The following is a 72,089-nucleotide window of genomic DNA, read 5'->3' as shown; positions in this document are numbered from 1 at the left end:
CACTCTTATACTGCAAAGTCAGCCAGTAGGTTAGTCAGATCTTTTATATAAATTAGCCCTAGCACGCAAGCACAATTCAAAAGATAGCGCTTAAACTGTATCTCAAAAATGGCCAGCAACAATGGCGCCATTTACGCTTGAACTGCGCCTCGCACCTGTCTGCCAAAGGACAGACCATACTACACAAAGGAAAACAAAAATCTGCCCCAAAGGCTGCGAAATTCCACTGCGGTCACATGGTATCACACCCAAAAGATGACCCACAGACCAAACAGACTGCACCTCACAAAATGGCTGCCAACGACCATAGCAGGAAACAAGATGGCTGCCATATGCAGCCCCCAAAAACCTGCCTAGAATCTCTCCACAAAGACAACACATGGAACATCAAATATGAACATTAAAAACATTTTCTAAAAACAACCAACCAACAAGGCACACACTTTAGGCTCCTTCAAATCGGACCTTTTGCCAACACAGCACATTCAAAAAATTTCAGATACATGCGCAACATTAAAACAAAAACACTTTTCTCAAAGCTCATGTACAAACTGCGGCATCACCTTTCATAACAAGCCATTTAAGAAATTCACAGTGAGGTCACATTTAAAACCTTAAAAAAAAACTTTTCATGCTCATGTAACAAGCCATACAGAGGGTTACCAACTTTGACTCAGTGATGGGACAGCCATGCTGGTTGCCCATCCCCCCCCAAGCCTCATGGCACACCAAACAAATCACCCCTCCCCCACTAAAGCACATGGCATAATGCTGCTGTCTTACACAATAGCTTTTCCAAACAGCTTTACTGTATACCATGGGCACATAACTTCAATCTGTTCAATCATACAGCATCCAGGCATACACACATAATTCATACATACATACATGTACAATCAAATCCACTCGATTTCACAAACGCACGCAATCATACACATATCCAATCCTAAACACACACACACATCCAAATCAAACTTTTAGTCCATGACAAAATCATACATGCACACACGTCCAATCGCACACATACACACGTCCAATCGCACACATACACACGTCCAATTCGCACAAGCATTATTTCATTAAAACGTCAAATTTATTCTTTCGCAGAGAAGAGTCCCCCACGCATCGGAACATAACCGATACCCAAAGGGGCCCAGTCTGCTCCTACCTTGGCCCGCCATCTGTGGTGACAAAATAGGCCGTACGCAGAGCACAGCGCCATTTTGCCCTGTGCTATAAAGCACAGCATCCAGTCTTAATGAAATAATGCTTATTTAAGCTAAATAGATTCACTCACCATCATTCTCTGCCATTCATACAAAGAGACACCATCACCAGCCTGTTCTCATATCATTCTGCCAGCATGACTCCCCCAAAGGCTCAGCCAAGCACCTTTTATTTACCCAAAACAGGAATTGCTCACTGCACCCATTAAACACCTCCCTCATGGGAGTGGTTAACACATGATGTTCCACTGACACAGCTAACACCATATAAGGATGTTCCTTCTAACAGGAAGTCCCATAGAATACATGAATAGAATATAATACAATGGATACAATACAATGCATAGAAGTACATACAATGCTGCTAAAGGCTTATGGGCGTGGCAGGGAGTGCCCCCCCCTGCCTCTAACCGATCATAAGCTCTCATATTAATCGCCTGATAGAATCCTAATCTGCGCCATTCCATAGAATAATGCATATCCAGATTATACCCTTATTAAGGTGGAAAGGAAGCTATCTACAGGCGTACGCTACGAATCGCAAGCCCTGCTGATCAGACAAGACCCAGATAAGAGCGCACATCTGTCCATAACCACTAGTGTGCTCGCGGAGTGAGCGCATCCCCTCCTCAACGATCGTCGGTGCTAAATGCACATAGGGCCCCTCGTTAGCGGACATACACCCACGCCGCAAACATCACACTCCAACCTCAAGACATTTTCTTCTACCAGATGAGATTCAACCAGCCTCAGACTGCCCCAGTCAGTTCTATTTAGAGCGGGTTGTGGCAGTACTAAGACTGGGTGACACTATGACAATACATATTAAATACATCTTCAAATTTCCACCACAGTCCTCCCTTTTTGTCATATTGCTCCAATTTGTCCTTCCAATCTTGATAGTCTTCTTACACCTAGAAACTAAATCAATCTTTACAGTCCATAAAAAGGAAAACACGGCTTGACATGTAGACTCTGTTCTTCAGGAGGGATGACTTATAAGGAGGACACAACTTGGTGAGCTGTAGTAATCGATCGGTCTGGGGTCCTCTGTGTCTTGTACGTGGGTCCGGCTTCGGGGCGTCTTCATCAAGGAAAATGTGGTCATCTGCTCCGGCTCTGGTCACGCGTCCAATCAGGCAACAGGAGCGCCTCATCACGACATAGAAAGAATAGAAATAAAAACCACATGAGTATATATATATTCCCATTTCCATCAACCACGATCCGCTTGTCAACCAGTCCTCTGTCACCCAGTCCCCTGTCACCCAGCCTCTGTCACCCATTCCCTGTCACCCAGTCCTCTGTCACCCAGTCCCCTGTCACCCAGTCCCCTGTCACCCAGTCCCTTGTCACCCAGTCCTCTGTCACCCAGTCCCCTGTCACCCAGCCCTCTGTCAACCAGTCCCCTGTCACCCAGTCACCCAGCCCCCTGTCACCCAGTCCCCTGTCACCCAGTCCTCTGTCACCCAGTCCCCTGTCACCCAGTCCTCTGTCACCCAGTCCCCTGTCACCCAGTCCCCCTGTCACCCAGTCCTCTGTCACCCAGTCCCCTGTCACCCAGTCCCCCTGTCACCCAGTCCCCTGTCACCCAGTCCCCTGTCACCCAGTCCCCTGTCACCCAGTCCTCTGTCACCCTGCCTCTGTCACTCAGTCCCCTGTCACCCAGTCCCCTGTCACCCAGTCCACTGTCACCCAGCCTCTGTCACCCAGTCCCCTGTCACCCAGTCCTCTGTCACCCAGTCCTCTGTCACCCAGCCCCCTGTCACCCAGTCCCCTGTCACCCAGTCCTCTGTCACCCAGTCCCCTGTTACCCAGTACCCTGCTGTCACCCAGTCCCCTGTCACCCAGTCCCCTGCTGTCACCCAGCCCTCTGTCACCCAGTCCCCTGTCACCCAGTCCCATGCTGTCACCCATCCCTCTGTCACCCAGCCCTCTGTCACCCTGTCCCCTGTCACCCAGTCCCCTGCTGTCACCCAGTCCTCTGTTACCCAGTCCCCTGCTGTCACCCAGTCCCCCTGTCACCCAGTCCTCTGTCACCCAGTCCTCTGTCACCCAGTCCTCTGTCACCCAGTCCCCTGTCACCCAGTCCTCTGTCACCCAGCCCCCTGTCACCCAGCCTCTGTCACCCATTCCCCTGTCACCCAGTCCCCTGTCATCCAGTCCTCTGTCATCCAGTCCTCTGTCACCCAGTCCTCTGTCACCCAGCCCCCTGCCACCCAGTCCCCTGTCACCCAGTCCCCTGTCACCCAGCCCCCTGTCACCCAGCCTCTGTCACCCAGTCCCCTGTCACCCAGTACCCTGTTACCCAGTCCCCTGTCACCCAGTCCCCTGTCACCCAGTCCTCTGTCACCCAGTCCCCCTGTCACCCAGTCACCCAGTCCCCTGTCACCCAGTCCCCTGTCACCCAGTCCCTCTGTCACCCAGTCCCTGTCACCCAGTCCTCTGTCACCCAGTCCTCTGTCACCCAGTCCCCTGTCACCCAGACCTCTGTCACCCAGTCCCCTGTCACCCAGTCCCCTGTCACCCAGTCCCTTGTCACCCAGTCCTCTGTCACCCAGTCCCCTGTCACCCAGCCCTCTGTCAACCAGTCCCCTGTCACCCAGTCACCCAGCCCCCTGTCACCCAGTCCCCTGTCACCCAGTCCCCTGTCACCCAGCCCCCTGCCACCCAGTCCCCTGTCACCCAGTCCCCTGTCACCCAGCCCCCTGTCACCCAGCCTCTGTCACCCAGTCCCCTGTCACCCAGTACCCTGTTACCCAGTCCCCTGTCACCCAGTCCCCTGTCACCCAGTCCTCTGTCACCCAGTCCCCCTGTCACCCAGTCCCCTGTCACCCAGTACCCTGCTGTCACCCAGTCCTCTGTCACCCAGTCCTCTGTCACCCAGTCCCCTGCTGTCACCCAGTCCCCTGCTGTCACCCAGTCCCCTGCTGTCACCCAGCCCTCTGTCACCCAGCCCTCTGTCACCCAGTCCCCTGCTGTGACCCAGTTCCCTGCTGTCACCCAGCCTGCTGTCACCCAGTCCTCTGTCACCCAGTCCTCTGTAACCCAGTCCTCTGTAACCCAGTCCTCTGTCACCCAGTCCCCTGTCACCCAGTCACCCAGTCCCCTGTCACCCAGTCCCCTGTCACCCAGTCCCTCTGTCACCCAGTCCCTGTCACCCAGTCCTCTGTCACCCAGTCCCCTGTCACCCAGACCTCTGTCACCCAGTCCCCTGTCACCCAGTCCCCTGTCACCCAGTCCCTTGTCACCCAGTCCTCTGTCACCCAGTCCCCTGTCACCCAGCCCTCTGTCAACCAGTCCCCTGTCACCCAGTCACCCAGCCCCCTGTCACCCAGTCCCCTGTCACCCAGTCCTCTGTCACCCAGTCCCCCTGTCACCCAGTCCTCTGCCACCCAGTCCCTTGTCACCCAGTCCCCCTGTCACCCAGTCCCCCTGTCACCCAGTCCTCTGTCACCCAGTCCCCTGTCACCCAGTCCCCTGTCACCCAGTCCTCTGTCACCCTGCCTCTGTCACTCAGTCCCCTGTCACCCAGTCCCCTGTCACCCAGTCCACTGTCACCCAGCCTCTGTCACCCAGTCCCCTGTCACCCAGTCCTCTGTCACCCAGTCCCCTGTCACCCAGTCCTCTGTCACCCAGCCCCCTGTCACCCAGTCCCCTGTCACCCAGTCCTCTGTCACCCAGTCCCCTGTCACCCAGTCCCCTGTTACCCAGTACCCTGCTGTCACCCAGTCCTCTGTCACCCAGTCCCCTGCTGTCACCCAGCCCTCTGTCACCCAGTCCCCTGTCACCCAGTCCCCTGCTGTCACCCAGCCCTCTGTCACCCAGCCCTCTGTCACCCTGTCCCCTGTCACCCAGTCCCCTGCTGTCACCCAGTCCTCTGTTACCCAGTCCCCTGCTGTCACCCAGTCCCCTGTCACCCAGTCCCCCTGTCACCCAGTCCTCTGTCACCCAGTCCCCTGTCACCCAGTCCTCTGTCACCCAGCCCCCTGTCACCCAGCCTCTGTCACCCAGTCCCCTGTCACCCAGCCTCTGTCACCCATTCCCCTGTCACCCATTCCCCTGTCACCCAGTCCTCTGTCACCCAGTCCTCTGTCACCCAGCCCCCTGCCACCCAGTCCCCTGTCACCCAGTCCCCTGTCACCCAGCCCCCTGTCACCCAGCCTCTGTCACCCAGTCCCCTGTCACCCAGTACCCTGTTACCCAGTCCCCTGTCACCCAGTCCCCTGTCACCCAGTCCTCTGTCACCCAGTCCCCCTGTCACCCAGTCCTCTATCACCCAGTCCCCTGTCACCCAGTCCCCTGTCACCCAGTCCTCTGTCACCCAGCCTCTGTCACCCAGCCCCCTGTCACCCAGTCTCTGTCACTCAGTCCCCTGTCACCCAGTCCCCTGTCACCCAGTCCCATGTCACCCAGTCCCCTGTCACCCAGCCTCTGTCACCCAGTCCCCTGTCACCCAGTCCCCTGTCACCCAGTCCTCTGTCACCCAGTCCCCTGTCACCCAGTCCCCCTGTCACCCAGTCCCCCTGTCACCCAGGACCCTGTCACCCAGCCTCTGTCACTCAGTCCCCTGTCACCCAGTCCCCTGTCACCCAGTCCTCTGTCACCCAGCCCTCTGTCACCCAGTCCCCTGCTGTCACCCAGTCCTCTGTCACCCAGTCCTCTGTCACCCAGCCCTCTGTCACCCAGCCCTCTGTCACCCAGCCCTCTGTCACCCAGTCCCCTGTCACCCAGTCCTCTGTCAACCAGTCCCCTGTCACCCAGTCCCCTGTTACCCAGTACCCTGCTGTCACCCAGTCCTCTGTCACCCAGTCCTCTGTCACCCAGTCCCCTGCTGTCACCCAGTCCCCTGCTGTCACCCAGCCCTCTGTCACCCAGCCCTCTGTCACCCAGTCCTCTGCTGTCACCCAGTTCCCTGCTGTCACCCAGCCTGCTGTCACCCAGTCCTCTGTAACCCAGTCCTCTGTCACCCAGTCCCCTGTCACCCAGTCACCCAGTCCCCTGTCACCCAGTCCCCTGTCATACAGTCCCTCTGTCACCCAGTCCCTGTCACCCAGTCCTCTGTCACCCAGTCCCCTGTCACCCAGTCCCCTGTCACCCAGCCCTCTGTCACCCAGTCCCCTGTCACCCAGTCCCTTGTCAACCAGTCCTCTGTCACCCAGTCCCCTTTCACCCAGCCCTCTGTCAACCAGTCCCCTGTCACCCAGTCACCCAGCCCCCTGTCACCCAGCCCCCTGTCACCCAGTCCCCTGTCACCCAGTCCTCTGTCACCCAGTCCTCTGTCACCCAGTCCCCTGTCACCCAGTCCCCTGTCACCCAGTCCCCTGTCACCCAGCCTCTGTCACCCAGTCCCCTGTCACCCAGTCCCCTGTCACCCAGTCCTCTGTCACCCAGTCCCCTGTCACCCAGTCCCCCTGTCACCCAGTCCCCCTGTCACCCAGGACCCTGTCACCCAGCCTCTGTCACTCAGTCCCCTGTCACCCAGTCCCCTGTCACCCAGTCCTCTGTCACCCAGCCCTCTGTCACCCAGTCCTCTGTCACCCAGTCCTCTGTCACCCAGCCCTCTGTCACCCAGCCCTCTGTCACCCAGCCCTCTGTCACCCAGTCCCCTGTCACCCAGTCCTCTGTCAACCAGTCCCCTGTCACCCAGTCCCCTGTTACCCAGTACCCTGCTGTCACCCAGTCCTCTGTCACCCAGTCCTCTGTCACCCAGTCCCCTGCTGTCACCCAGTCCCCTGCTGTCACCCAGCCCTCTGTCACCCAGCCCTCTGTCACCCAGTCCCCTGCTGTCACCCAGTCCCCTGCTGTCACCCAGTCCTCTGCTGTCACCCAGTTCCCTGCTGTCACCCAGCCTGCTGTCACCCAGTCCCCTGCTGTCACCCAGTCCTCTGTCACCCAGTCCCCTGTCACCCAGTCACCCAGTCCCCTGTCACACAGTCCCCTGTCACCCAGTCCCCTGTCACCCAGTCCCTCTGTCACCCAGTCCCTGTCACCCAGTCCTCTGTCACCCAGTCCTCTGTCACCCAGTCCCCTGTCACCCAGTCCCCTGTCACCCAGACCTCTGTCACCCAGTCCCCTGTCACCCAGTCCCCTGTCACCCAGTCCCTTGTCACCCAGTCCTCTGTCACCCAGTCCCCTGTCACCCAGCCCTCTGTCAACCAGTCCCCTGTCACCCAGTCACCCAGCCCCCTGTCACCCAGTCCCCTGTCACCCAGTCCCCTGTCACCCAGTCCCCCTGTCACCCAGTCCTCTGTCATCCAGTCCCCTGTCACCCAGTCCCCCTGTCACCCAGTCCCCCTGTCACCCAGTCCCCTGTCACCCAGTCCCCTGTCACCCAGTCCCCTGTCACCCAGTCCCCTGTCACCCAGTCCTCTGTCACCCTGCCTCTGTCACTCAGTCCCCTGTCACCCAGTCCCCTGTCACCCAGTTCACTGTCACCCAGTCCCCCTGTCACCCAGTCCTCTGTCATCCAGTCCCCTGTCACCCAGTCCCCCTGTCACCCAGTCCCCCTGTCACCCAGTCCTCTGTCACCCAGTCCCCTGTCACCCAGTCCCCTGTCACCCAGTCCTCTGTCACCCTGCCTCTGTCACTCAGTCCCCTGTCACCCAGCCCTCTGTCACCCTGTCCCCTGTCACCCAGTCCCCTGCTGTCACCCAGCCCTCTGTCACCCAGTCCCCTGTCACCCAGTCCCCTGTTGTCACCCAGCCCTCTGTCACCCAGCCCTCTGTCACCCTGTCCCCTGTCACCCAGTCCCCTGCTGTCACCCAGTCCTCTGTTACCCAGTCCCCTGCTGTCACCCAGTCCTCTGTCACCCAGTCCCCTGTCACCCAGTCCCCTGTCACCCAGTCCCCCTGTCACTCAGTCCTCTGTCACCCAGTCCCCTGTCACCCAGTCCTCTGTGACCCAGTCCCCTGTCACCCAGTCCTCTGTCACCCAGTCCCCTGTCACCCAGTCCCTGTCACCCAGCCCCCTGTCACCCAGTCCCCTGTCACCCAGTCCCCTGTCACCCAGTCCCCTGTCACCCAGTCCCCCTGTCACCCAGTCCCCCTGTCACCCAGTCCTCTGTCACCCAGTCCCCCTGTCACCCAGTCCCCCTGTCACCCAGTCCTCTGTCACCCAGTCCTCTGTCACCCAGTCCCCTGTCATCCAGTCCCCTGTCACCCAGTCCTCTGTCACCCAGCCCCCTGTCACCCAGTCCCCTGTCACCCAGTCCTCTGTCACCCAGTCCCCTGTCACCCAGTCCCCTGTTACCCAGTACCCTGCTGTCACCCAGTCCTCTGTCACCCAGTCCCCTGCTGTCACCCAGCCCTCTGTCACCCAGTCCCCTGTCACCCAGTCCCCTGCTGTCACCCAGCCCTCTGTCACCCAGCCCTCTGTCACCCTGTCCCCTGTCACCCAGTCCCCTGCTGTCACCCAGTCCTCTGTTACCCAGTCCCCTGCTGTCACCCAGTCCCCTGTCACCCAGTCCCCCTGTCACCCAGTCCTCTGTCACCCAGTCCCCTGTCACCCAGTCCTCTGTCACCCAGCCCCCTGTCACCCAGCCTCTGTCACCCATTCCCCTGTCACCCATTCCCCTGTCACCCAGTCCTCTGTCACCCAGTCCTCTGTCACCCAGCCCCCTGTCACCCAGTCCCCTGTCACCCAGCCCCCTGTCACCCAGCCTCTGTCACCCAGTCCCCTGTCACCCAGTACCCTGTCACCCAGTCCCCTGTCACCCAGTCCCCTGTCACCCAGTCCTCTGTCACCCAGTCCCCCTGTCACCCAGTCCTCTATCACCCAGTCCCCTGTCACCCAGTCCCCTGTCACCCAGTCCTCTGTCACCCAGCCTCTGTCACCCAGCCCCCTGTCACCCAGTCTCTGTCACTCAGTCCCCTGTCACCCAGTCCCCTGTCACCCAGTCCCCTGTCACCCAGTCCTCTGTCACCCAGCCCTCTGTCACCCAGTCCTCTGCTGTCACCCAGCCTGCTGTCACCCAGTCCTCTGTAACCCAGTCCTCTGTAACCCAGTCCCCTGTCACCCAGTCACCCAGTCCCCTGTCACCCAGTCCCCTGTCACCCAGTCCCCTGTCACCCTGTCCCTCTGTCACCCAGTCCCTGTCACCCAGTCCTCTGTCACCCAGTCCCCTGTCACCCAGTCCCCTGTCACCCAGCCCTCTGTCACCCAGTCCCTTGTCAACCAGTCCTCTGTCACCCAGTCCCCTGTCACCCAGTCCCCTGTCACCCAGACCTCTGTCACCCAGTCCCCTGTCACCCAGTCCCCTGTCACCCAGTCCCTTGTCACCCAGTCCTCTGACACCCAGTCCCCTGTCACCCAGCCCTCTGTCAACCAGTCCCCTGTCACCCAGTCACCCAGCCCCCTGTCACCCAGTCCCCTGTCACCCAGTCCTCTGTCACCCAGTCCCCTGTCACCCAGTCCCCCTGTCACCCAGTCCTCTGTCATCCAGTCCCCTGTCACCCAGTCCCCCTGTCACCCAGTCCCCCTGTCACCCAGTCCTCTGTCACCCAGTCCCCTGTCACCCAGTCCCCTGTCACCCAGTCCTCTGTCACCCTGCCTCTGTCACTCAGTCCCCTGTCACCCAGTCCCCTGTCACCCAGTCCACTGTCACCCAGCCTCTGTCACCCAGTCCCCTGTCACGCAGTCCCCTGTCACCCAGTCCCCTGTCACCCAGTCCTCTGTCACCCAGTCCTCTGTCACCCAGTCCCCTGTCACCCAGTCTCCTGTTACCCAGTACCCTGCTGTCACCCAGTCCTCTGTCACCCAGTCCCCTGCTGTCACCCAGCCCTCTGTCACCCAGTCCCCTGTCACCCAGTCCCCTGCTGTCACCCAGCCCTCTGTCACCCAGCCCTCTGTCACCCTGTCCCCTGTCACCCAGTCCCCTGCTGTCACCCAGTCCTCTGTTACCCAGTCCCCTGCTGTCACCCAGTCCCCTGTCACCCAGTCCCCCTGTCACCCAGTCCTCTGTCACCCAGTCCCCTGTCACCCAGTCCTCTGTCACCCAGTCCCCTGTCACCCAGTCCTCTGTCACCCAGCCCCCTGTCACCCAGCCTCTGTCACCCATTCCCCTGTCACCCATTCCCCTGTCACCCAGTCCTCTGTCACCCAGCCCCCTGTCACCCAGTCCCCTGTCACCCAGCCCCCTGTCACCCAGCCTCTGTCACCCAGTCCCCTGTCACCCAGTACCCTGTTACCCAGTCCCCTGTCACCCAGTCCCCTGTCACCCAGTCCTCTGTCACCCAGTCCCCCTGTCACCCAGTCCTCTATCACCCAGTCCCCTGTCACCCAGTCCCCTGTCACCCAGTCCTCTGTCACCCAGCCTCTGTCACCCAGCCCCCTGTCACCCAGTCTCTGTCACTCAGTCCCCTGTCACCCAGTCCCCTGTCACCCAGTCCCCTGTCACCCAGTCCTCTGTCACCCAGCCCTCTGTCACCCAGTCCTCTGCTGTCACCCAGTTCCCTGCTGTCACCCAGCCTGCTGTCACCCAGTCCTCTGTAACCCAGTCCTCTGTAACCCAGTCCCCTGTCACCCAGTCACCCAGTCCCCTGTCACCCAGTCCCCTGTCACCCAGTCCCCTGTCACCCTGTCCCTCTGTCACCCAGTCCCTGTCACCCAGTCCTCTGTCACCCAGTCCCCTGTCACCCAGTCCCCTGTCACCCAGCCCTCTGTCACCCAGTCCCCTGTCACCCAGTCCCTTGTCAACCAGTCCTCTGTCACCCAGTCCCCTGTCACCCAGTCCCCTGTCACCCAGACCTCTGTCACCCAGTCCCCTGTCACCCAGTCCCCTGTCACCCAGTCCCTTGTCACCCAGTCCTCTGACACCCAGTCCCCTGTCACCCAGCCCTCTGTCAACCAGTCCCCTGTCACCCAGTCACCCAGCCCCCTGTCACCCAGTCCCCTGTCACCCAGTCCTCTGTCACCCAGTCCCCTGTCACCCAGTCCCCCTGTCACCCAGTCCTCTGTCATCCAGTCCCCTGTCACCCAGTCCCCCTGTCACCCAGTCCCCCTGTCACCCAGTCCTCTTTCACCCAGTCCCCTGTCACCCAGTCCCCTGTCACCCAGTCCCCTGTCACCCAGTCCTCTGTCACCCTGCCTCTGTCACTCAGTCCCCTGTCACCCAGTCCCCTGTCACCCAGTCCACTGTCACCCAGCCTCTGTCACCCAGTCCCCTGTCACCCAGTCCCCTGTCACCCAGTCCCCTGTCACCCAGTCCTCTGTCACCCAGTCCTCTGTCACCCAGTCCCCTGTCACCCAGTCCCCTGTTACCCAGTACCCTGCTGTCACCCAGTCCTCTGTCACCCAGTCCTCTGTCACCCAATCCCCTGTCACCCAGTCCCCCTGTCACCCAGTCCTCTGTCACCCAGTCCCCTGCTGTCACCCAGTCCCCTGCTGTCACCCAATCCCCTGTCACCCAGTCCCCTGTTGTCACCCAGCCCTCTGTCACCCAGCCCTCTGTCACCCTGTCCCCTGTCACCCAGTCCCCTGCTGTCACCCAGTCCTCTGTTACCCAGTCCCCTGCTGTCACCCAGTCCTCTGTCACCCAGTCCCCTGTCACCCAATCCCCTGTCACCCAGTCCCCCTGTCACCCAGTCCTCTGTCACCCAGTCCCCTGTCACCCAGTCCCCTGTCACCCAGTCCTCTGTGACCCAGTCCCCTGTCACCCAGTCCTCTGTCACCCAGTCCCCTGTCACCCAGTCACCCAGCCCCCTGTCACCCAGCCCCCTGTCACCCAGTCCCCTGTCACCCAGTCCCCCTGTCACCCAGTCCCCCTGTCACCCAGTCCTCTGTCACCCAGTCCTCTGTCACCCAGTCCCCTGTCACCCAGTCCCCCTGTCACCCAGTCCCCCTGTCACCCAGTCCTCTGTCACCCAGTCCTCTGTCACCCAGTCCCCTGTCACCCAGTCCTCTGTCACAAAGTCCCCTGTCACCCAATCCCCTGTCACCCAGTCCCCCTGTCACCCAGTCCTCTGTCACCCAGTCCTCTGTCACCCAGTCCCCTGTCACCCAGTCCCCTGTCACCCAGTCCCCTGTCACCCAGTCCCCCTGTCACCCAGTCCCCTGTCACCCAGTCCTCTGTCACCCAGCCCCCTGTCACCCAGCCTCTGTCACCCAGTCCCCTGTCACCCAGCCTCTGTCACCCATTCCCCTGTCACCCAGTCCTCTGTCACCCAGTCCTCTGTCACCCAGCCCCCTGCCACCCAGTCCCCTGTCACCCAGTCCCCTGTCACCCAGCCCCCTGTCACCCAGTCCCCTGTCACCCAGCCTCTGTCACCCAGTCCCCTGTCACCCAGTCCCCTGTCACCCAGTCCTCTGTCACCCAGTCCCCTGTCACCCAGTCCCCCTGTCACCCAGTGCTCTGTCACCCAGTCCCGTCACCCAGTCCCCTGTCACCCAGTCCTCTGTCACCCAGCCTCTGTCACCCAGCCCCCTGTCACCCAGTCCCCTGTCACCCAGTCCTCTGTCACAAAGTCCCCTGTCACCCAATCCCCTGTCACCCAGTCCCCCTGTCACCCAGTCCTCTGTCACCCAGTCCTCTGTCACCCAGTCCCCTGTCACCCAGTCCCCTGTCACCCAGTCCCCTGTCACCCAGTCCCCCTGTCACCCAGTCCCCTGTCACCCAGTCCTCTGTCACCCAGCCCCCTGTCACCCAGCCTCTGTCACCCAGTCCCCTGTCACCCAGCCTCTGTCACCCATTCCCCTGTCACCCAGTCCTCTGTCACCCAGTCCTCTGTCACCCAGCCCCCTGCCACCCAGTCCCCTGTCACCCAGTCCCCTGTCACCCAGCCCCCTGTCACCCAGTCCCCTGTCACCCAGCCTCTGTCACCCAGTCCCCTGTCACCCAGTCCTCTGTCACCCAGTCCCCTGTCACCCAGTCCCCCTGTCACCCAGTGCTCTGTCACCCAGTCCCCTGTCACCCAGTCCCCTGTCACCCAGTCCTCTGTCACCCAGCCTCTGTCACCCAGCCCCCTGTCACCCAGCCTCTGTCACTCAGTCCCCTGTCACCCAGTCCTCTGTCACCCAGTCCCCTGTCACCCATTCCCCTGTCACCCAGTCCTCTGTCACCCAGTCCCCTGTCACCCAGTCCCCTGTTACCCAGTACCCTGCTGTCACCCAGTCCTCTGTCACCCAGTCCCCTGCTGTCACCCAGTCACCTGCTGTCACCCAGTCCTCTGCTGTCACCCAGTTCCCTGCTGTCACCCAGCCTACTGTCACCCAGTTCTCTGTCACCCAGTCCTCTGTATCCCAGTCCCCTGTCACCCAGTCCCCTGTCACCCAGTCCCCTGTCACACAGTCCCCTGTCACACAGTCCTCTGTCACCCAGCCCTCTGTCACCCAGCCCTCTGTCACCCAGTCCCCTGCTGTCACCCAGTCCTCTGTCACCCAGTCCCCTGTCACCCATTCCCCTGTCACCCAGTCCTCTGTCACCCAGTCCCCTGTCACCCAGTCCCCTGTTACCCAGTCCCCTGTAACCCAGTCCCCCTGTCACCCAGTCCCCCTGTCACCCAGTCCTCTGTCACCCAGTCCCCTGTCACCCAATCCCCATGTCACCCAGTCCCCCTGTCACCCAGTCCTCTGTCACCCAGTCCTCTGTCACCCAGTCCCCTGTCACCCAGTCCTCTGTCACCCAGTCCCCTGTCACCCAGTCCCCTGTCACCCAGTCCCCCTGTCACCCAGCCCTCTGTCACCCAGCCCCCTGTCACCCAGTCCCCTGTCACCCAGTCCTCTGTCACCCAGCCTCTGTCACCCATCCCCCTGTCACCCAGCCTCTGTCACTCAGTCCCCTGTCACCCAGTCCCCTGTCACACAGTCCTCTGTCACCCAGCCCTCTGTCACCCAGCCCTCTGTCACCCAGTCCCCTGCTGTCACCCAGTCCTCTGTCACCCAGTCCCCTGTCACCCATTCCCCTGTCACCCAGTCCTCTGTCACCCAGTCCCCTGTCACCCAGTCCCCTGTTACCCAGTCACCTGCTGTCACCCAGTCCTCTGTCACCCAGTCCCCTGCTGTCACCCAGTCACCTGCTGTCACCCAGTCCTCTGCTGTCACCCAGTTCCCTGCTGTCACCCAGCCTACTGTCACCCAGTTCTCTGTCACCCAGTCCTCTGTATCCCAGTCCTCTGTATCCCAGTCCCCTGTCACCCCTTCACCCAGTCCCCTGTCACCCAGTCCCCTGTCACCCAGTCCCCCTGTCACCCAGTCCTCTGTCACCCAGTCCCCTGTCACCCAGTCCCCTGTCACCGAGCCCTCTGTCACCCAGTCCCCTGTCACCCAGTCCCCTGTCACCCAGTCCCTTGTCACCCAGTCCTCTGTCACCCAGTCCCCTGTCACCCAGCCCTCTGTCACCCAGTCCTCTGTCACCCAGTCCCCTGTCACCCAGTCACCCAGCCCCCTGTCACCCAGTCCCCTGTCACCCAGCCTCTGTCACTCAGTCCCCTGTCACCCAGTCTCCCAGTCCCCTGTCACCCAGTCCCCTGTCACCCAGCCTCTGTCACCCAGTCCCCTGTCACCCAGTCCTCTGTCACCCAGTCCCCTGTCACCCAGTCCTCTGTCACCCAGCCCCCTGTCACCCAGTCCCCTGTCACCCATTCCGTCACCCAGTCCTCTGTCACCCAGTCCCCTGTCACCCAGTCCCCTGTTACCCAGTCCCCTGCTGTCACCCAGTCCCCTGCTGTCAGCCAGTCCCCTGCTGTCACCCAGCCCTCTGTCACCCAGCCCTCTGTCACCCAGTCCCCTGCTGTCACCCAGTCCCCTGCTGTCACCCAGTCCTCTGTTACCCAGTCCCCTGCTGTCACCCAGCCATCTGTCACCCAGCCCCCTGTCACCCTTTCCCCTGTCACCCAATCCCCTGCTGTCACCCAGCCTGCTGTCACCCAGTCCTCTGTAACCCAGTCCCCTGCTGTCACCCAGCCTGCTGTCACCCAGTCCTCTGTAACCCAGTCCCCTGCTGTTGCCAAGTCCTCTGTCACCCAGTCCCCTTGCTGTCGCCCAGTCCTCTGCTGTCGCCCAGTCCCCTGCTGTCGCCCAGTCCCCCTGCTGTCGCCCAGTCCCCCTGCTGTCGCCCAGTCCAAGTCCCCCTCTGTCACTCAGTCCTCTGTCACCCAGCCTGCTGTCACCCAGTCCTCTGTCACCCAGTCCTCTGTCACCCAGCCCTCTGTTCACCCAGTCCCCTGCTGTCACCCAGTCCTCTGTCACCCAGTCCTCTGTCACCCAGCCCTCTGTCACCCAGCCCTCTGTCACCCAGTCCCCTGTCACCCATTCCCCTGTCACCCAGTCCTCTGTCACCCAGTCCCCTGTCACCCAGTCCACTGTTACCCAGTACCCTGCTGTCACCCAGTCCCCTGCTGTCACCCAGTACCCTGCTGTCACCCAGTCCCCTGTCACCCAGTCCCCTGTCACCCAGCCTCTGTCACCCAGTCCCCTGTCACCCAGTCCTCTGTCACACAGCCCCCTGTCACCCAGTCCCCTGTCACCCATTCCATCACCCAGTCCTCTGTCACCCAGTCCCCTGTTACCCAGTCCCCTGCTGTCACCCAGTCCCCTGCTGTCACCCAGCCCTCTGTCACCCAGCCCTCTGTCACCCAGTCCCCTGTCACCCAGTCCCCTGTCACCCAGTCCCCTGCTGTCACCCAGTCCCCTGTCACCCAGTCCCCTGCTGTCACCTAGCCATCTGTCACCCAGCCATCTGTCACCCAGCCTTCTGTCACCCTTTCCCCTGTCACCCAGTCCCCTGCTGTCACCCAGCCTGCTGTCACCCAGTCCTCTGTAACCCAGTCCCCTGCTGTCACCCAGCCTGCTGTCACCCAGTCCTCTGTAACCCAGTCCCCTTGCTGTCGCCCAGTCCTCTGCTGTCGCCCAGTCCCCCTGCTGTCACCCAGTCCCCCTGCTGTCACCCAGTCCTCTGTCACCCAGCCCTCTGTCACCCAGCCCTCTGTCACCCAGTCCCCTGCTGTCACCCAGTCCTCTGTCACCCAGCCCTCTGTCACCCAGTCCCCTGTCACCCAGTCCCCTGTCACCCAGTCCCCTGTTACCCAGTACCCTGCTGTCACCCAGTCCCCTGCTGTCACCCAGTCCCCTGCTGTCACCCAGCCCTCTGTCACCCAGCCCTCTGTCACCCAGTCCCCTGCTGTCACCCAGTCCCCTGCTGTCACCCAGTTCCCTGCTGTCACCCAGCCTGCTGTCACCCAGTCCTCTGTCACCCAGTCCTCTGTAACCCAGTCCCCTGCTGTCGCCCAGTCCCCTGCTGTCACCCAGTCCTCTGTCGCCCAGTCCCCTGCTGTCACCCAGCCCCCTGTCACCCAGTCCCCCTGTCACCCAGTCCCCCTGTCACCCAGTCCCCTGTCACCCAGTCCCCCTGTCACCCAGTCCTCTGTCACCCAGTCCCCTGTCACCCAGTCCTCTGTCACCCAGTCCCCTGTCACCCAGTCCCCTGTCACCCAGTCCCCTGCTGTCACCCAGCCCCCTGCCACCCAGTCCCCTGTCACCCATTCCCCTGTCACCCAGCCCCCTGTCACCCAGCCCCCTGTCACCCAGTCCCCTGTCACCCAGTCCCCTGTCATCCAGTCCTCTGTCACCCAGCCTCTGTCACCCAGCCCCCTGTCACCCAGCCTCTGTCACTCAGTCCCCTGTCACCCAGTCCCCTGTCACCCAGTCCCCTGTCACCCAGCCTCTGTCACCCAGTCCCCTGTCACCCAGTCCTCTGTCACCCAGCCCCCTGTCACCCAGTCCCCTGTCACCCGCTATTTTCCTTCTTCTTTCAACTATACCTTCTTCACCACAAGTTTTATTGTTTTTACCCGGCTGGGTAATAAAGAGCACAGCAAAAGACACCTGTTGCGGACATTCCTGTACTTCTGCTATATGCACCATACACCCCTAGGAATTCGGAGAGCCACAAGGTAAATGTGCCACCCAAAACAAACCAGCAGCTCCTCCGGGGGTAGTGCTACACGTTGTTTCTGCTATGTATGCTGTATTGTATGCAATAGTGTACTTATTGAGGTCTATTTCTGTTATTTTTGTAGTTTCACCTAGCTTGTTCTAGTAAACTGAGATCAAAAAAATATGGTATCTGAAGTTTATGGGATAAAAAGGTTTAGCTGAATGTCCTTGAGACAGAACAGTGACATTTTTAAGCTGACCTCTGAAAGGAAGATAAGCTGACTTCGGAAGTCTGTACAGCTCGGGGCTACGCAATATCCATACAGTCAGAAGCCTTAAAGAAACAGGCCTGCGGCAGGCGAAGCAAGCAGCCACGCTACACAGAGATGCGCTCTGTCAAGCAGCATCGACACTAGAATGGTCTCTATACAGCAAGAGCAGGGCCGGACTGGGAGTAAAAACCAGCCCTGGAAAACATTTCATACCAGCCCCATAGCATTATTATACCAGCCCAACATCATAACGTCACCCAGTCCCCTGTTACCCAGTACCCTGCTGTCACCCAGTCCCCTGCTGTCACCCAGCCCTCTGTCACCCAGCCCTCTGTCACCCAGTCCCCTGTCACCCAGTCCCCTGCTGTCACCCAGCCCTCTGTCACCCAGTCCCCTGCTGTCACCCAGCCCTCTGTCATCCAGCCCTCTGTCACCCTGTCCCCTCTCACCCAGTCCCCTGCTGTCACCCAGTCCTCTGTTACCCAGTCCCCTGCTGTCACCCAGCCTACTGTCACCCAGTCCTCTGTAACCCAGTCCCCTGCTGTCGCCAAGTCCTCTGTCACCCAGTCCCCTTGCTGTCGCCCAGTCCTCTGCTGTCGCCCAGTCCCCCTGCTGTCGCCCAGTCCCCCTTCTGTCACCCAGTCCAAGTCCCCCCTCTGTCACCCAGTCCTCTGTCACCCAGCCTGCTGTCACCCAGTCCTCTGTCACCCAGTCCTCTGTCACCCAGCCCTCTGTCACCCAGTCCCCTGTCACCCATTCCCCTGTCACCCAGTCCCCTGTCACCCAGTCCCCTGTTACCCAGTACCCTGCTGTCACCCAGTCCCCTGCTGTCACCCAGTCCCCTGCTGTCACCCAGCCCTCTGTCACCCAGTCCCCTGCTGTCACCCAGTCCTCTGCTGTCACCCAGTCCTCTGCTTTCACCCAGTTCCCTGCTGTCACCCAGCCTGCTGTCACCCAGTCCTCTGTCACCCAGTCCCCTGCTGTCGCCAAGTCCTCTGTCACCCAGTCCCCTTGCTGTCGCCCAGTCCTCTGCTGTCGCCCAGTCCCCCTGCTGTCGCCCAGTCCCCCTGCTGTCGCCCAGTCCAAGTGACAAGTGACACGCTGAATCTGGTGACGGGATGGGTGGCAAGTGACACACTAAATCTGGTGGCAGGGGACGGATGGCAAGTGACATGCTGAATCTGGTGACAAGTGGCAAGTGACATTTCCGAGTGTCTCCGATGCTCTCCGGCGCCCCCACCTCTGGCCACATGCGGTATTGCATGCAATTGAAGTCAATGCGGAACAAATTATTTTCGTTTCCATTAACTTCAATGGGGAAACTCACTTTGATATGTGAGCACTTTGGATTACGAGCATTCTCCTGGAACGGATTATGCTCGTAATCCGAGGTTCCACTGTGTAACATTATATATATAGCCCTAGCCCTATGTGCTTTCATATCTGTCTTATCTTTATATAATACGCTCTTTAAATGTTTCTTTAAAATGTATGGTTTTCTCTTTTATGAACAAAAAAATAATGACGTTATGATGTTGGGCTGGTATAATAATGCTATGGGGCTGGTATGAAATGTTTTCCAGGGCTGGTTTTTACTCCCAGTCCGGCCCTGCTCTTGCTGTATAGAGACCATTCTAGTGTCGATGCTGCTTGACAGAGCGCATCTCTGTGTAGCGTGGCTGCTTGCTTCGCCTGCCGCAGGCCTGTTTCTTTAAGGCTTCTGACTGTATGGATATTGCGTAGCCCCGAGCTGTACAGACTTCCGAAGTCAGCTTATCTTCCTTTCAGAGGTCAGCTTAAAAATGTCACTGTTCTGTCTCAAGGACATTCAGCTAAACCTTTTTATCCCATAAACTTCAGATACCATATTTTTTTGATCTCAGTTTACTAGAACAAGCTAGGTGAAACTACAAAAATAACAGAAATAGACCTCAATAAGTACACTATTGCATACAATACAGCATACATAGCAGAAACAACGTGTAGCACTACCCCCGGAGGAGCTGCTGGTTTGTTTTGGGTGGCACATTTACCTTGTGGCTCTCCGAATTCCTAGGGGTGTATGGTGCATATAGCAGAAGTACAGGAATGTCCGCAACAGGTGTCTTTTGCTGTGCTCTTTATTACCCAGCCGGGTAAAAACAATAAAACTTGTGGTGAAGAAGGTATAGTTGAAAGAAGAAGGAAAATAGCAAATTCAGGTGTAGCAATAGGGAAACAGTCCTGCTCCCATGTGTAACACTTCTTGCACCACTCCTGCTTGAGTGGGAATAGAGTACCTGGACAGGCCTCTCTCACTGACCTGGCAGCCAGAGTCTCTGCCACAGACCCTCCTGGGATGAAAAATGTACTTTTTAAGTTCTCTAAGGGGTGATGGCGATAGATCGAACAAGACATGTCCTGCTCCCTGCAGTGTCTTCTCAAAGCATGGTGGCTGTTTTTCACTTCTTTTGATGATTCTACCCAGAATGCCCTACTTACTAACAACTTCCTTAACTACACCTACAGTAGTAAATAAACAGAACTGAAGCAATACCAAAAAAGAACACTAGATGGAGCCTGCACTCCAAATGATTGTCTTATGTAAATTACAAACTTTACATACTATTTTCACAACACAGACACTCACAGCTTAAGAAAAGCCAAAAATGGAGCGCCCATATTTCTATTCTTCCATAAATTTCACTTTAAGTCATGTCTCTTTTGAAAAGGAAGGACGTTATTATATAAAATATGTCCTATGTAAAATATAAATACAAATGCAGAAGGGTGACCTCTGTTACTGTTTGCGGTACTAGAGGCAGGGCCACTGATAATAGAGGACCACCGGTCCACCTGTAGGGCCCCATCAGTTTAACAGAGGGGCCTAGCAGCTTTAAGTTTCATACGTATGCATACGTATGCAGGCATTTTTTTTATGCTTCCCCATGGATCTCAGGTTGTCTCATTTCGATGTATAACATTTCCCTGGGTCCCATCAGTTCATCAGAAAGGCCCAGGAGACTGTAGCAGGGAGGGAACTTTTTTCTTATTTTGGCACACAGTCAGTTTAACACAAGCTAGCACTGCATTTGCCAATAATAAAATGAATGTTCTGGCCAAAGTCCCTGGCAGAGTGCTATCTCATTAGTTTACTCATTGCCTGCCTCTTTCACCATGTAGGTGGTGATGGGAGAGCAGGCTGTATCAAAGGGCTCAGCAGTATGCAAGCAGCCAGCAGAGGTCAGTGTATAGACACAGAGCACACTGAGGGTCCATTCCTGGCTGCAGAGATTTATTTTTTCATAAAGGGCACAATAAAACACACAAACTGCAAACTCTTCCCTCATGCCATACCCATGATCAGTGGCGGTTCGTCCATAGAGGCTGGAGCGCCGCCCCCTCTGGCTCCGCACCGCCACTGACAACATAGATTCAATGCATTGCATGAATCTATGTTATTGTCGCCGCTGCCGCTGGTCTATTCAGATGGCCGGACATAGAGCGCCGGCCACCTGAATAACGGCAGCTGTTTGGCTGTACGGAAGTGCCTATTAGAGCCAGTGGCTCTGATAGGCTTTCCTAATACAACCCTCAGGCGTCAATTAAAGGGCAGGTCCTTCATCTCTCATTCCCCAGGGGCAGTTCCCTGAATGATGAGATTGATAATTCCCTCTCTTCCGTAAATCACACTAGTTTTGATGATGCCATAAAATTGATTAGGACGTTCGGTCATGGCGCTTTATTGGCAAAATCTGACATACAATCTGCCTTCAGGTTGTTACCTATTGCACCGGAATCTTTTAACTCATTGGGTTTTTGTTTCGAAGGTTCCTTTTTCTATGACATGTGCTTACCTATGGGGTGCTCATTGTCAGGTCAATATTTCAAGACATTTGCAACATTTTTGCAATGGGTCATGTTGCATGAATCCGGATGTGAATGGATAATCCATTATTTGGATGATTTTCTTTTTATTGGTCCTGGATTCATCAACATGTTTCTTGTTGTTAAAATTGTTCCTTGCTATTACAAATTATTTTGGTATTAATATTGCATATGAAAAAAACATTCTTCCTACTTCGGTCATTGAATTCTTGGGTATCAGTATTGATACCACTTTATACCAATATCAGCTTCCTCTTGTTTAAATCGTTCGGATACAATCCCAAATGTATTTATTTTTACGCAGAAAAAAAATCCTCCTGAAGGAACTCCAATCCTTTTTAGGTTTACTGGTGTTTGCTTCTCACATCATGCCAGTTGGCAGGATCTTCTCCAGAAGATTGTCTATGGCCATGTCTGGTTTTAAATCACCTAATTCACATATACGTATCACATCTGACCTAAAGGATGATCTTTTAGTTTGGTCTTAATTCCTTTCGGATTGCAACGGTCGTACCTTTTTTCAGGAGGACTTTGTTTTTTTGGCAGATATGGAGTTATATACTGATGCGGCGGGTTCTTTTGACTTTGCAGCAATATGGCGTACCCACTGGTGTTGTGGTTCATGGCCTCCATTTTGGGTTGCTAGCAAAGCCACAAAGAAATTTTTTTTTTAGAACTTTTTCCCATCTTAGTAGCTTTCGAACTGTGGGGAATTTTTTTTTCAAATAAAATAATTTTGGTTCATTCAGATAACAGAGGAGTGCTGTTTGCATTAAATTGTCTTTCCTCCAGATCCCCAGCTGTCATAACATTTTTGAGATATTTTGTTTTATTGTGTTTAAAACTAAATATTTGGGTTAAAGCTAAACATATCCCTGCCAAACAGAATTCAGTAGCTGACGCACTGTCTCGAATCCAGATGGTTCGTTTCAGGCAGCTGTTTCCCGAAGCGGACCCAGTCGGTTGCAATTGCCCGAGCCATTTATGGGACTTGATTTAACCCCTGTTTTTTCTGCTATTCAGCATTCCATTGCTCCAAAAAATGGATCGAATATTCGGTCACATGGAAAAAATGGCTTTTGTTCAATGAAGAATTAGGTTTTTCTGGTTATTCACCTTCCGAACAATCAATTTTAGCTTTCATTTGTTACCTCATGCAAAAAAAAAATTCTTTTCATCACATTAATAAAAGTTTAGCTGGAATTTCCTTCTTCTTGAAACTCCATAAAATGCCTAGCTGTAATAGTTTATTTTCGGTTCGTCAAGCCCTTAAGGGTTATAGGAAAAGAACATTTGCACCAGACGCACGGAGGCCTATCTCATTAGATTTGCTAAAAAAGATCTGTGTGTTAACCCCAATAATATGTCGTACAGATTTCGAAGCGTTGTTGTTGCATTCAACATTTGTTTTAATGTTTTTTGCAGCACTTCGCATATCTGAGCTGGTTCCCAATAATAAGAAGGGTATGCCAGGATTACAATTCAATGAGGTTCTATTATCGCATTGGAGGCGTGAAAGTTTTTGTTAGTAGGTCAAAAACGGATACTCTCGGAAAGGGTCGCTGGCTTTACTTGCATGCCTGTGGTGACTCCATCATTTGCCCTTATTTAATTTTGTCAAAATACATGTCTGCAAGGCCTCAGTGCTCAGGAAGATTTTTGGTTCATTTGGACGTTGCTCCTCTTACAAAATTTAAATTCTCGGCTCTATTATGGCGCTGTTTTGCACATTTAGGCTTTTCTCACCCAAAATTTTCTCCTCACTCCTTTCGGATTGGAGCCGCCACAGAAGCAGCTAGGTTGGGTTTGACTGATTCCGTCATTATGCAATTAGGTAGATGGGATTCCAATAGGTTTAATCCGAATGTTTGTCCTAATCTTTGTCTCTAATTTTAGGTGCCAAGTATTTTGTTTGGATTGTTGGGCACTCGTTTGTGCATTGGACCCACAAAAGACCATGTCAACGCTGTTATACTTCCAACTTATCTTTCTCTCCTGATTCTGTCCAAATTCTTTGGGAAGGTATGCGTGGGCTTCAATGGAAAAATCTTTTTATTCACCTCTCCAGGTTGGTTCATTTATGGCTCTCACCGGATTTATTATTAATCCACCTAGGAGGTAATGATGTAGGCAAGCATAGCACCTTGGATTTGATCTTTATGATCAAACAGGACTTGCATCGCATCCATCTTTTCTTTCCTAATCGAGTGTTTTTTTCAGAAATGGTTCCTCACCTTTTATGGTTGTCTTGTCCAGAGAATAAACCCTTGGAGAAGATAAGGCGGCGTGTGAATCATTGGACAAAAAAAAAGTGTAGCGCTAATAAAACGTGCAAACAAACTGTAAACAAGTGAAACCCTCATGCGTGAAGGACATAAGTGTTGAAAGTCCACAAAAAATCAATGTGATTTTGATTGAAAAAATAAAAATATTAAAGTTCAATAATAATGTTCCAACAAGAACGTGACTTGGTGCTGGGAAGAAAGTGTAGTAAATTTTGAATAGGAAGTCCACCACCAAGATGAATCGGAGGCTTACCAGATGTTGTGGACCTAGATAGGTATATACCTAATAGGTCACAAGGGCTTAATGGTAGCGATGTCTTGGCTTCAGGGTAACTTGAGCAATACACAGGAGGATGATTCCCAATTGATGTAGTATAAGATGAAACCATAAGAACACGGACCAATGATGGGCAATAATCAGCAGAAATGAGCGGATAAGCTCACAATCCGTGAATCCAGGGGTTCAGAGCGTGTTAAACCCAAGAAGAAAAAAGGAGATGGACATAGTGTGATACTGTATAAATTTACTATTGATAAAAAGAGTAAAATGTCACACTCACATATCATCAGAAGATACAGGCATGTAAAAAACGTGAACAGTGGGGTCCGCGGGTCCCAACGCGTTTCGATCCAACGATCGTCATCTGGGGTACTGACCCACTGTTCCAAAAACCCAAATAAATAAAGAGAGGCCCACATACCTTAATTGTGGCTCCAGCTGGGAACAAAGTAAACTTTAATGGCCTGATTGATAAAAAAAGATGGCCGCGGTGGCATGCGTTCCAAGCCTCACACACAAGCTTGAGGAAGCGCAGCGTCATCCTGGACTGAACCAATAGGGCGTCCGGGCCATGAGTAAACTAATCCAGGTGGAGGTCACGTCAGCGTGCTCTCCAAGTCTCACAAAGGGAGAGAGCCGGAACGCAACGCTCGATGGACGCTAACAGGTCAGAACCACGAAGTGACATCGGCGTGCGCTCCAAGCCTCTCACAACGGGAGAGCCAGAGCGCAACGCACGACGTGAAGCTGAACGGAGGACGCCCTGCAAGCCAGCAGAGCGAATTGCGTTGCGAGCCTGACCTGGAAGGAGAGGCCAGACAGCGGCGATGGGACATATGATTCATCACATCTCCAGTCAAGTCCGGCCCAACCTGCAACCACAAAATATGCCCACATATGTACGATAAAGCAATAAGGGGGCAGGGGAATGAAAAGTAAAAACCAATAATGTTTGTTAAAATCATAAAATTAAGACGAATAATGATTGAATTAAGACTGCTGAAGGTCAGATGTCAATAATTCCAACTATATTAAAAGGTAGCCTAAACTAAATTCAAAGCACTGTAGAAACAGTGCCTGTAAGGCAATACTCCACAAATAATCATAAATTAAATACAAAAATTAAATGTAACTAAAATTAAAAGCTCAATGCCATGAGGCAATGCAAAAAAAGGGAGGGATTAAAAATATATATAATTAATATATATAAATAAAAGGATTTAGACAAGGAGGGAGATGACGGAGCCACAACTAGGCATGAAGGGGAAATAACATCATGATTGATTAATGAACGCATTAATGTCCCACTCAACGTTAAGCCCATGTGGGACATATGTGCGTAACTCGTAAATCCAGTATGCTTCAAGTCTGGAAACACCCCTCGTCTTAGCTCCACCTCTCCATGGTGGTACAAATTTGTCGATTATTAAAAACTGTGTACCCTTAGGATTCCGATGATGACATTCTCTATAGTGTCTCGGGACTGTATGTTTTGTACAATCACCATTGATTTTACTATCATGCTCACCCACCCGTACGGAAAATGCACGTATGGTGCGACCAACGTATTGCTTTCCGCAGGGGCAGGTGATGAGATACACGATGTGCGTTGTCGCACAAGTACAAAAAGATTTGATCGGATACTGGCGACCTGTACTGCGAGATCCAAATTCCAAAGTCTTGGACCTCCCATTAGTGTTGTGGAGACAAACACTATATTTCTTACATGGGAAATAGCCCTTCATGTCTTGAAAGAATGATGGGCGACCAGGGGGGTCAACCATGTTGAGAGCAATACTGTTTCTCAACGTCGGCGCCCCTTTAAATATAACTTTGGCCCGTTCAGGTAAGTTGGGGCCCAAAACCTTATCATTCTTAAGTATATCCCAATGTTTGTCAATGATGGTTTTGACATCCCTATGCTGATTGGAATAGGAAGTTATCATGGAAAATGTATAGGAATGGTCTTGTTCACGTGGTGCTTTATCGATCAGCAAGGAATCTCGTTCAATTAATGCCACTTTTTGTAATTCCAAGTCCACGGACGAGGCATCATATCCCTTCTCAATGAACCTCTCCCTGAGCATAGAGGCCTGTGAGAAGTAGATATCGTCGTCAGTACAGTTCGTCCGCAGACACAGAAACTGGCTACGTGGAACCGAGTTTAACCATGACCTATGATGGCAACTATCTGTGGGGATAAAGCTGTTCCTGTCAGTGGCTTTAAAGTGTGTTTTGAACTTGAACTGCCTGGATTCGAGTGCGATTTCTCGGTCTAAAAATGTGATCTTAATAGGGCTGCACTCATAAGTGAAGGAAATCCCTCGGTCATTATCATTCAGAATGAGAAAATATTCCTCCAATGTTTCACATGGACCATCCCATAAGAGGAGGACGTCGTCTATATATCTTACCCAAAGTATAAGAGATGGTGGTCTCTCACGATAGACGACGTCCTCCTCCCACTTGGCCATGAAGAGGTTGGCGAGGCTAGGGGCAAATTTGGCCCCCATAGCCACACCACGCCTTTGAAGGAAGAACTTGTTGTCAAACCAAAAGTAATTATGCGTCGTGGCGAATTCCAACAATTCGACCAGAAATGATTTCTGTAGGTCAGTAATGGAATGCTTACGACTCAAAAAATGCCTCACCGCTTCAACCCCAAGATGTTGGGGAATACAAGTGTACAGGGATGCCACGTCAGCGGTGGCAGGAAGATAATCACCTTCAACCTTAATACTCTCCAATAGTTTGATGGTGGAGGTGGTGTCCTTAAGGTATGAAGGAGTGGTTTTAACTAAAGGTTGTAAGTAGAAATCGATGTATCGACCGATCCTCGATGTGATCGAATCGATTCCACTTACAATGGGTCTCCCTGGTGGATTCAATGGATCTTTGTGGACCTTTGGTAGATGGTATATAGTTGGAATTCTGGGAGCGGTGGGCACTAAATAGGCCTTTTCCTTAGTGTTCAGAATAAAGGAGTCAAAGCCTTTAGAAACTAATTTGACCAAATCTTTTTTGTAGGAATTGGTAGGATTATTGGGCAATACTTGATAAGTCTCAGAATCATCAAGGATGCGATTCATCTCAGTGATATATTTTGTTTTGTCCATAATGACTATTCCTCCCCCTTTGTCAGCAGGACTCACAGTAAGGTCCTTGCGATCGCAGAGGGATAAGTAGCCTTCTCTAGGTATAGGGTGAGTGTAAACCTTTTTAACAGGCAATGATTCAAGATCTTTGAGAACCAAATCTTTGAAAACATTGACCGATGATGACACTGGAACTGCAGGGTTAAATAGAGAGGGATTGGATAGGCCTGAATGGACTGTTCCCGAAGTTGCAGCTCGCTCTACGAGCTGTGCAGTTTCAGAAATAAAGTGTCTCTGAATGTTGAGTCTTTGAACAAACTTGTGGACATCAATAAAGGTGTCAAATTTACTCAGTTTGTGTTAAGGGGCGAACTTGAGACCCTTATCCAAAACTGCAATTTCATCCCTTGTTAGTTCCTTGCCACTAAGGTTAAACAATCCTAGGCCTGCTGTACTTTTCTCTTTTTTCCTTTGATGTCTTTTACCTCCCCTGTTGCTTCTCTTTGCTCTGAAGGCATTTTGTGGCCTCTCCCGCCCCGATGAAAATCCTTACCCAAATGGTTATCAGGACCATTGTAATCATAATTAGCATGTGGTCTCTGATACCCAGAAAATCCATTGTGTGTATCTTGTAGAGGTAAAAACCTATTCAAAGTATACACAGGAGGATATTGATAAGGATATGGAGCAGTCTCATAATGAGTGGCATAGTCATCAGTCCTCCTAGGTGAATCATAGTCATAATAACCGTGATTCTGGTGGACAGGGGTTCTATGATCTGACACACGCCCTCGAGAACGACCTCTGCCCCCTTTCCTGTTCTGAGTGTTAGGATGATTTCTAACGGGAGAATCAAAACTAGGATGCCTCACCCTAGGAGTTAATCCCCTGGGTGGAGGCGGGGGTTTAGGGTATGCATGACCAGGATGTGGTGGATTAATGGAATGATCACTTGGATGGGGATCACTAGTGTCCATCACAGGGGAATGATCAGAATTACCTGCAGCATTCAGTGATTTCTGCCAGTTAAATACAACCCTGTTCTTATAATCACCTGCATCACAGGAATATTTTTTGTGCTTTTTATTTTTCTGATCCCTATCCTCCTTCTCCAGATGGGACTGGAGATTGGAGGAAAGGGAATTATACTCAGTGGAATTTTTAAAATTCAAGAGTTTTTCTTTGAGTTCTCTAATTTCTCTATCAAGCACCGAAAGTCTGTCCTGTTTCCAGGATATAAGAAATCCTAGAAATTTGGTGCCCGCTTCGTTGAAATAGCGGTACCAAGAGTCCAGGTCAAGGTCACCCTGCTGGGGTTGAACTTCCCACCTCAGACTCCTGGGAACCATGCATTCGGTAACATATTGTTGTAGGAAGACAATGTCCCACTGCAAATGCAGTTCGGAGACCATGATGTTCTTTAGTCTCAGGAACATGCCCCCTATTTCAGTATCGTTCCCTATAACAGAAAAAACACCCTCCGTGTTAACGGTACGTTCAGCCCTATAGTCAAAGATATCCATGACAAATTACCCAGATCTAGTAGGCCTCTGAAAAAAAGTTGCTGTAGTGATAATGATCTAAATGCAAAGAAAACACAATATACTAAAAGTATATAAATCACTGCGCTACCAATAAAAACGTATATAAATGGCAGCCAACACTACAGAACTAAATCAATTCTGAAAAAACAAGCAAAGGACAAAAAAAAGTGTAGCGCTAATAATACGTGCAAACAAACTGTAAACAAGTGAAACCCTCATGTGTGAAGGACATAAGTGTTGAAAGTCCACAAAAAATCAATGTGATTTTGATTGAAAAAATAAAAATATTAAAGTTCAATAATAATGTTCCAACAAGAAAGTGACTTGGTGCTGGGAAGAAAGTGTAGTAAATTTTGAAGTCCACCACCAAGATGAATCGGAGGCTTACCAGATGTTGTGGATCTAGATAGGCGTGTGAATCATTCCATTGAAAAATGTATGCCTTGTTTAGAGAGTTTTTCTTTCCGACACACAGATCTTGAAGGAGGTTTTCCCGGCCTATACAGACAAGACGGAGTTCACTTGTCTGATGTAGGTACGAATATTTTGAATCTAGGTTTTCAAAATATTATTGAAATGGCCATGGTGATGGGGTAGGCCTTTTTTGTTTTCAACAAAATCGGCTGGTGGGGACTTTTACTGTAAGTTTTGATTTTATGGTTCTCACTTGAGTTCTATAACTGAGCGATTTGTTATAAGTTATTTCAAGTATTACATTTCTTTTATTTATTTATGAATTATTAATAAAGTTATTTATATATACCAATAAAGGTGCCGCGGCCATATTTATTGCCAACAAAAAAACAAAACAATTATATATTTGTGTTTGTTATATATTTAAATAAATATTTAAAAGAAAGAAGATGAGTTGCGTATTTATTTGTTAAGTTAGTTATTGTACAGCCTAAATTCCCATGGAAAAGTGGGCATGAGTGAAAGGCCCACTACATGGGATTGTGGCTGTCAAAAAAAAAAAAGTGAATCTGTTGTGTGCGGAATTTGGTAATGAAAAATTAGGTTACTGTTTCTTTAAGAGTAAGGTTAGCAGTCAGGTGTATCCCAAGCAGGAAAAACGTGATGCTTAGGCGGGAAAATCACGTGTATTCAGGGATAATACACGTGCCTGTACAGAGCTATATAAACCCTCCTGCATCAACAGTTCCTGTCACAAATTCTGCAGCAGTTAATTGAGCTCCCCTTCCCTCCCACCCTGTCGCAGCACCTATATGTGGTTTGTCACCTTTGAATCAAAGGGGGACTTTTACTGTAAGTTTTGATTTTATGGTTCTCGCTTGAGTTCTATAACTGAGCGATTTGTTATAAGTTATTTTTTAAGTATTACATTTCCTTTATTTATTTATTTATGAATTATTAATAAAGTTATTTATATATACCAATAAAGGTGCCACGGTCATATTTATTGCCAAATATATATATATATTTGTGTTTGTTATATATTTAAATAAATATTTAAAAGAAAGAAGACGAGTTGTGTATTTATTTGTTAAGTTAGTTATTGTACTGCCTACATTCCCATGCCTTTTTGTTAACACAGTGGAGTGCAGAGTTTTTTTTAAAAGCTTTCTGCTTCGAGTTGTCTTGTTGAAATCCATGCTTAAATGCAGACATTAGAACAATTATATTTTCATGTCATTGTTTTTAATCACTATGATTGTTAAAAGATTATTAGGTTATTCATCAAGTTAATATCAGACTAGTAGCAATAAATATATTTAAAGCAGTATTTAAAAGGGTTGTAACCTGTGGTAGAGATTTTTCAACTCCATATTTCTAAGATTTGTAGGAAATTTGTATGTCGTTCTTTTACAAGGTTTTTTATTAATGTGATTTGGGTCTGTCTTTAGATTACTCTGTGAGCTGAGGAGCATGTTTTTGACCATATGTCAGCATATGGATGTTACCTCAATGGGGGGGGGGATGTGATAGGAAATGCCCCCTCATTGTATTGAAAGAATTTTCTGTCATCTCCTATCTGATTACAGACAAGGCGTCTCCATAAGCCAGGGGTCCTGTGATATGCAAAGTGTGGAACTGGATGAGATAGTGCTCACACTAGAAGTTTTGTTGTTGATAAATATGCAAACTCCAAGACAGTCCCTATGTCAAGAGGATGTGATAACAGGGGGATGCACACTGGGGGGTCCTTTTGTGTCATTCTGAAAAGAAACATAAGTCATCCAATCGTATCCGCGGGAAACTTGAGTTTTGGCAGGGAGGAAAATGCAGGCTCAGGGGTATAAAAACAGTCAAGTCAGCTTGACAATAGTTCAGTGTATGATGCCTTGACCAAGCAGACTGAAGCATGATGAAGGAGCTGACCTAAAAGACTGGTGATGTAATCTCTCTCTCTCTCTCTCTGTCTGTCTCTCTGTCTCCCTCTCTCTCCCTCTGTCTCTCTCTCTCTCCCTCTGTCTCTCTCTCTCCCTCTGTCTCTCTCTCTGTGTGTCTCTCTCTCTCTGTCTGTCTCTCTGTCTCCCTCTCTCTCCCTCTGTCTCTCTCTCTCCCTCTGTCTCTCTCTCTGTGTCTCTCTCTCTCTCTCTGTCTCTCTGTCTCCCTCTGTCTCTCTCTCTCCCTTTCTCTCTCACTCTCTCTCTCTCACTCTCTCTCTCTCTCTCCCTCTCTCTCCGTCTCTCTCTACCAATTAGCATTACTTATTGTTGACTTCGCTATAGCCATAAATGTATGTTGTATCAGCATTCAGCAATATCCTCTCTGTTTTTAACAAGTGATATCCTTTATGTTATAGTTGTAAATATTAGAGTAATGCAAGTTTCTTCTCTGTATCAATAAATGTAATACTTTTCTCTTTTTCGCAGCGCTATTCTTTGTTTTAATTTTTATATAGACAAAAAGATTTTTATAGCTTATCTTAATTATTCACGTGCGATATTAATATTTCTCTGATTATTGATTATGTACGTGCGCTATTAATTTTTCTATGACAAGATGGTGCCCCGTGTAGTGAGGAGGGTTGAAAGTTTGGATAGATATGATTTATTGTATGGTAGACAGAACTGGTTTAGGTCTATTTTGTTTTAACCTGTCTGAATACCTAACAAACTTACTCTTCAGAACTTAACCTTTTCTTTTTGTCTATGCGAATGTGTTTATGAGACTGATTTTGAATAATGTAGATATATATATAGAATGAAATTGTAGCAGGGATTTCTGTTTGGAATCTTGGAGACAGTGGCCCAGGTTCAGAAAGGACTTAAAACGGCGCAACGCCAGGTGCGCAGCCGTGGGTCCTAATCCGAGCCGTCGTATCTATGCGCCTGATTCTTAGAATCGCTCACGCATAGATATCCATAAGATCCGACAGGCGCAGGTCTCTTACACTGTCGGATCGTAACTGCATATTATTATTTTTTTTTTTTTTTTTTTTTTCCTGACCACTAGGTGGCGCTTCCGTCGAATTCCGCGTTGAGTATGCAAATTAGCTAGATACGCGAATTCCCGAAAGTACGCCCGGCCGACGCAGTAAAGTTACGTTAGGCTTTTCCCGGCGTATAGTTGCCCCTGGTATATGAAGCATAAGTATGGCTGTCGTTCCCGCGTCGAAATTTGAAAAAGTTACGTAGGTTGCGTAAGTCATCCGTGAATGGGGCTGGACGTCATCTACGTTCACGTCAAAATCAATGACGTCCTTGCAGCATACTTTGGAGCAATGTACACTGGGAAATTCCACGGACGGCGCATGCGCCGTTCGGCAAAAACGCCTATCACGTCGAGTCACAGTAGATTTAAAAAAAAAAAAAAAACACGCCCCTGATCCAAATTTGAATTAGGCGGGCTTGCGCCGGCTGATTTGCGCTACGCCGCCGCAACTTACAGAGCTGGTACTTTGAGAATACAGCGCTTGCCCGTCTGGGTTGCAGAGGCGTATCGTAGAGCGGATACGTTACACCCGCACAAATTTACCCCGCTGACTGTGAATCTGGGCCTGTGTGCGTCTATGCAGTTGACCCTTTGAATGAGATTAGGCCAATCTTTGTGAGTGAAACACACCTATGCTTTGGTAAATAAACAGTGGGGCGATGGCGCCGCTATAATGATTAATATTCAATAAGGTGTGGGTGTAGTGGTTATTAAACCTCTCTATTATGTACAGGGGCCTTGAATGTTGTTTTTTTCTCAGAGGCTGGGGTTTATTTGTTTTGCACGGTGGACATCTCTGGCATCCGTGGAGTCCTTCAGGTTCTGGACAGGTGTTCGCTTCCCTGGGGGGATCGAGTGCATTGTGGACGGGGTGTGTTAGTGGTGTTGGTGCTCTGCGGTGGGTGAGTCTGGGTCGTGATAGCAATACCGCTACTAAAGTTCTGTGCTCTCTGAAAATGGGCCAATACTTTTTGAAGATCTTTTCCAATTGTTGGTATTGGTTGCTGTATACTGTGATAAAGGCCAGATCCATAGTAGGTGCTTAATGAAGCTTTTTCTTGTTGAGCAAAGCTTCCCTATCCATCTCACAAATGTTAATTTTCAGTTGTTGTCAGCACCTATGCTTTTGGGCTGCGTTTCCACTGGTGCAACTCCAATGTGTCCTGATTCAAGGTGCGATTTGGAAATGCAGCTTTAGTGCGACTGTGGTGTGGCTTTGAATGCGTTTTTTTTTATCCAGAAATCGCATCAAAATGGTGCAGGTACCTTTATCGGTCGCTGCAGCATTGAGCCACATAGATTGGAATGGGTGCTATTGAAATCAATGGGCTGCGATTTGTAATGCGACTTTGGGTCCAACGTCGCATGGCAAATCACATCAGTGGAAACGGAAACTAAAATCACACTGAATTATCTGGATGTATGTGAATCTATTCCTCTGTTTAAACAAATAACTGGGGATGGTAAGCGGTGTAATAAGATCTGTAAACACTGACTATATTATAACTGCTAAAAATCATTATTAGGTAAGCGTCAGTTAAATTAGTGCAATTAGGTGCCTCTTGCACTGCAAGCAATCATAACAATCTAATAAGTAAGCATTTCTTTTAGAATGTTGCAGAAAAGTTCACGGGAGGACAACTAATTTAGTTGGGAAAATCCCCGGGCTAATTTTTTGAAGGACTATAGTCAGTCATTGTTCTGACCAGTAGTGAAAAAAGATCAGCAGAGGGACAGTACCGGTCCACTCAATCAGGGGTCAAAGCGTAGCTAACTTTGGGAAAAAGCGACCTTTAAGGGTTTGCGGGATCAGCTCAAGGTCCTTCGTCCGCAAAAAAGGATGGGAAATCAAATCGCTTCAAAACGGATGTCGAACTGTGGGGAGCGTACCACTGGACTCCGAAGGAAGAAATGATAGATGAATATGGACCTTGGGTTGTGAAATAGATTGGGATCAGTGGACAGGAAAGCAATATTCGAAAAAGGGTACTTTCAAGCCAAGCGCTTGGGAAGCCCTGTGGTGCAGTCACCACGGGAAGATGATACGAACAAATGAAAAAAAGATGCTTGGAGGGCAGGGATGGTAGGATATCAGAACTGATGAGGTGAGTATTTTTAATAGGGAATCCACATCCCCAGAGAAGTGATGATGAACAGAGTTTATGGGTAAGTAGGATATAGAACATGTAAGGTCTTGAGGTCATATTTGACCTAGATAAATTTTGTGAGGGTGTGTGAAACAGCTGTATTGTCATGCAAATTGAGTGAGCCGAGTGAATGGTAAAGCGAAAGTAAGATGCCTTATGTGTATGTATATATATATATATATATATATATATGTATATATGTGTGTATTTTTTTTGTATTAACGGTAATCTTTGTTTCCATAGAAGTTTCTTTTTGAAGTTTTCCAATGTACTCAGAATAGGTAAGTATGATTGTCTTGCAAGACAAAAGGGAAACTTATAAAAAATGTGTTTGTTTTAAAACTGCTCATTTTCAACCATGGTGAATACATTTTTAGGGGGGAATTATTGGTATACCATAGAACAAAAATCCATATGGCATTAATATGTATTATAGTAATACATATTAATGAAACGTTGAGCTCAACAATTTTTGGTATTTTAAAAGAAAGTGCACGGTTTATGTAATATAATGTAATGTATATTTGTGTTTTATATGATAATGTCTTGTTACAGATATATAACCATTGTTTTTTGTTTCCAGGTTAAGAAAAAATTGAATGTTTATTACTAAACTTTTATTTTGTGTTTTATCCCTCAGAATCGATAACTGTGTTTTTCAGGATTTCAGAATAAGAGGAAATCTTTAGGTTGGTTAGTCGGTCGAGTTTCACAAGGTTTAGGTTTTCATGACCATTATCTAGTTGGAACGTCTAGTGGTCAGTCCATTTGGCTATGTTTTGGACCACCTAGTGGGGGTTACATGTGCTGATCCACTGAATAGCAGAACCAACTAACGGAGGTCCGTGTATTAGTTTTTTATGAAAAATTGAGTAAGACTGCAAGGGATAATTGGCACTCTAACACATATATTAGGCTAAGTAGCGTTCAGGGGTACCACACTTAGTGGTAAAAGGGTTTTGGGGTATTCTCCAGAGGTTGAAATGGATCGACCATAGATCCGTAGCATATCTGTTTTCTTATTACCGAAGATCAACCATGCTGACACGTGTAGTTCCATAGATCTAATAGGTAAAATCCTGATGTTACTTTGGCCAGACTTGTGTTTTTAGGACTTCTTAAACTCCCCCCCCGCTGTTAAGCCTGGCTGTACAAGGTTGCATTGCCTCAGTGCTACAAGGAATTTTTTTTTTTTTTTCTTAGTCTATTGGTCAGTTGTGTCTGGTAACACCCGTTCCCTTGAGCTGGATACACTATATGCAATCCTTGTTTTCCAATTTCTTTTAGATTTACCGGCAGACATATAGTACGAGGGCCTGCCTGGTGGCATACGTGTTGAAAGTGCATAGATCTGGCCTCGGATTGTATAGTTTAGGGTTGTGTCGGGAGAAAAGGGGTGCAGGAAGATCGCATGGGGTGATACCAGCTCTTGGCTGTTCCAAAGGCCCTCACTTCCAATATATATGTGGGCATGCAGTATTCTCCTCAGTTAATATCCATATGTGTCCTTTCTATCCTAGATTACGTGTGTACCTTGATTGGTGGTCTGTGACTGGCATGCCAAGAATATCAGTGCCCCAGGGTGGCACTAGACTCCTGTCTTTCATGGGAGTCCTGTCTGAAGGGTGAGGGCAGTTTGTTTTGTAGGGGTGAAGGATAACATGGTCTAATTACTGAATTGATAGAGGAGGGAGAAAGGGTGCAGCCTCTATGAGGGATCGGGTGTACCTGGTGGCAGGTGGTTTTCAATCCGGGTATCCAGACTATTTCCCATAGTAAAGAGAGGCTCAATGGCGACTGTCTTGGGAGTGAGAGATGGGTCATTGGGTACCGTAATCACCATAGAGCTGGAGATAATCAGGAACACATTGGGAGGCCCTGGGCTACATATCAGGGAAGGGTTAGGAAAATCCAACTCGTTCTATTCTCATCCATAAGGGCATGGACGGAACTTTGGGCATATATCACAGTTAGGTTAGGTACTATCCTATCAGACTCTACTGGGTTACACCCTGGAGTCCATCCTGTTCCGAGGGTTGTGAGTCCAGACAGGAATTGAAAGAAATGTTGGAATGGGTGACTAGTATGACATAAAAGGTATGTGGTGCAGGTACCCAGGAGACTGACACCTATGCATAATAGGGTGTCTATTGGCCAAACTAGAGGGTGCCAGGTGATACATCAATAGGGTGAAAACTTCCTCGTAGAGGCAGTGTCTCATGCTTATCAGTCCTATAAAGAAGCTTTCGCTTACTGGACATGGGAGAGGTACACCTAGTTGATGTCTCACCTGAGAGGTTGAATCCCTGCACAAGTAATGACAGTAACTACATACAGGAACATGCCGTGTTAAATAAAGGGAATACACGCGGGCTAAAAGGGTACAGAGTGGTTGATAAGACTATTACCCTGTTTGTGCTGAGTATACGCTGAATCAAGTGATTGTTAAGTGACCAGTGGCTTTCTCCCAGAGATGTGCAGACACAGCATAAGGTTCACGCAGGACGCTTCTTTCTGGGGAGTAACCCAACAGAGGAGGGGGGTATTCAGCACTATATAGGGGGAATAGGAGCTGGGATGGGTGTTAGTAATAGAGTGGACAGCGGTCTCCTGAGGAACAGACCCGCAGCCATGGCTTCAGACAATAAGCACGGCTTTGTTGCTCAGAGAGATTGGTGACAATTGTGACAACATGCAACAAAGTTACATGAAAACCCAGTTCAATATGGCTCACGATTTTATCGACCATGTTAAGAGGTTGGAAGAGAGTATGAAAGGGTATAGAACAAAAATATGTCATTGGCTCTGGCGTACATGCAGGGGCAGGCGGAGTTATTGACCAGGATCATGCTGAGTGTCCAAATCTCTGTATGATGGGCGGTAGCCTGAGGAGTTAGCATCACCATTCAGTAAGACTTTGACAAAACTCGTCGCGTACACTAATCCAAAATGGTAGTCAAATGCCGGGATGGGCTGTACTGGTTTGGATTGTGAGAAATGAGGTGCTGTATGATCCCATATACGGAAGTGCAGACTCGGTCTGTAGATAGGTTGGCATCAATGAGCTTACTGACTGGGGATTCTATCTTGGTGCATTTGGGGCTAAGTGACCCACATGTGATCAGAGGGCACGGAAGCTGAGAGCAGGTTGATATTTCCCCCTGTCAGAAGTGTGACCACGATGTCTTTTGCATTCCAGGTCAATACCCAGTGGTGAAGGAGGAATGTTGGGAAGGTATTTCACTGTGGGTTCTGGATGGGAAGATCATTACGGGGGAGGAAACACCTAGGTATAATTTAGGACATAGGCGGGTTTTGTTTCTTTGTCCTAGAGGATACCGATGGGGTGTTAGTCATGGAACTAGGGTGTTCCTTGGACCTACCTGGTGGTAGTGGGGCATGGTCACTGAAATCACAGGGATGGAGTTTTTGTGGGTTTTGTCATTGTTTCAATGGTATATGTGCTGTGGGACTCAATACCGGATGATGGTATCACATGTCTAATGATGCACGGTTATCAGCACTAGGTTGAACTGTACCAAGCTGGGCACGCTACCTCGGGGAGTCTATTGTACCTATTCTCTTGTCCTTGGGATGGATATAGACGGAACCCCGGGTTACACCCCGAGTTGCCCTGAAGAAAGGTTTTATAGCAAACCTGACATCCCCTTTACACTTATTGAAACTTCCGTTGGGATTCGGGGAGGAATTAAAAGTTAGGTAGTTAAACTTCGGGCAACAGGATTTAAATGGTGCCAACAGTTTGTGCAAGGTGTGAATAAAAAGGCCCGTCTCAAGGGATTTAGAGGTACTCATAAACAAGCTAGGTAGGTTGGCACAGCAGGTTGGGGAAGGGGTTGAGGGGCAGCTAGATGTGAATCATATTCTTGAAAATCTACAACATGCTCATATTGATGCTACTGCCTCATTGTCTGAGATAATGAAACAGAAGTTCACCGGACAGATAGCGGGCTACCGTGTTCAGGGCCGGACTGGCCCACCGGGATCCCGGGACATCTCCCGGTAGGCTGCCTGCCCTGCGGCTGCTTTGGGCTAAGCTGTGGCTGCAGCGCAGCGATCCGCTCTCTCCTCCTCCACTACACGTCACACTCACATAGAGTCAGCGGGCATCCCCCGCTGTGTGTTTGCGAGCTGCCTGTGTCTGCTGTGTGAAGACTTTGGCCGCGGTACTGTTTGAAAAGTCCCCCCCCCCCCCCTCCTAGACCAGCTCGTGTCTGCTGTGGGGGGGTTGGGGCAAAAGCTAGTAATGTGGCTTCAGGGTTGCTGGCTTCAGTTATGCTTGGACCCCACACTGACAGAACGCTCCCCCCCCCTCCTCGCACGGACGTCAGACAGGAGAGAAAAAAGGGATACAGAGAGCAGGATCTTCTAATCTCCCACCCCCCTCGTGTGTGTCCCTGTGGCCCCGCCCACATTCCAATCCTCGGCAGCTCCTCCGTGGCCGTGCTTCCCAAAGAGAAACTCCAGCAGCCTGCAGCAGTTAGATAGTGGAGGGAAGGACAGCTTGTAATATGGATGCTGCAACCCTCCACAGAGGATCCACAGCTCTCCAGGTCAGCCAATCGCCTTGCTTCCTAATGAAACTTCTCAGTGAATGAAAAGAAAGCAGCACACAGGTGGCTCAGTCATTGATGGGGCTGAACAGAGTGTGTTGTCACCTCCAGAGTCCCTCAACCAACACAGCAGCCCACTAGGGTTTCCCTAGTGTGGTGCACTACAAGCCCCAGCATGCTCTGCCAGCCTATGTATAGTACAGACTAGTAGGCCTTGTTTGCTGACCAATCCAGGGCCCAAGCCTTCATTTATGGTAAGGGAAATCCCCCCCCCCCACTTCCTCTCATTTCGCCAGCCTCTGAGCACACCTCTGTGGACTGTGATGTAAAGGGGGACTCTGATGTACGTGGGGGCTTTGCTGATCAGAGACCCCCTTACGTCAGGATTCCAAGAGTACCTCTTTGGGCCAGTTGACTCCAGACGCAGTTCCGTTTGCTTTTTTTATGCACAAAATGCATGCACAGTTTTTTCCATGTATTCTAATGGCTTTTGTTGGCTCTAGTTCACACCATGCAGTCAGTTTCTGCACCAGAAACTGACTGCATGGTGTGAACTAGATCCATTGGAATACATGGAAAACACTGTGCATGCATTTTTACTGCAAAAAAAAATACGCACAAAACTGTACGGAACTGCGTCTGGTGTGAACTGGCCCTTACATCAGTTTCCCTTTACATTACAGTCCACAGAGCTCTCCCTTAGAGCCCTTTCACATGGGCAGACTCTGCCAAGCAAATCCACCTGCTCAGTGGGGTTCTCTATGGACTGGTCTGACTGTCATCCAATCTGCTAGATCGGATGCAGGAAGGTGTAAATGGACACGTCTGTTTACATTCGCCTCCCCATACAAAACAATGGGTAGTCCAATCAGTTCAACTGTGAGACTGCATTATGGGCACGGTGAGGCTGCGATGATGGGCACGGTCAGGCTGCGATGATGGGCACGGTCAGGCTGCGATGATGGGCACAGTGAGGCTGCAATGATGGGCACAGTGAGGCTGCAATGATGGGTACAGTGAGGCTACATTTGATGGGCACTGTTGAGGCTGCATTGATCTCTTGTACCATGTCTGCATTCTCTGACCATCTCCTGTACCATGCCTACAGCCCCTTGCATCTCCTGTACCATGCCCGCAGCCCCTGGCATCTCCTGTACCATGCCCGCAGCCCCTGGCATCTCCTGTAACATGCCTGCAGCCCCTGGCATCTCCTGTATCATGCCCGCAGCCCCTGGCATCTCCTGTACCATGCCCGCAGCCCCTGGCATCTCCTGTACCATGCCCGCAGCCCCTGGCATCTCCTGTACCATGCCTGCAGCCCCTGGCATCTCCTGTACCATGCCCGCAGCCCCTGGCATCTCCTGTACCATGCCTGCAGCCCCTGGCATCTCCTGTACCATGCCCGCAGCCCCTGGCATGGTTTTAACTCTTAACTGGAATTTCTGATAGATAGATATATCTATCTATCTATCTATCTATCTATCTATCTATCTATCTATCTATCTATCTATCTATCTATCCCTAGCCCTATGTGCTTTCATATCTGTCTTATCTACCGTATTTATCGGCGTATAACACGCACAGGTGTATAACACGCACCCTAACTTTAAGAGGGAAGTTTCACTGCCCCCTGCGTATAACACGCAGCCACAGTTTACCCTCTTTTTTCAGGGTAAAAAAGTGAGTGTTATGAGCCAATAAATACAGTATATATAATACACTCTTCAAATGTGCTTTATGGTTTTCCCTTTCATAAACAAGAAAATAATGACGTTATTATGTTGGGCTGGTATAATAATGCTATGGGGCTGGTATGACATTTTTTCCAGGGCTGGTTTTTACTCCCAGTCCGGCCCTGACCGTGTTACACCCCCGAGTCCATCATGATCTGATGGTTTATGAGTCCAAACAACCTCAAATGATTGATACGGATGGGTGCTGGAGGAAGGAAGGGGTGGTATTGTGTCAAGGGAAACAGGATAGGATCATGAGACAACAATGCTGGCACAAAGAAGGGTCATGTCTCATGGATGCCGAGGAATTGTCCCAACCTTATGTAAAATACTTGGGGCAAGGGTATTGGTGCTGGTATCAAATGTCCAATGATGCTCTATATTCGGCCTACGGGTTGAACTGTACTCAACGGGGTACATTACCTCAGGGAGTCTACTGTACATCTTCCCCGGTCCTGGGAATAGATATAGCCGGGACACAAGGACGTACCCCTATTACCCCAGAGAAAAGGCTTGATATCAAACCTGACACCCCCATACATCTACAGAAACTTCCTCTGGGATTTGGGGCTGAGTTAAAGGCTTGGCTGGTAGATTTTGGACAACAGGATGAAATATTAAATGTGCTGAAAGATGCTGAGAAACAAGCCACTATACGACTCACCCATGATCAAAATAAGTTGATCCAAGTATCCCACGCTTTAGAGGAAGACGCTAAGATTTCCTGGTGGGAAAGTATATTTGGGTATAGTCCTAACGCGTCAGCGTTCCTAAACATTTTGCTCCACCCTGTCGTTGTCCTAATCTGTGTAGCTCTACTGCTCTCCCTGATGCAAGTAATGATGTGCATTACTATCAGGAGAATGAACGCCAAAACTATGAGAATGTGCACCTCAACGAGGTATCTTCTCTCAAGGAAAAGCCACTAACTCAGAAACAAATTTCTGAAGAAGCCAGTTCCAATCCAGACCAGTACAAATGTACCGTTTTTTTATACTCCTAGTTTAAATTTTTATCATGTTCGTGTAATAATTTTTAGTAATTTTTTATTTCTATTTTTTATTTTTATTTTTGTACTCATTTTTTATCCATTACAATTTTTTACTTTTAATTTTTATACATTTTATTTTTTATTTTTTTTGTAAAAGTTTTTTTCTTCTTCATTTTTTTCTTTCTCATTTTTATATCAATTTTTAGTAATTTTGAATACATTTTTTTCTCATTTCTCATTTTTATCAGTTTTTTGTTGTCCGTTTTAATTTTTATATTTTTTCTCTCATTTTTCTCCCTGAAGGGTTATGGTTATAATTTTTTTACTTTTAATTTTTTTAAAGTTTTTCATTATTATTTTTATTTAGTTATTTTTTTTCCTCTTATTTCATTCAGGTGAGAAAAGTTCCAAAAGGTTTGAACTTTTTCCACCTGAAGGGGGGAGTAGTGCATAGACCTGGAAGAGGAAAATAGTAAATAATGCAGTGTTTTTAATTGCCCTCTTGTTGGAGAACTATATATTATTTTTTATTATTTTCCTTTGGTTTGGGGAAGAGCCTCTAAAAAATTTTTTAGTAAGAAGTACAGTCGGGTTGGACTAAATTCTAAAAAGTTTCTTGGCAACCATTGTTTAGTCGCTCCTTTTTAATATTTTTTATTTTTGTTTTTAACCCGACTTGTACATTATTAAGTGACCATGATCATGATCACCTGTTGATCACCAATAGGGCAGAAGAGTCTATTTTTTTTTGTTTGTTTTTTTGTGTTTTGTTCTTGTTTTTTTTTTATAGAGGACCCTAGAACTATATTTTTTCCTGTTGATCTAGGAATAAGCCTCTTCAATTTGTAATAATAACGTGCGGTCAGGTTTACCCAAAGTCTACAAATTTAAATCATCTCTCTCTCGTTATTATCTGTGTACCTGACCAGCAAAAATACCACCAATTACTAGTAAGAGAGAGGAGTCGTTTTTTGAACGGAACAATGTTCTATTTTTTTTTTTTTTTTATTACGTTTTTTGAATACCGATTCAATGCTCTTTAACAATCGAAAGTGGAATCTAAACTGGAGAGCTTGGTTGGAGCAGCATTAAATCTGTAGTTTTTATTTTTTATGTTTTTTTTTCTATTCTCCATATTCTTTTTCATTACTCACCTCTCTTCCTTTCCTCCTTTAATATTAGTTTATTGTTGGCTTCTATCATACATCTTCTCAGGATAATGTAACTAGAACTTCAGGTTTTTTTTTTTTTTTTAAGGCGTGTGAGAATTCCTGCCCGCCAGTGCCATATTGTACACCCATTTGACCAAAATATCCCTGGACATCCAGGTTTTCATGTCTTAAAGTAATTCTACCTCCCCTAGTCTACCTACGGCTTTATAGTCGTGAAAGTCACCCCACGGCTCCTGTCTGACATTCCTCTAATAACTGTACACTGACGTTCTCCTTTTGTATTCATACATGACTGTCTGGAGGCCCACCCAACCACCACCTGAAGAAATAACGACAACCAAGACATTTTTTTTTTGGAAGACAAACGTGCCATGAATAAGACACTCCGAAACCCTTCTTCACCATGCTGAAAAAGTGCTGCCTCGCGGTCCGATCCAATGGTGACAATCAGAACACCATCTTTTCATACAGGACTAAATATATAAGGATCCCGCCATCAATGTTGGAATTCCACTCCTCCAATGCAGAGGGGCGATGAAACATTGCAGTACAGACACTCAGGGTTCGGATCGGAAGTCTCAAAGGCACCAGGACTGTCTCAAGTCTACCTTGATGAGTTACGGCGAGTTCAAGAAAGGAAGAGGCCGCAGTGGTGGTGGGGGGAAGGGTCGGGGCTTCTGGGCCGTTGTGGGTGGGTACCGAATCATTGAAGGAGGACATAAGTTCAAGGATGAACTTCAGGGGGAACTGTGGTAGAGATTTTTCAACTCCATATTTCTAAGATTTGTAGGAAATTTGTATGTCGTTCTTTTACAAGGTTTTTTATTAATGTGATTTGGGTCTGTCTTTAGATTACTCTGTGAGCTGAGGAGCATGTTTTTGACCATATGTCAGCATATGGATGTTACCTCAATGGGGGGGGGGGATGTGATAGGAAATGCCCCCTCATTGTATTGAAAGAATTTTCTGTCATCTCCTATCTGATTACAGACAAGGCGTCTCCATAAGCCAGGGGTCCTGTGATATGCAAAGTGTGGAACTGGATGAGATAGTGCTCACACTAGAAGTTTTGTTGTTGATAAATATGCAAACTCCAAGACAGTCCCTATGTCAAGAGGATGTGATAACAGGGGGATGCACACTGGGGGGTCCTTTTGTGTCATTCTGAAAAGAAACATAAGTCATCCAATCGTATCCGCGGGAAACTTGAGTTTTGGCAGGGAGGAAAATGCAGGCTCAGGGGTATAAAAAACAGTCAAGTCAGCTTGACAATAGTTCAGTGTATGATGCCTTGACCAAGCAGACTGAAGCATGATGAAGGAGCTGACCTAAAAGACTGGTGATGTAATCTCTCTCTCTCTCTCTGTCTGTCTCTCTGTCTCCCTCTCTCTCCCTCTGTCTCTCTCTCTCTCCCTCTGTCTCTCTCTCTCCCTCTGTCTCTCTCTCTGTGTGTCTCTCTCTCTCTGTCTGTCTCTCTGTCTCCCTCTCTCTCCCTCTGTCTCTCTCTCTCCCTCTGTCTCTCTCTCTGTGTCTCTCTCTCTCTCTCTGTCTCTCTGTCTCCCTCTGTCTCTCTCTCTCCCTTTCTCTCTCACTCTCTCTCTCTCACTCTCTCTCTCTCCGTCTCTCTCTACCAATTAGCATTACTTATTGTTGACTTCGCTATAGCCATAAATGTATGTTGTATCAGCATTCAGCAATATCCTCTCTGTTTTTAACAAGTGATATCCTTTATGTTATAGTTGTAAATATTAGAGTAATGCAAGTTTCTTCTCTGTATCAATAAATGTAATACTTTTCTCTTTTTCGCAGCGCTATTCTTTGTTTTAATTTTTATATAGACAAAAAGATTTTTATAGCTTATCTTAATTATTCACGTGCGATATTAATATTTCTCTGATTATTGATTATGTACGTGCGTTATTAATTTTTCTATGACAAACCCCTCCTGTTTTTTCACCTTAATGCATCCTATGCACAGAGGCGGCGCTCTAATTAGGCAAATTAGGCGATCGCCTTAGGCCTCGCCCACAGAAAGGGCCTCGCCGTTGCGCGATTGCCTAATTTGCCTTCCAGATGATGTATTGCCGACATTACCATTGCTGTTGTGTGTGGGACTGGGACTCGCAAGCGGTGGGATGAGCGTGCAGCGGGCGCGCTGCACATAGCCCCTAGTAGCCGCAGACTGAGTGAGCTGAGCCACTGCACCGCGATCCGCGGCGGATGACGAGCCGGGATAACACAAACGATCGTCGTGGATGGTGGGCAGGCTCAGGCTGCCTGCGTCCAATAGCAGGCTCCACTGCCGCAGTGCCGTCCTCCTAGCCTTTCCCCTAAGTCGGCGGCCCCAGTGCATGGCGGGAGTTGTAGTTCTCCCACAGAGCACAGGCACACAGACTTTAACTTGGCCGTCTGGTGCCTGTGCTCTGCAGAGACTACAACTCCCAGATTGCACTGCAGGGCACTGAGGGCGGAGAGAGAGAGAGCTAGAACGTATATATATATAGATATGGAAAAAAAAACTACAACAATGCACCCCCAAATCTAAGTAAGACCCAGACCATATTTATCTCTGCAATCTGCATATTATGAATTATTGGAGGAGTTTGTTTCTTCATGCATGGCAATTGACAAAGTGCTTCTTTTCTCTGATAATAATTTCATATGGTCTCATCATCATTGTCTATACCCTGTCACAGTGGCAACTTTTGATGGTACAGTGTCTGTGTTTGATGGTACAGTGTCTGTGTTTGATGGTACAGTGGCTGCGTTTGATGGCACAGTGGCTGCATTTGATGGGCACAGTGGCAGCGTTTGATGGGCACAGTGGCTGCATTTGATGGTACAGTGGCTGCATTTGATGGTACAGTGGCAGCGTTTGATGGGCACAGTGGCTGCGTTTGATGGGCACAGTGGCTGCGTTTGATGGGCACAGTGGCTGCGTTGGATGGCACAGTGGCTGCGTTGGATGGCACAGTGGCTGCGTTTGATGGTACAGTGGCAGCGTTTGATGGGCACAGTGGCAGCGTTTGATGGTACAGTGGCTGAATTTGATGGTACAGTGGCTGTGTTTGATGGTACAGTGGCTGTGTTTGATGGGCATATTAGCTGCATTTGATGGTGCAGTGGCTGTGTTTGATGGTACAGTGGCTGCGTTTGATGGCAACGTGGCTGAGGTTTGATGGCACAGTAGCTGCGTTTGATGGCGCAGTGGCTGTGTTTGATGGTACAGTGGCTGCGTTTGATGGCAAAGTGGCTGAGGTTTGATGGTACAGTGGCTGCGTTTGATGGGCACAGTGGCTGTGTTTAATGGTACAGTGGCTGTGTTTGATGGTACAGTGGCTGTGTTTGATGGCACAGTGGCTGCGTTTGATGGTACAGTGGCTGCGTTTGATAGGCACAGTGGCTGTGTTTGATGGTACAGTGGCTGTGTTTGATGGCACAGTGGCTGCGTTTGATGGGCACAGTGGCTGTGTTTAATGGTACAGTGGCTGTGTTTGATGGTACAGTGGCTGTGTTTGATGGCACAGTGGCTGCGTTTGATGGTACAGTGGCTGCGTTTGATAGGCACAGTGGCTGTGTTTGATGGCACAGTGGCTGCGTTTGATGGCACAGTGGCTGCATTTGATGGGCACAGTGGCTGCGTTTGATGGGCACAGTGGCTGCGTTTGATGGCACATTAGCTGCATTTGATGGTACAGTGGCAGCGTTTGATGGACACAGTGGCTGCGTTTGATGGGCACAGTAGCTGCGTTTGATGGTACAGTGGCTGCGTTTGATGGTACAGTGGCTGCATTTGATGGTACAGTGGATGTGTTTGATGGGCACAGTAGCTGCGTTTGATGGGCACAGTAGCTGCATTTGATGGCACAGTGGCTGTGTTTGATGGTACAGTGGCTGCGTTTGATGGCAAAGTGGCTGAGGTTTGATGGCACAGTGGCTGCGTTTGATGGGCACAGTGGCTGCGTTTGATGGGCACAGTGGCTATGTTTAATGGTACAGTGGGTATGTTTGATGGTACAGTGACTGTATTTAATGGTAAAGTGGCTGTGTTTGATGCACAGTGGCTGCGTTTAATGGCACAGTGGCTGCGTTTGATGGGCACAGGGGCTGCGTTTGATGGGCACAGGGACTGCGTTTGATGGGCACAGGGGCTGCGTTTGATAGTACAGTGGCTGTGTTTGATGGTACAGTGGCTGCGTTTGATGGTACAGTGGCTGTGTTTGATGGGCACAGGGGCTGCGTTTGATGGTACAGTGGCTGTGTTTGATGGTACAGTGGCTGTGTTTGATGGGCACAGGGGCTGCGTTTGATGGTACAGTGGCTGTGTTTGATGGTACAGTGGCTGTGTTTGATGGGCACAGTGGCTGCGTTTGATGGTACAGTGGCTGCATTTGATGGGCACAGTGGCTGCGTTTGATGGGCACAGTGGCTGTGTTTGATGGCACAGTGGCTGTGTTTGATGGCACAGTGACTGTGTTTGATGGCACAGTGACTGTGTTTGATGGCACAGTGGCTGTGTTTGATGGCACAGTGGCTGTGTTTGATGGGCACAGTAGCTGCGTTTGATGGCACAGTGGCTGCGTTTGATGGCACAGTGGCTGTGTTTGATGGCACAGTGGCTGCGTTTGATGGGCACAGTGGCTGCGTTTGATGGGCACAGTGGCTGCGTTTGATGGCACAGTGGCTGCGTTTGATGGGCACAGTGGCTGCGTTTGATGGGCACAGGGGCTGCATTTGATGGCACAGTGAGGCTGCAATAGATTTTTTTTTAATTTTTTCAGTTTGTTGCGCCCCCCAAAATTTTTGAGCACCATCCGCCACTGGATGGGATCATCATTGTGCCCTTCTCCTTACTTGTTGAATGACAGGCTGAGAGCATGTACATTCCAGTTGAATGCCGTTGAATGAGGCTGGCTGTTGTTCAAACTGGAGGGTTTATTTTATTTTTTATTATTTTAATTATTTATCTTGCTGCAGTTCTGCTTTCAAAATTAAACCCAAGCAAACATCTATTCACACACATATGTGAAATGTTTCCTCTACCAAACGATTTATAATTCTGTGCAGCTATTTTTGTGATTCATATTCCTCTGCCAGACAGTACACCCATAATGGTGTACCACCTTCTCTATTACAGTTAAGTAATACAGAAGTGTTATTTACCCTCTCCCTAAACCTGCTGACGATGAAGAAGCATTACACTGATAAGTTATCAATTATGCTCATTCTGTTGTTATCATGGCCGCGCAGTCTCTGACCATCACCTGTATTATTGTCCGCACACAGTCTCTGACCGTCTCCTGCATCATTGTCCGCACAGTCTCTGACCGAGACGGCACAGTCTCTGACCATCTCCTGCATCTTTGTGGCGTAATTGTCTGTCAGCACCCTGTCTGTGGTTCCAACTTGTCATACCGTTATAGCCAGGTAAGAGTTTGCTTGTCATTACCATAATAAAACCATTTCCTGTATCATTGTCTGCACAGTCTCTGGACTATAGTTTTTATAATATTTTTCCCATTATGGGCGTGATTGGGGCCTCATGTCTAAGTTTGCCTAAGGCCTCACAAAGTCTAGAGCCGCCTCTGCCTATGCATTAGGGTGAAAAAACATTTAACTATTACCGGGCCCCCCCCCCCCCCCCCCTTTTACTTACCTGAGCCCTGGAAAGTCCTGCGCCGAGAACACGCTGGATCTTTGCCCAAGGTTCCCGGCTCTTCATTGGATAGATTGATAGCAGCGCAGCCATTGGCTCCTGCTGCTGTAAATCAAATCCAATGACGTAGGTCTCGGGGGGTGGAGCCGAGTCCTGCATTCAGCAGCTATGGACGCCGAATGCAGGACTCAGGAGCGCGTGTGCAAGGCAACCCCCTTGGGAGAGCGCTTTCCAGAGGGGGTTATCTGATGCAGGGAGGAGTTGGAAGAGCCGCCGGGGGACCCCAGAAAACTGCGTTCGGGACCACACTGTGCAAAACGAGCTACACAGTGGAGGTAAGTATGACATGTTTGTTATTTAAAAAATAACCAATTAGATGTGATGGCTGCATTTTTTTTATTTTTAAGTGCCGGTTCACACAGGGGCAACATGACTTCCAGCGTGACTTTGCGAGGCGACTTGGAGATGACTTCAGCGTGAATTGGAGCGATTTCAAGTCGCCTCCAGGACAGGCGACTTTGCCAGTGGCCAATCACAGAATAATCTACTCTGTGGGAGGGAGGGGTTTGCCTGAGAAAACTATTTTCTTTTCTTGTAAAGTTGCTTCAGTTAAGACAGGGATCTGACTTAGGAGGCGACTTCCATTGAAATCTATGGGTACAAGTCACCTAGTAGTAGTACAGGAACCTTTTCTGAAGTCGGAGCAATTTCAGTAGTGTACATTAAGACGGCTCTCATTCACTTCAATTGAATTTCTTATGTCGCGCGACTTGGGGCGACACAAGTAGGATCCCAAGTCGCTGTAGTGTGAACGGGCACTAAGGCTTTCTTTATTCTAGATTCATCTGGTGATCCAGCCAGTAAGTCTGTTGTTTTACAAAAGAACAAGTCCTGCAGATTGTATCAGTTACAGGGAAGAGACAAACCACTTACCACTTAGGGGTGCTTATGATGATCAGCTTTTACTTATTATTTAAGGTACTTATATAGCGCCGTCAATTTACAGTACATATACATTGTATATTCATATCGGTCCCTACCCTCAAGGAGCTTAAAAACGAAAGCTCCTAACTCGCATTCATATACTAGGACCGATTTGGACAGAAGCCAATTAACCTACCAGCATGTCTTTGGAGTGTTGGAGGAAACCCGCACAGGCTAATAACAATTTTTGATGCAGAGGAAGGAACACCCACTACTGCTCGTAGGATCACAAGGAGGAATCAATTGTCATTTGCCCTCTGTTCTGCTTGCAGTGAGGTTTGAAGCACCTGCTGCCAGAGGAAGGTTAGGTAGTCCAGCCAGTGATATTCCAGCCTCCTACATCCAGCCGGACATCCAGCAGGACTCTGCACCCCCAGTGCCGACTCCTAACTCTCACTCCTATGGCCAGACAGGCAGGGGTCTCCTCAGCCAGGATCCAGGACTGCTACTCTTCCTCCACCTTTTCCTCCCCAACATCATCAAGGTAAGGCCTTTTTTCATTCAGGCCTATCCACCTCCCATTGGGCTAATTTGCGACCGTCCTTTTCAGGATAAGTCGCGGCTGCGGCCCAACAAAGGGGATAACGGATAGATCTTCCATCCCCCACACTCCCAGCCGCAATTGGGGCATCCCCGCTGCCTCCATTCCTCAATCCCACCTCGGCCTGAACAATTCCGCGGCAAGCTCGCGGTGACCGCATTTAGAAAAGTCCGCGGCCTAGCGTTGCGCCGCGCTTGCTCCTCACAAACTTCACTAAACCATCCCTTCCCCTGGAGGATCTCTACCATCACCCCTTGGTGCCCTAGAGCCCCCTCCTCCCTACAACCGGGCCTCACCCAGCTGCACAGCCCCCGGCTCGGGCCTAGTCCCGGTCGGCGGCCATCTTGCTACACCCCAGCAACTGTGATATTGCAGGGACATAGCCCCACTCCCCTTCCCCAGCCCTAAAGCTGGGATTTGGCTCCCACCCGCACATCCTCAGGTCCAACAGCTCCAATTCCAGGGTCCGTCACCATTTAGTGTTTGATCCAGGTCTCCCCCAATCGCCCTTGTAGGATAAGGAAGGCATTTTTTCCCCCGGTCACGGCAGATTGGCATAGCACGGCCAGGGTTTTTTCGGCTTCCTCTGGATCAAACAGGGAGGAAGATTTGCCGAGTGTTTTGCGATTTGGAAATCGCCCTTCCCATAATCATTGAATACCTCCCCGATCAATTATCACTTTCCCCGGCGTTTTTCTGCGATTATGTCTAATCTGAGATACTCTGCAGAAATCATTTGGGGTCTAAAGTCATTCGCCTCAATATTACCAGCCGTCACCAAAAAAGCTCTAAGGAATGAGCAACTGTTAAGAATCAATCGACGATCGACAGTCAAAAATTACATGCATTTACCCCAACCTAAGCACATATCATGCGCTTTGGTCAATACAAGGTCGGTAGTAAAACACTGACAAGAAATCCATGATTTCATTCTACAAAACGATTTAGACTGCCTCTTCATCACAGAAAGCTGGCTCACAGCTGACTGTAACACCATGCTGGGAGAATTGGTGCCAGAGAATTTTCGCATTCTAACAGAAAACAGAGTGGGGCAAAGAGGAGGAGGCTTGCGGTGATCCACAAGACTCACCTCTCGATCACTAAACCAGGCCTTCAGTACTCACTTCCATTTATGGAAACCCTCACTCTGCAACTGCAATCAAATCCCCAGGACACTGTTTACATACTCCTGTGCTATAGACCACTGGGTCCAAAAACACACCTGGATTAGATCTCAGAAGAAGCTCCACTCGGAATTCTTCAAAACTACATTGGGGAACAAAATAAAAACAATCCAACTACATCAAACAGCCACAGAAACTCTTGATGCTATAAACAAGGCTCTGCTACAGTCAGCCGACTTAGTAGCGCCAAAACACACAACGTGCATCCGGAAAAACAACTCCAGTTGGTTTTAACGATCAGCTGTCGGTGCTAAAGCAAGAGCGCAGAAGAGCAGAAGCAGCCTGGAAAAGAAGCTCTTCAGAGGAAAACCACACCATTTATAAGATAATAACCAAAAAATACCATAAAGAAATCTTTATTGCCAAAAAAAAATCATTTTTCCAATATTATCACCAATGCCCTAAACCGCCCCCGTGAACTCTTCAATCTAGTTACCAAGACCATGAACCCAGTCTGTCTAGAAGCCCCCAATTCTGATTCACAAGAATTTTGCAACAAATTATCGGATTATTTCATCAACAAAATTTAAAGAATCCGTGAAAGTATTCAGCAAAATACAACCTCCATCTACCCCCCCCCCTAAATCACAAACCTAATACCCACATAATTCCACCACAATCACCTAACTTCACTCTAAAACCCATTTCCATCAATGCCACTAAAAATATCATCAGGACTCTGCGAAATAGCAAAGGGCCTAATGATATCATCCCCACTAAACTGCTGAAAGAATGTGCCGATATTTTGGCTCCAGCTATCATGCAGCTCATAAACCAGTCATTCAAGGAGGGCGTGGTGCCACCCTTGCTGAAACAAGGTATAATCAAACCAATTCTTAAAAAAAACATTCTCGACCCCAAAGACCCTAACCACCGTCGCCCCATAACAGGCCTGAATGTCTTCTCCAAGGTAATGGAGAAAGAAGTTGTACAACAGCTACAACATCACTTAGACACCCATAAATTACTTGACCCATTCCAGTCCTGTTTCTGTCCGGGTCAAGGGATAGAAAAAGCACTGCTCAAAATATGGGATGACGCTCTAGAGGCCGCAGACGAAGGAGAATTGTGTCTTCTAGTACTGCTGGACCTAAGCACAGCTTTTCAATATCTATTTCCGCCCGCTTTTTGAAATCATCAGCAACCAGAAGTTACTTTACCACTCTTATGCAGATGACACACAACTATATTTTCGCATCTGCAACAAAAAGGATCATTATCTCGGTCTAGAGAAATGCCTTACTATGATAGAAAAGTGGATGACAAAGAGTTACCTTAAACTCAATGGCTCAAAAACAGAACTTCTCCTGTTTCAGGCCAATCGGAAGATTCATCCCGCAACAACATGGACGCCCCCGCCCATTCTAGGTCAATCCATCACCCCCAGCACCAAAGTCAAAAGTCTCGGAGTCATCTTCGACACCTACATGACAATGGATGCACAAATAGGGTCAGTAGTCAGCGGATTGCACCATCTGCTGCACCTTCTACGCAGACTCACTCCCTTTATCCCAAAAAAAGACATAGCAGTCGTGGTGGGGACACTTATCAACTCCAGACTTTACTATGCAAATGCCCTCTATCTTGGACTCCCAAAATACCAAATCACTCGTCTGCAAGTCGTTCAAAATACGGCCGCTCGACTTGTGACTGGGAAAAAAAACATGGGAATCAATCTCACCTTCGTTGAGATCCCTTCATTGGTTGCCCGTAAAAGACAGAATCACTTTCAAAGCTCTCAGTCTAACGAATAAGTGTATTCTGGGAAATGCCCCCCAATATCTATGCAAGAAACTAAAAGCTCACAACACCAATCGCGATCCACCAACCAAAATCTACTCCAGATACCCAAAGCCAGATACAAGTCCAAAGGAGAACGAAGATTTGCGGTCCAAGGACCCAGACTATGGAACACGCTCCCAACCAGCATCCGATTGGAGTTAAACCACCTGGCCTTCAGGAGAAAGATCAAGACCCATCTCTTCTGAGGGCCCAGGGAATGGATACCAAGTGCCCAGAGGCGATTCAGTTCGCATGTGTGGCGCTATATAAGTTTCTCACTCACTCACTCACTCACTCACTCACAGGTACAGGGAGAACATGCAAACTCCAGGCAGGTAGTGTCGTGGTTGGGATTCAAACCAGCAACCCTTTTCACTTCTAGGCAAGAGTGCTACCCACTACCCCACTGTGTCACCCTTTACTTATTCATTTAAAACTTCAGTGGTGTATTTAGGTTTTGTGCTGCCCTAGGCCTGAGTAAACTCATCCCCCCCATACAATTTAATAATGACCAACCCCTTCCTGTCAAGGCCACACCCCTTTCTGGTTAACACCCACCCTGAAATTTTCAAGTGGGTTCTGAGGGCCTGGAGGGCAATGGATTCCATTAATTTGCATAGATTTCCTCTCACTTCCTGTTTGGCTATGGGGCAGGAAGTCAAGGGAAATCTCTGCAATGTGACAGGGATGGTAAAAATAAACTCTATCCAAAATGAAAAAGAAAAAAGTGTTGCCTGTAGCTCTACTTTATGCACAAATTTCTGATAATTTGATGTAGAGGACTAAGAATATATAACCATGCCAATGGTGCAGCAGAAAACATATAGCACAGTGAGGAAAGTTTGTGGTGCAGGATAATAGGACAGTCAAAATTAGAAGCAGCAACCCCCCCAACACTTACGGAATGCCAGCTGCCCGCATAACCAGAAGCAGTGTGGCCGCTTTATGGGGGCGCGAGACTAATTTGCCTCTCAGCCCTGTCCGCCCCATTAGACTGGCGCTACACTAACAGTGTAGCGCAAGCCGGAGGGGACTCTTTAAGTGCTGCCCCCCTGCAAAGTGCTGCCCTAGGCCTGGGCCTTGTTGGCCTAGGCCAGGATACAACGTTGGGCCAGATCACCAGGTGAAAACTGAGGAAAAAAAAGCTTAAACCCAGGTTTACATTGGAGCAATTTGTCACGCGATTTGAAAGCTCAAATCGTATTACAAGTCGCAGCCTATCGGAGGCAATGGTACTGTTTCAATCGGTGCAACAACGATTTGCAAAAGTAGTTGCTACACTACTTTTGATGATTTCGGGTGCGACTTCAATAGACATCTGTGCATGAAGTTACACAGATGTCTATCAAGTAGCAGCTTAAATCGCGCTGACCTTAATACTTTGAAATTGCGCTACTTTAAGTGAAGTAGCGCAATTTCAAAGTAGCATTTATGTGAACCAGGGCTAAAAAAAAGAAAGCAAATGCAGGTACCGCATCTCATAATTGGTAAGCTGCGATATATTAAATTTAATATTTTAGTGTTGGGTTCAATACCACATTAAGTATAAATAAACCTAATCCTTCAAATCTTATATTTGTGTTAACATAATTTCAAAAGCAGTTTTCAATCTTTTTTTTTTAAATGTGCAGGTACCTGCTGATTCTGCCAGGATGGCCGTTGTTCAGGCACTTCCTGGTAGAGGGTGACATTGCTCTGTTCCTGTCTCCCTTATTTTCCCCCCATGTTGTCACCCTGGTTTCTTATTTTCAACACATTACAGAGGCCTGCTCCACTGTGGTCACCATCTGGAAATGTAGCAGCCATCAGAGGAATGTTTCCATATACTGTACATGTACATAATAAGTGGCTGCAAGAGATCAGCAGAACTGAAATGCAACAAAATTGATATATATATATATATATATATATATATATTAGTGCTGTGCGTTAAACGCGATATTAACGGCGTTAACGCAAACCCATGTTAACGCTGTCAATATTTTTATCGCGCGATTAACGCTCGGGGTGGACGTGCAGAGTGTGCAGCGGCGCGGCTTACCTTCTCGCTGGATTCACAGGCAAGTTACTCACCTTGTCCCTGGATCCAGCGATGCCACCCCGCTGTGTGATCGAGCGGGTCCTCCTCGCTCGATTCACAGTGTCTGTGTGCCGCCGATCTCCGTTCCCTGCGACGTTACGACGCACGGGAGCGGAGAACGGCGCCAAATTCAAAAAAGTAAACAAACACAATACACAGAATATACTGTAATCTTATAGATTACAGTACTGTATGTAAAAAATACACACCCCCCTTGTCCCTAGTGGTCTGCCCAGTGTCCTACATGTACTTTTATAAAATAAAAACTATTCTTTCTGCCTGAAAACTGTAGATTGTCCAAAAGTGTCCCTTTATGTCAAAAATGGTTTTAGATCAGCTAGAAAACAGCGATCAAAATTTATGACGAATTAATCGTGAGTTAACTATGACATTAATGCGATTAATCGCGATTAAAAATTTTAATCGTTTGTATATAACACAATCAAAAGGGGACATGCATTTTGTTGAAAAAAAATAAACTTTTGTGCTTTAGTAAATAAAATGCAGCTACAGTACTTAATTCAGTGGCTTAGTGATAGCCATTGTTCCTTTGCAGCACTGAGGTCTTGCAATTAATTGCCACAAAGGATAGCGTCTATGTGGAGTTTATACATCCTTCCATTTGTGTACTGTTTTTCTCCAGTTTGCACTCAGTGGGGCAGATTCATATAGATCTGCGGATCTTTAGATCCGCTAGATCTACCTGGTTTACGATCCGCCGGTGCAATTTAGCGAGGCAAGTGCATGATTCATAAAGCACTTACCTCGCAAACTGCACCGTCGGATCCTAACTCCCCCCGGCGGAATGCAAATTCCGCGGCTAGGGGGAGTGTACAATTTAAATCAGGCGCGTTCCCGCACCGATTTAACTGCGCATGCGCCGGGGCGAAAAAGCCCAGTGCGCATGCTCCAAATGACGTCGCTACACCAGTCGGATCCAAGGGAGATCTATGCGGAACTGATTCTTATGAATCAGTCGCATAGCTCCGACGGTGGGATCTCACAGATCCGGCCGTCGGGTCTCACAGATACGACGGCGGATCAGGAGATCCGCCGGCGTATCTATTGATGAATCTGCCCCAGTTTGCTTTGCTGGGTGTAAGTCTGTGGTAGAGAAATTAGACTGCAAGCTCATTTGGGTGCAGGAATTGATGTGAACAGTTGTTCTGTGTACACCGCTCTGTAAAATGTGTCAGCACAAAAGAAAAAATGCTGCATAGATTTTCAGCATGCTGGAAAATATATGACTGTAATTAAAGCTAATTTATTTTGCTCCATACAGAGAAAAAAAAATAGGGAGAGCAAACCTTTTCCAGCACATCATTTATAAAGTGCACCCACATGAGGCAGCATTAGCAATGGAGCAAAAAAATGCCACATTTCCGTATACAGCCTGTTCAGAACATTCTGGAAGCAGAAGCGCACACAAGGGAAACAAAGAAAGAGGCCACCCTTCCCCCCACACAAGCAGCATGACATAAGCATGCAGATAGAAAGGAGCTAACCCTCCCCAACACACTTCACAGAAAGATGAGCTCAGAGCTTAGCCCACCCCTAACATGCACACTGAAATCAGCACAAAGAGCTCACTACAGATAGAGATAAAAAAAAAAAAAAAAAAACAGTGAGCATTATCCCCCATCCCCCCACTGGCTAATAATTGACTTCCACATTCAGGAGCAGCACAGAAAGCTTTCATCCTCCCCCATTTACAGATAGAAAGCATGAGCAACACAGCTTCTCCCTTGTGACACCCAGGAGACTTGTAGACAGTCTGCCACGCCTTCTGCTAGAAATTCAGGGAAGGAGCACATGGGTGAGCCGTGCCATACATGGCTAATTGCGCCCTGACAAAAGATACAAATAGAGAGAAGGACATGTTTACATCAAATGTGTTTACTCATATGTTGCAGGATGGATTTAGTTGCTTAGCAAACTGTACTTCCACTAATGAAAGGGAGACATTGCTACCAATATGAATAGTGGTGGGCAGAATTACATCAAATACAAGCAATGCTGTCAGAGGCGTTGCTAGGGGGGTGCGGTCCGCACCCGGGTGACACCCGCTAGAGGGGTGACACCATCCCGATTAAAACATTTTTTTTTTTTTAGCTGACATGTGGGGGGGGGGGCGGCTCCCCCCACCGCGACTGCAGCGATGAGCGCCGCGTAATCGGAGCGCCGAGTACCGCGGTACAAGAGGAGGGGGGGTTGCGGGGTGACACCGCAGCACCATCCATCCCCTCCTCTCACAGCCACGGGCTGTTAGCGGTGCTCGGCAGTTGGCACACAGGCACAGCCCCCTCCTCTCTGTTTGTGTGTACAGAGGGGGAGGGGCCGAGGGGACCTTCTGTCCATGTGCCGTGGCGCTGCCTGCGATGATCTGAGGTACTGAATGGGGAGGGGGGGTGTTTGCACCTGGGGGGATTTCACTGAAGGGGGGGGGTGTTTGCACCTGGGGGGGTTGTACTAAGGGGGTGTTTGCACTGAGGGGGTTTTCACTAAGGGGGGTTTTCACTGAGGGTGGGGGGGGGTTGTACTAAGGGGGGGTGTTTGCATTGGGGGTGTTTGCACTGGGGGGTTGCACCGAAGGGGTTCTGTGTAACATGTAGGGGTCCAGAGGTGGCTGTGTAATGTAAAAGGGGTGCAGTGATGCAGGGTGCTGTGTAATGTAAAAGGGTCCAGAGGTGCAGGGGGCTATGAGATGTAAAGGGGGGCAGTGAGATGTAAAGGGGGCCAGTGATGCAGGGTGCTGTGTAATGTAAAGGGGTCCAGTGATGCAGGGTGCTGTGTAATGTAAAGGGGTCCAGAGGTGCAGGGTGCTGTGTAATGTAAAGGGGTGCAGAGGGTTGTGTAGTGTAAAAGGGTCCAGAGGGCTATGTGATGTAAAGGGGTGTAGAGGTGCAGGCGGCTGTGTAATGTAAAAGGGGTGCAGTGATGCAGGGTGCTGTGTAATGTAAAACGGTCCAGAGATGCAGGGTGTTATGAGATGTAAAGGGGTCCAGTGATGCAGGGTGCTGTGTAATGTAAAGGGGTCCAGTGATGCAGGGGGCTGTGTAATGTAAAGAGGTCCAGAGGTGCAGAGTTCTGTGTAATGTAAAGGGGTCCAGAGGTGCAGGGGGCTATGTGATGTAAAGGGGTCCAGTGGTGCAGGGGGCTGTGTAATGTAAAGGGTTCTAGTGATGCACGGTGATGTGTAATGTAAAGGGGTCCAGAGGTGCAGGGTGCTGTGTAATGTAAAGGGATCCAGAGGTGCAGGGTGCTGTGTAATGTAAAGGGGTGCAGAGGGCTGTGTAGTGTAAAAGGGTCCAGAGGTGCAGGGGGGCTATGTGATGTAAAGGGATGCAGAGGTGCAGGCAGCTGTGTAATGTAAAAGGGTCTAGTGATGCAGGGTGATGTGTAATGTAAAGGGGTCCAGTGATGCATGGTGCTGTGTAATTTAAAGGGGTCCAGAGGTGCAGGGTGCTGTGTAATGTAAAGGGGTCCAGAGGTGCAGGGGGCTATGTGATGTAAAGGGGTCCAGTGGTGCAGGGGCTGTGTAATGTAAAGAGGTGCAGGGTGCTGTGTAATGTAAAGGGGCCCGGAGGTGCAGGGTGCTGTGTAATGTAAAAGGGTCCAGAGGTGAATGGGGCTGTGAGATGTAAAGGGGTCCAGAGGTGCAGGGTGCTGTGCAATTTTAAATGGGTCCAGTGATGCAGGGTACTGTGTAATTTTTAAAGGGGTCCAGTGATGCAGGGGGCTGTGTAATGTAAGAGGTCCAGAGGTGCAGGGTGCTGTGTAATGTAAAGGGGTCCAGTGATGCAGGGTGCTGTGTAATGTAAAGGGGTCCAGAGGTGCAGGGGGCTATGTAATGTAAAAGGGTCCAGAGGTGCAGGGGGCTATGAGATGTAAAGGGGTCCAGTGATGCAGGGTGCTGTGTAATGTAAAGGGGTGCAGTGATGCAGGGTACTGTGAATTTTAAAGGGGTCCAGTGATGCAGGGGGCTGTGTAATGTAAAGAGGTCCAGAGGTGCAGGGTGCTGTGTAATGTAAAAGGGTCCAGAGGTGAAGGGGGCTGTGAGATATAAAGGGGTCCAGTGATACAGGGTGCTGTGTAATTTTAAAGGGGTCCAGTGATGCAGGGTACTGTGTAATTTTAAAGGGGTCCAGTGATGCAGGGGGCTGTGTAATGTAAAGGGGTCCAGTGATGCAGGGGGCTGTGTAATTTAAAGGGGTCCAGTGATGCAGGGGGCTGTGTAATGTAAATGGGTCCAGTGATGCAGGGGGCTGTGCAATGTAAAGGGGTCCAGTGATGCAGGGGGCTGTTTAATGTAAAGGGGTCCAGTGATGCAGAGGGCTGTGTAATGTAAAGGGGTCCAGTGATGCAGGGGGCTGTGTAATGTAAAGGGGCCCAGTGATGCAGGGTGCTGTGCAATGTAAAGTGGTCCAGAGGTGCAGTTGTGGAGAGGGGGTACACAGTAGTAACAAAAAGATATTGAAGGATGCAGAGGTATGCAGGGGGCACAGTGGGGTGTTTTTACATTTTAACGTGGGGGGTGCCAGATATTGGATCCGCCCCGGGTGCCAAATGCTCTAGGTACGCCCCTGGCCTATAGGCTCCTGAGATGTGAATTCCGGTTCTGGAGAAAGAGAGGTGGGGGGAGGGGACAAAGAAAAATGGAGAGAAAGAAGAAGGGATAGAACGAACAAGAAAGATGGATAGGGAGAGAGAGAAAAGGGGAAGAAAGAAGAACAGAGAGCAAACAGTAGGGTAAAAAATATTTGAAAAATTTTATTTGGGGGGGGGGGGGGGGGGGTGACACCATATTTTACCGCACCAGGTGACACCAACCCTAGTGACGCCACTGAATGCTGTAGTATGTAGTACAGGGTTCTAGAACTTACCAATATATAAAAAATGTTTTAAATATAAAGAGATAGAAAGCCAGAATTCATGTGTTATATGTTGCTTCTCTAGCACTCAGACCTTAACAATAACGATTATTCTCTGATAACTTTGCAGGATAAACAGTAACCAATCCATTAATTTTGAAAACTGGTAGGGCAACAGTAAACTGAAATTTTATGTGATCCGGCAGTTTTCAGCATAATTTTATTTTAATCAATTTGATTTTGCACTTGTGTGCGGGTGTTATATAGCATCATTCTTGTTTTATTCTCTTTATTGGTTTTTCAAAAGAGGTAATAGAGTTACAAAAACAGAACCTTTGGGCATTCCCCGGCTCAAGAAAGTACCACTTATAACTCAGTACTTACATATGTTTGTCTTACAGCCTGCCAGCAGGGGGGAGCAAAAAATAAAACAAGGATTATTTTCATATTTGTAATCTGTAATCAACGTTTAGCTGTAAAAAAAAAAACTAAAAAAAAAAAAAACATATTATAAGCTAGCCATCCACTGATGGGTCTTTGTTGCTCAGCCTGCAGACTGAACAGAAAACACACAGATTCCTCCATCCACTCTATAACGACAATCTCCCACTATGGCTAATGTGTGCTGAAATCTGTCAGGATACATGAACTGCGACTGCATCTGATTAGATACAGCTGCTGTTCAGCCAGCGATTTTCCAGCTGGCTTTTATTTTCCAATACAAGGATGTCATCAGAGACATCAACAAAATGGAAAATTGTATCAAATGCTTACCGTCATTTTCCTTTCCTATCGTTAATCCATGGCGTCATACTATCACATGTATGCTTCCATGCTGGTGACAGGGAAACAGTTTTGTCAGGTTTTTTAGGAACCACCTGAAATTTGCTCAATGTATAACCAGCTTAAAATGATTAGGGCCTCATGCACACTGCAGAAACAGGCATTTGACATTTTTTTTTTTTAATAGTTTCAGCCTCTAAATGCCCATCCATGTTAGCCTATGGGGGAGGTTCATTCAAAATCTGGTGAAGCTGTGAATGGTAGCCAATCAGCTTGTTCAATTAAACTTTGGCATTAAAATGTGGAAGCTGATTAGTTTTTTTGCAGAGCCTAATCTTGCGTTATGTACTTGTTCCAGTACATAACACCCCCCCCCCCATGAATACCTCCCAACATATGGAGATGAGGGACAACTACTGGCAAATGTATGTAGGCATAGGACACTCCCCCTGCCACACCCCCTTTAAAGGAGAATTAACCCCCCCAAAAAAGATTAAATTAAATCCACAAGTGCTTTTTTTTTTTTGCTATTCCTTTATATTGGCCTTTAAAATTTACAAAAGCAGCAATTTAGAAATTGGATGAAATGTATAGCACTGGAAATCACTGTTTTTTTTTTTTTTTTTATTGCTTATTTATACGTTTTTGCAAGTCATACAAAAGAAAATGCATTGGAACCATTAACATAAATTGTACAAAGTAAGGAACAGCGATGTGGTTGAACAATTGCCTTGAGTGGGAGAAAGAAATTGAGTCCCATGAATAAGAAATAAAAATGAAAGTAGTAAAATTAGTTTGAAACAGCCTCCTATCACAGTCGTACAGGATTAGTAAAGGTAATGTAAACATACTGTATATCCTCAAACAAAGAACTGTACAAAAAGAAAGGTAGTTAACGTGCAAGCTCAAAGGAATATGTAAGCAACTGAAGTTAACTAACTGGTACATTTCCTTCAAAACCATATACTGAATCATCCCATGCCTACCATGTTTAATTTTTTTTTGCTCTGAACCCTCCACTGTAGCCGTCAGACGCTCCATTCTACGTATGTCAGCCACAGTAGTGAGCAGTTGTGGGAGTGTTGGAGGTGAGGTGGACAACCATAACCTAGGAATGAACTGCTTGGCAGCCAACAAAATGAAAAGACATTAGTCGGTACAGGCCCTTAGAAACACCAGGAAAAGGGAGGGAATTCACTTTTTGAAAGATAAAAAATGCATTTTATATACAACTATATAGATCAGACCAAGTGGAAAAGAGGGACAGAGGGACTCTGTTCCAACTAAGAAACAGTCCCCTTAAAATCAGAGACAGTTGGGAGCTATGCCATATGTGTCTGTGCACACATAGGCATTTACAGGCAGGAGCGTTTAACCACTTCCCGCCCGGCCTATGGCCGGTTTACGTCCGGGAAGTGGTTATGAAATCCTGACAGGACGTTCTAGAACGTCCTGCAGGATTTCATGCCGCGCGCGCCCGTGGGCAGGGCCGGATTAACAATGGGGCTGATGGAGCTGCAGCTCCAGGCCCCTTTCTCAAGATAGGCCCATTTGCCCAAAAAAAAAAAATTTTTTTTTTTTTAAGATTTTTTTTTTTTCTAAGATCGAATTTGGGGGGTTGTAGCTCGATGACCAGAGGTCACAGAAACCCCACATTTGGGGGTAGGCATGGGAAGAGCTACCCCACAACTGGTTAAAATATGGGACGGCTATCATTTATGGTTCCGGAGATACGGGCCTGCTTGCACAGCCTGTCAGAAGCTACATTCAGAGCGGCCAATATAAATACAAGCTGACACACTACAGCAGACTGATAGGATCACAGTGCTTATAATAATTATTTGTATATTACTCATGGTAATTAACCCCTTGCCACCCAGGCCAATTCTGACACTTCTCTACTACATGTAAAAATCATCATTTGTTTTTTGCTAGAAAATGACTCTATGGTGGTCTTTGCACTTTTTATGTTGCAGGGTACAGAGCTGCACGATTCTGGCTAAAATGAGAATTGCAATTTTTTTGCTTAGAAGATAGATCACGATTCTCTCACGATTGTTGCGGCGTAACATCATCTTTCACATTAAAACAAAAAAAAAAAAAATGGGCTAACTTCACTGTTTTGTTTTTATGGTTTTTATTATTCATTGAAGTGGGAAAATGCAGTGTGACATAACATATTGCAGCAATAGCCATTGTATTTCCTAGAGTCTCTGCTAAAATATATATAATGTTTGGCAGTTCCAAGTAATTTTCTAGCAAATAATATTGCTTTCTAACTTAAGAAACAAGTGTTGGACTTTAAGTGGTTAAATTTAGTTACAATGTTAGTTAGTTACAATGTTTCATTTTGTTTACAAACTTCGCAGACTGCCCAGATTTGTTCTTTACACACAGAAGTGTATCCCTTTGATCTAAGAAGGAAGCGTTAGTTACAATGTTTCCTGTTAAAAACTTGGCAGACTGCCCAGATATTTTCTTTTGACAGCTGAAAGTCTCTCCACTTGTTATATGAAAGAATCAGCAAACTCTGCATTGGAGATCGTCAGGGGGGTTGAATCGAGATCACAATTTTTTTAACAATTAATTGTGCAGCTCTAGCACGGTATTTGCGCAGCAATTTTTCAAACATGTTTCTTTGGAAAAAAATGTTTCATTCATTAAAAAAACAGTTAGTTAGTTAAGTTAGCACAATTTTTTTTGGTATCCTAAGCGATGCTTTACATTTTTTTAGGTTACATGTTTAGAGTTACAGAGGAGGTCTAGTACTAGAATTATTGTTCTCGCTCTAACGATCGTGGCGTATGTAACCTGTGTGTATCTGGCTTTGATACTACCAGTGCCTACCCAGCCACTGACTAGTATCTCTCCCCAGCCTGTCCCCACACACCCTCTCACCTGCTGACCTGTGGATGGGGGAATCACTCCTGCAGTGTTATTGTGTTCTGCCAGTGCGTACAATGATCAGTGTTGCTAACTTTAGCTGGCAGCACTGATTGTTTTAAGAAAAAAAAAACAGGCTGGTTGTACTCAAGTTGATTAATAGATTGACTTGTGTAAAACCAGCTAGCCCATACATAGATTGACTATGGCTGGTCTTTGCATAATTGGCGTAATTTCAATCCATGTATGACCCGCTTAACCACTACTCCGTCCCTAAATATCCTTCCACTCCTGTACATAGTGCTCACTGTCATACTCTCCACACTCCTCTCCTATACATAGTACCCACTGTCATACCCTACACACTCCTCTCCTGTACATAGTGCCCACTGTCATACCCTCCACACTCCTCTCCTATACATAGCGCCCACTGTCATACCCTTCACACTCCTCTCCTGTACATAGTGCCTGCTGTCATACACTTCTCTCCTGTACTTAGTGCCCACTGTCGCACCCTCCACACTCCTCTCCTGTACATACTGCTCACTGTCATACCCTCCACACTCCTCTCCTATACATAGTGTTCACTGTCATACCCTCCACACTCCTCTCCTATACATAGAGCCCACTATCATACCGTCTACATTCCTCTCCTGTACATACTGCCCACTGTCATACCCTCCACACTCCTCTCCTGTACATACTGCCCCATCATACCCTCCACACTTCTCTCTGGTACGTACTACCCTCTGTCATACCCCCTCACTCTTCCTGTACATACTGCCCATTGTCATACCCTTCACACTCCTCTCCTGTACATAGTGCTTTTTTCCGTACCCTTTGAACTCCTCTCCTGTACATAGTGCTTTTTTCCGTACCCTTTGAACTCCTCTCCTGTACATAGTGCTCACTGTTAGACCCTCCACATTCCTCTCCCTCACCTGCACATACTTCCCACTTATATACCGTCCATACTCCTCCCCTATGTCGCTTACCCACAAAAACAGTTCTTTAAAATTATACTGAATATCCTCAATGTTACCAGCTCTAGAATGGACACACTTTTGTTAGTTCAACTAAAGAAAATATCAGTTCTCATATTTGTTCTGCCCCATTATTAGTACTCATTTAATTTTGTGATTACTACTATGATGTATAGAGGAACATCGGGGATCTCGGCTACTCTAAATATAGCACTTATATAAAAAAGTGGCCCTGAAAATATTTTTTAAATGTTGGCAACTGTGCACTTAGGCACTGCCCAAGGGCCACCGTCCATCGGGTCAGTAGGGGGCCCCATGAGAGGCTCCTGGGATCCTGTGATAATAAAGCAGTAGTAAACTTTCCTGACATTACTACTTTTTAGAGGCCCTGGGGTAGGTTATGCCACAACGTACAAGTATGCACAGCATATTAGCACATTAGTGTACACTTCAATTTTCAGACTGAGCCCTCCAGTGCTGCGCTGCGATGAATCAGGCGGGGCCTGGACACTTTCACCTTCACCCGGTCTTCCTTCTGGGTTCTGTGCCTTTGGTCGCTTGCCTTGGCTGGGCTGCGTTCATGTCATTCCCACGCATTTATTTATTATTTATTGCACCCCATTCACACCTCCGCGACAAAACGCCCGACGCCGGCCGCTCGTGCCGCTGGAGGGGAGAATTCCCATTGCTGTCTATGAGATGGTTCACATCTCATAGACGCCGTACACCTGCGGCATGAAAAAAAGTCCCGGACCCTTTTTTTCAGGCGACATTGGCGTTCGGCCATACAAAGCAATAGGAAGGATTTGTAAAAAAAAAGTTACACTATTCGCGGCAAAATACGCCGCGTACGCGGCGTTACTTGTCGCGGAGGTGTGAATGCAGCCTAAAAGGCCCCACCAAAATCCTCAGCACCAGGCCCATGATGTTCTTAATCTGGCCCTGCCCGTGGGGGCGCGCATCGCGGCGATCGGTGATGCGGGGTGTCAGTCTGACACCCTGCATCTCCGATCTCGGTAAAGAGCCTCCGGCGGAGACTCTTTACCACGTGATCAGCCGTGTCCAACCACGGCTGATCACGATGTAAACAGGAAGAGCCGCCGATGGCTCTTCCTCACTCGCGTCTGACAGACGCGAGGAGAGGATAGCCGATCGGCGGCTCTCCTGACAGGGGGGGTTAGCGCTGATTGTTTATCAGCGCAGCCCCCCCTCGGATCGCCACACTGGACCACCAGCAAAAAAAAAAAAAATGACAGAAGAAAAAAAAAAAATGACAGAAAAAATAAAAAAAAAAGCATAAAGAAAAAAAAAAAGATGCCAGTCAGTGCCCACAAATGGGCACTGACTGGCAACCTGGCAAAAATCAGTGCTGCCACCCCAGTGTCCATCAGCGCCACCCCAGTGTCCATCAGCGCCACCCCAGTGTCCATCAGTACCACCCCAGTGCCACCCCACAGTGCCCATCCATGCCCAGTGCCCACCTATCAGTGCCCATCTGTGCCACCCATAAGTATCCATCAGTGCCGCCCATGAGTGCCCATCTGTGCCGCCTATGAGTGCCCAGTGCCGCCCATGAGTGCCCATCAGTGCCGCCTATGTGTGCCCATCAGTGCCGCCTATGTGTGCCCATCAGTGCCGCCTATGTGTGCCCATCAGTGCCGCCTATGTGTGCCCATCAGTGTCGCATACCAGCGCCGCCAATCAGTGCCACCTCATCTGTGCCCGTCAGTACTACCTCATCGATGTCCATCAGTGCCATCTCATCGGTGCCCATTAGTGCCGCCATATCAGTGCCCGTAATTGAAAGAGAAAACTTATTTACAAAAAAATTAACAGAAAAAAATAAAAACGTAATTTTTTTTCCAAATTTTCAGCCTTTTTTTAGTTGTTGCGCAAAAAAAAAAAATCGCAGAGGTGATCGAATACCACCAAAAGAAAGCTCTATTTGTGGGGAAAAAAGGACGCCAATTTTGTTTGGGTACAGTGTAGCATGACCGCGCAATTGCCATTCAAAGTGCGACAGTGCTGAAAGCTGAAAATTGGCTTGGGCGGGAAGCTGCGTAAGTACCTGGTATGGAAGTGGTTAAAGGCAGAAAAAAAAAACATCACTTGTGCATTCAGAGAGGAGCATTTGGGCAAAAAAATAAAATAAAAATGCAAACGTGCAGAACGCATTCTAATAACCAGAATGAATTACAGCATGTAACTGTACAAGCTGAACATGTTCCAGATTCTGTATTTTGTAAATTATAATTATTATTATACAGGATTTATATAGCACCAACAGTTTGTGCAGCACTTTACAATATAAAGTGGGATAGTCCAATTACAATACAGTTCAATACAAGGAATAGGAGGGCCCTGCTCATAAAGCTTACAATCTAAATGTTGATGTCATAATAAAAAAATAAATAATCTGTAAATATTTAAATGAATAAAAACGAATTGTCTTCAAAATCTATTTAAACAAAGCCATAAAAACTCAAGCTAATTTTATTTTAGTGTGTAATAAATCCAGTTAAGGTGATCCATTTAAACACAATGTATCCACTCTTCAACATTTAATCTTAGCACCCTAACAGGAAATAAATACTGATAAATACTGATGGGTTTTCTTCTAGCTGTGCCTCAATAAACCACTGAAATAATTGTATCACATCAACAATCATTCTGACTGTAAACAGAATTTTACATATTAGCTGTGATCTTCAGGCTATTTGTTCTTGCAGTGACAATCTCTCTTTGTTTAGCAAGAAAGAACACACAGCTGCTGCCTTACAAGCGGACAGAGCCAGATCATACCAGTTTCAACCAGTTCAGGCTGGTTTATCAGCTGAAACAACCGCAGCAGCTACATACAATTTCTGGAGCAGACTCTGGCAGCATGTTTAAGTGGAACAGGATGGAGTTTCTAGCAACTTTAACTGCTTTAAATCAGCTTTTGATTGTAAAAGCTTTGGATCCAAGCAATCTTTCAACATCACTGCTTATAGTTATAGCAAAAAAAAAAGTTGTATTGATTTAATGGATTGTTTATGTAATTAAAAGCTGCATGAAAGTGGTTAAAATTGCTAGGACTAAGCAACATTTGATTGTCATGATTTGGAGCAGTGTTTCTCAACTCCAGTCCTCAAGGCGCCCCAACAGGTCATGTTTTCAGGATTTCCCTCAGATGAAACGGCTGTGGTAATTACTAAAGCTGGATACACACTATACAATTTTCTGTAGATTTTCTCCATCAGATTCACCAAAACCATATATGAAGCCAAACCATAATGCTGCGTACACCCCATCGGTCAATCCGATGAGAACGGTCTAATGGACCGTTTTCATCAGACCAAACCGATCGTGTGCGGGCCCCATCGGTTATTTAACCATAGGTTAAAAAATGTGAAACTTGTTTTAAAATTAACTGATGGATACCTACAGTAACCGATAGAAAAAAAACGATAGTTTGTAGGCACGTCCATCGGTTAAAAATCCACGCATGCTCAGAATCAAGTCGACGCATGCTTGGAAGAATTGAACTTTTTTTCATCATGTCGTTGTGTTTTATGTCACCGCGTTCTGACACAATCGTTTTTTTAACTGATGGTGTGTAGGCACGACTGACCATCAGTCAGCTTCATCGGTTAACTGATGGAAAAATCCATCAGACCGTTCTCATCGGATTGACTGATCGTGTGTACAGGGCATAAGAGTTTAAATTTGTATGCAATCAGGCAGGCCCTTGCATTTAGGGGCGGACTGACCATTGAGTCACTCGGGCACTGCCCGAGGGCCCCATGCCACTAGGGGCCCCATCAGGGTTGCCAGGCTCAGTAAAACCAGGGATAGTATGTAAAAATCTATGTTTTTTTAGATCTGTCCCTGATATGTCCGAAACCGACGTGCTTTTGATTTGAAAATCCCGAGATTTTAGCTGCCCCGCCTCTGCACTGCCTCCTGGCGTGGTGGCCATCTGTAAGCCCAGGGGCCCCATAATCTTCTATTGCCCGGGGGCCCCATAAGTTGTCAGTTCGCCCCTGCTTGCACTATATTGTTTTGGTAAATCTAAAGGAAATCAGACAACAAAAGTTGTATATACAGGGTCTTATGCCACGTACACACGACCGTTTTTCATGACGAGAAAAATGCAATTTTTTTAATTGGTCATTAAAAACGATCGTGTGTAGGCTCCAGAGCATTTTTCTCGACGTGAAAAATGGGCATTAAAAATTTAGAACATGCTCTAATTTTTCTCGTCGTTTTTCACGTCGTGAAGAACGGTCGTGTGTAGGCTTTAACAACGGGAAAAAAACATGCATGCAAGTTATGAGACGGGAGCACTCGTTCTGGTAAAACTAGCGTTTGTAATGGAGATAGCACATTTGTCACGCTGTAACAGACTGAAAAGCACGAAGACTGAAAAGTGCAAATCGTCTCTCACCAAACTCTTACTAACACAAAATCAGCAAAAGCAGCCCAAAGGGTGGCACCATCCGAATGGAACTTCCCCTTTATAGTGCCGTCGTACGTGTTGTACGTCACCGCGCTTTGCTCAATCATTTTTTTTTTTTTTTTTTTACAATCATGTGTATGCAAGGCAGGCTTGACAAGAATCACTTTGAGAAAAAATGTGTTTTTTTCCATGACATTAAAAACGGTCGTGTGTACGCGGCATCAGGCAGTGAAACTGATCAAATCACCTGTATTTTGTAAATTATAATTATTATTATTATACAGGATTTATACAGGCATACCCCGCTTTAAGTACACTCACTTTACATACACTCGCGAGTAAGGACATACCTGCGAGTGTATGTAAAGTGCCTTACAAGTACTCTACAGACATTTTACAACCGCAGTAGAAGGAGCTGAAGCTCCGAGAGCATAGCCCGTCCTGTTCCAGTGTGCCCCTGACACCCCCACTACAGCCGCTGAGACCTCAACTACAGCTCTTGACACCCCCACTACAGCCCCTGACCCCCCACTACACCCTAAAAGTGATAAAGGGTATTGTTTCACTTTAAGTACATTTTCGTTTTACATACATGCTCCGGTCCCATTGTGTACTTAAAAGTGGGGTATGCCTGTATTGCACCAACAGTTTGTGCAGCACTTTACAATATAAAGTGGGATAGTCCAATTACAATACAGTTCAATACAAGGAATAGGAGGGCCCTGCTCATAAAGCTTACAATCTAAATGTTGATGTCATATTAAAAAATAAATAAATAAATAATCTGTAAATATTTAAATGAATAAAAATAAATTGTCTTCAAAATCTTTTTAACCACTTGCTTACTGGCCCATAGTCAAAAGACGTCCTGTTTTTAAAGATGGATATCTCGAGAATGGCAGCAGCTGCTGCCACAAACGAGGTATCCATCTTTAGTGTGCGCGGTGCTGTAAACAATAACGGCGGTCTCCGCGGCGGATTCGCCGCGAGATCGCCGTTATCGGTGGCGGGCCCCCCTCCCGCCGCTCTCCCGCGCCCTCCACCGCTTACCGTAGCCGTCGGTAGCGGCGGAGGCGATCGGGACCGTTCGGCTGGTGACTGGGGACGAGACTGAAGGAAAAATCTCCTTCACCCGTCCCCATAGCTCTGCTGGGCGGAAGTGACGTCAAAACGTCAGTCCCGCCCAGCTTCTTAAAGAAACATTTTTTTTTTTGTCATTTGAAAAAATTACATTTTCAATTTTTTTTTTCTTGCATTTTAGTCTAAATATAAGATCTGAGGTCTTTTTGACCCCAGATTTCATATTTAAGAGTACCTGTCATGCTTTTTTCTATTACAAGGGATGTTTACATTCCTTGTAATAGGAATAAAAGTGATCAAATTATTTTATTTTTTATTTCAGTGTAAAAAAATTATAAACTAAATAAAAATAAATAAGAAAACAATTTTTTTTTTTAAAACACCCCGTCCCGACGAGCTCGCGCACAGAAGCGAACGCATACGCGAGTAGCGCCCGCATATGAAAACGGTGTTAAACAAAGCCATAAAAATTCAAGCTAATTTTATTTTAGTGTGTAATAAATCCAGTTCAGGTGATCCATTAAACACACTGTATCCACTCTTCAACATTTAATCTTAGCACCCTAACAGGAAATAAATACTGACAAATACTGATGGGTTTTCTTCTAGCTGTGCCTCAATAAACTGCTGAAATAATTGTATCACATCAACAATCATTCTGACTGTAAACAGAATTTTACATATTAGCTGTGATCTTCAGGCTATTTGTTCTTGCAGTGACAATCTCTCTTTGTTTAGCAAGAAAGAACACACAGCTGCTGCCTTACTAGCGGACAGAGCCAGATCAGACCGGTTTCAACCAGTTCAGGCTGGTTTATCAGCTGAAACAACCGCAGCAGCTACATACAATTTCTGCAGCAGACTCTGGCAACATGTTTAAGTGAAACAGGATGGAGTTTCTAGCAACTTTAAATGCTTTAAATCAGCTTTCCTGTCACATCATGGCAGCATACAACTTTGGGTTGTGGCTCCGCCTCCACAACCTAATAGGACCACATAGCTATTAAACCCCGAGAGGGCCCCCGCTAGGGATGAGCTTTGTGTTCAAGTCGAACCCATGCTCGACTCAAACGATGTATGTTCGACCGTTCATTGAATAACAAACGTCATGGGCCGTTCACGCCAAATTCGAGTGGCGTGTTACGGACCATAATTCACTGCGGCATTGCAGTGCATTGCTGGCTGATGATTGGCCAAGCATGCACTATGACCCACATGCTTGGCCAATCACAGCTTGCAAAAAATGGAGAGCCATAATTGGCTCAGGGGGTTTAGTACATGCCCCACATTATATAAGGCTGCCTCCCTGGGAGCCTTGTGTAGTGTGTTGCAGTGGTTTACAGAGACAAGAGAGACAGAGAGAGATAGTGTCATTTTTTGCAGTTAGATAGAGCAGGCAGGCAGGCTAGTCAGTTAGAGTTACAGTGTGTGGAGGATATATATGCATCCCAGGTGTTGTATACATATTTATTCACTGTATTGAGTTTTGCTAGATCAGCTCTTCCTAATATACTGACAGGCAGGCAGGTGATTGTGCTAGCTGCAGTACTTTCACGTGTTGTACTGTCTGTGTCCTCTGTACAGTGTGCACCTAAAGCTACGTAAAGCTGGTGTTTCTCATATTTATTCCTAGAGGCAGGGATCTGCTCATATTATTACCACAGGCAGGGTATCATTCTGCAAGTACTTTCACGTGGTGTACTGTCTGTGTCCTCTGTACAGTGTGCACCTAAAGCTACGTAAAGCTGGTGTTTCTCATATTGGAGGTAGGGATCTGCTCATATTAATACTACAGGCAGGGCATAATTCTGCAAGTACTTTCACATGGTGTACTGTCTGTGTCCTCTGTACAGTGTGACCTAAAGCTACGTAAAGCTGGTGTTTCTCATATTAGAGGCAGGGATCTGCTCATATTAATACCACAGGCAGGGGATCATTCTGCAAGTACTTTCACATGGTGTACTGTCTGTGTCCTCTGTACAGTGTGCACCTAAAGCTACGTAAAGCTGGTGTTTCTCATATTTAATCCTAGAGGCAGGGATCTGCTCATATTAATACCACAGGCAAGGGATCATTCTGCAAGTACTTTCAGGTGGTGTACTGTCTGTGTCCTCTGTACAGTGTGCACCTAAAGCTACGTAAAGCTGGTGTTTCTCATATTAGAGGCAGGGATCTGCTCATATTAATACCACAGGCAGGGGATCATTCTGCAAGTACGTTCACGTGGTGTACTGTCTGTGTCCTCTGCACAGTGTGCACCTAAAGCTACGTAAAGCTGGTGTTTCTCATATTAGAAGCAGGGATCTGCTCATATTAATACCACAGGCAGGGGATCATTCTGCAAGTACTTTCACATGGTGTACTGT

The sequence above is a fragment of the Rana temporaria genome, chromosome 7 (genome assembly GCF_905171775.1).
Source record: "Rana temporaria chromosome 7, aRanTem1.1, whole genome shotgun sequence".
Classification (NCBI taxonomy): Eukaryota; Metazoa; Chordata; class Amphibia; order Anura; family Ranidae; genus Rana; species Rana temporaria.
This window is presented reverse-complemented; position numbering follows the sequence as displayed.